Genomic DNA, 61,964 nt, shown 5'->3' with positions numbered 1-61,964 from the left:
TTGGCTGCGAGACACGGAGTAACACCACTAATCTCTCCTCTGGCCATTTACTCTTGAAGTCGACCTAGTGCTCAAGCCATTAGTTTAACCCCCGCGCCACAAGCAATCAATTTCACACATTGGTTTCATCAGAAGGCTGGAAAAATCTCCCCTTTTTCTCTATTCATCTCATTCTAATCCACTCTCACTCACCTTTACACATTTAAATTCTCTGGGCTCATGAGGAAACCTGCAGGTTTTCGCATTGACAAATTCAACGCAGGAATACTCTTGTGAGTGTGTGAACGTCATGAGGACTGGATTGAGAAAAGAAGATGGGTGGACAGAACCACAGCCTCAATGACCAAAAAAAAAAGCATTGCAGTCTATGACTGTGGAGTGCAATTAAACCAAATAATGGATTTGAGATTCTTATTTGTATCACCATTCTAGGTAATCATAAACTGGCATACATGACCTTCTAGAAATGATAGTGAATCTAAGTGTCTGTGGTTTGATAGAAGAGTAAGCGGAGGGTTTGACTGGCTCGTTAAGAGAAAGGATGAGTTGGAAAGCTCTGCCGCACAGATGTCTTCCACTCGATGGATCACGTCCACTGGCATACGTGGAATTACACTTAGTCTTCTTGCTTGTGCAACCCCTACATGGTGAACCTAACCATCTGTTTGTTCATTTTAAATTGGAAGTAGGTTTCACAATCTGGGAGGCCCAAAGGTTAAGACAACTTGTTGCCGAATGTTTGAATGATTGTCAGAACATTGTAATTTCTCTAGCTTCTTGTGCTTCTTTAATGACAAGAAACAGGGGAGTATCCTATATCCTTATGTGGGAAAACTGTGACTGTTAAGAACTTAATATAACAATAGCCCAACAACAACACCCCATACCAAGTGATTCAGAAAGCAGGCAGCCGTCCACTTTCCCCACAGTTCCTCTGTTGCCATGACAACTAAGTTACAGCAAACATGTAAAACGGCTGTATGAAGACCTATTTGAGTGCAAATGAGAACAAAAATAAACTCTTAGGCAGTGTATGTGTATCAAAGGAATAGTTCTTTGGAAAATGAGAATTCCGCATGAATTGCTTTCTTCTGTAGGACACAAAATAAGACATCCTGAAGAATGTTTTTTTTTTACCCCACACAATTAAAGTCAGTGGAGTCTGAAGCAATGTAAGACTCAGTGACTTCCCATTGTATAGACAATAAACCAAGACATTTGCAACAATACAAGAATGAGTAGATCATGACAGAACCTTCATTTTTAGATGAACCATCCCTTTAAGGGAGTGTATAATCATCAAAATGTTAATTATAGCACCAATTTCAGTTATTTTTCTTCAGATAGTCAAAATCTACATTAGAACGAGCGATGCTGCCTTAACATTAAGGTTTTGCTGTTTTTTTTTTTTTTTTACATTCCTTTCATTGATATAGATATGAGCAATAAAACGTCTCAACAAACACCGACTACTACAGTACTCACTTTCGATTATTGCAACTCTACTTGGTTTTACATAGTCTCACAGTCTTGATTTTACACTTGATGGACATCTACCGAACTCAGCTAGACCTCCAACATGTGAGATTTGGCAAATGATTGAGGGTTTGGGTAAGAGTCCTTCCCCAGGCCTCCCGTGGGTGGTGTGATGCTGGCTGTGCAGTGGAGCTGGAAACAGGCTGGTGGTGAGTGTCCAAGCCCATCTGTTGGTTCTCTAGTTTGGGGAACTGGCAGAAACACAGAGTAGGTAGGGTTTACAGATTGGATCCGTTTACAAACTGAAGAAACGGTGAACCTGTGATGCAAAGCGGTAAGTCATCCGACCTCCATGCCTTACGTCACTGTTCTCCGCAAGGCGTCTTGGTAGGGATAGTAATGGAAACAAAACACTTTAGAAACCAATCCTCCAAAAAAAAAAAAAAAAGCTTTCTTTTATGTCAGTTACATTTCAGTTCATCTACTTGTGCTGTCCACATCCTATATATGGATCATTTCCAGCCACATCCTCCTTAATCACTATCATCTGGAGTCAGCGTCTTGGGTTCGGTCTTGTTCCGCTCCAAGCTGCCGGTGGTGGAGGGTTTTAGGGCCAGCGATGACAGACTCAGTGAGGTGAGAGCAGAGGGAGATGAGGGCGAGGATGAGGAAGTAGGTGAAGTCGGAGAGGTAGGGGAGCGGCCATTGGAGATGGAAAGAGGAAGGCTTGAGTAATTGAAGTTCTGCTCTCTGTGAAACCGGTGTTGTCTTAAGGTGGATGGCAGGAGGAGTGTCTCAGCCGAGAGGCTGGATCTGGAAAGGCTAGCCAGGAGCGCTTTGGCCTGGTTGGAGGAGGCCGTCAAAGAGGACAGTGCCCCTCCTGGGGGTACTTTCTCAATCTGGAGGGCAGGTTGCCGGAGAAGCTTGCGGCTCTGGTGCTTGCGAGGAGCGACTCAGTTGCTCTGGCTCTGCTGATGTTCAGACTCAGAGCCTGAGGGGGTGGGTGTTGAGGGCAAAAGTAGAGAAGATAAAGGACAGAAGAGTGGGTAGAGAAGAGTAGAGTAAAAACTAAGAACATTTTTGGAGGCATTTACGGTTTGCTTTGGCTGCACTACATCATCAATCTCTCTCACAAGACACTTTCTCTAAGGAATGAATGAGGCTCTGGAGAATATTGACAGCTGCATGATATTTTTCTTCCTTAAAAGTGTACAGGATTGACTTGGAGGAACTGGGTAAAGGATTGTGGGCTTCAATCAGGAGATTGCTGATGAAGAAGTGGTGGTGAACACGGCAGAAGAGGAGGTGGACAAGCTTCGGTCAGGTCAGGTTGGTTTGGGTCGCTCGCTTCTGCTCACTGGGTCAAGGAGTTGGACGTGAATGGTTGCCATGAGGGACGACGAAGGATGGCAGGTAGCGGTGACAAAGAGGAAAATGCAAGAGGAAGGGGATGGTGGGAGGAAGGATGAAGACAAACACAGGACAAAGTTATTCAGGTTATGATCATTCATGCATGATGCTAGCCTGGTACACATCTCTACTTTCGGATTTTACCACATGAGGGCAAACCCACATACATTTATAACACCCACAATGCATTATGCTAGAATAAACTGACCATTTGACAAGATCTTTGGTTGGTTTATTGAACATGAGCATATATGCATCTCTATTACCATCAGTCACTCTCAAACACTCTTTCGGTTCCTGTGTGACAGGACGCTGAAAGAGTACCACTGAGATCTGCTCAAACTCTAATCAGTTGTGAGGGAGATGGATGGACAGCACGGATACAAGGAGTGAAGAGGAGAGAGTGATGAGGTTGAAGAGAGAGCCTGTGTCTTTCCACATGAAGTGCCAATTATTCCACCCTGATAGAGCAGAAAAAGACCCTCCATCTCTCTCTCGCTCGTATCTCTCTTCCCTTTAACCTTCTCCCTCTCTTTCATTTCTCTTACTCTTTTCCAAACCTGCTGGCCCATGTCCTTTTCACAGAGCCTTCTCAAAAAGTCCCTGGAGAAAACAGCTATGATGGAGATTAAAATAGCTGCTGCTTTTGCACAGTCATACGGACTACATTTTCCTTTTGGCACCATTTCCCACTTACTTTCTCTGCCCTTTTAAAATGTATGTGCCACAAGCTAATGTAATTGAGAATAGACATAATGCTGTTCAAGGAAGTCATATGTAAAAAGAAAATGGGTGCTAGGGGACACACAAACAATTTCAGAGAGAGATAAAAAAAGATACATTAACAAAATATGTGTAACATAAGGAAGGTGTTTTCTTTTTGTTTTGTTTTTTGCATTTACTAAATTGAGAAAACCAATTTTGTCTGCTAGACTTGTGATTACTTCATTCTACTGACAGCATAAAAGTTTTGGTAACACTTTAGTATAGGGTGCAGTTCACACTAATAACTAGTTGCTTATTAGCATGTGTATTATTAACATATTGGCTGTTTATTAGTGCTTATAAAGTACCTATAATGCATGACATCCATAATCCTACCCAATACCCTAAACTTAACAACTACCTTATAAACTATTAATAAGCAGCAAATAACGAATTAATTGAGGCAAAGGTCATAGTTAATGGTTAGTTAATAGTGAGAATTGGACCCTAAAATAAAGTGTGACCAAAGTTTTAACTGCAAGGAAAAAAAACTGAGTTTTTGGAAAAAGAGGTCACACTTTAATTTATGGTCCAATTCCAACTATTAACAACCCATTAACTAAGACTTTTTTCCTCAGTAAACTCCTAATTTGCTGCTTATTAATAGTTAGTAAGGTAGTTAAATTGAGCTATTGTTTAGGATTAGGGATGTAGAATATGGTCAATTAGTTAATAGTGAGAACTGGTCCCTAAGTGTTACCAAAATTTAGTTTTTACAACACCATTCAAAAGTTAGGGGTCAGTTAGTTTTTTTGAAGAAATTAATACTTTCATTTATCAAGAAAGATCCATGTGACAGTAAAACCTTACATTATATAAGCTTAATATTAAAAAAGGTTTCTGTCTCAAATAAATGTTGTTTTTTGAACCTTCATTTCAAAGAACCCTTTTCTATAAAAAAAATATTAAATAGCAACATTGATAATTATATGCAACAATTAAAAATATTAGAAATATCAGAGTGACATCTAAAAGATCATTTGACACTGAAGTAATGGCTGATGAAATTGCATTTAAAAAATATATTTACAGAAAACTTAATGCAGACTTTGTGGTGATCATAAGAGACTAATTACCAACCCAAACTTTTTAAAGGTGTTGTAAATATCAATTACAAAGACAGGGAGAAAAAGTGAATCAGACCAAAAGAGAGCAGTGATGTGTTAATTTCCTTTAAGCAGTCAGGATGAGCAATCATTTCAAAGATGAAGTATTTTGAGAAAAGGCTAGCGTACAAATGAGGCCGTGAGGTACAGTGAAAGACACAGCAATCAGAAAAAAGCCTAAATGAAATGATGAAAGGCACAGCAAGCAGAAAAAAAGCCTACATGATGAGTCCGGGTGAAAAGATGAGTGTGCATAAATGTTTGTATCCATTTGCCGCTAAGAGGGTTAAGACAAGAAGGAGATACTGTATACGCAGTCCACTTCAAAGGGAATAATTAGCAGTTACACTGACAAGACTAAATCCTGATCATATCCAGTTTAGCAGGAGTGTCTATAACAGCAAATATGCTCTCCTGTAATTATAGTTGCAAACGAACCCTCTGATCTTGCTCTCTCTCTTGCCAATATCTGCTTCTCTCTTCCTTCCCCATAAAAGATTAGATTCTTTTCTAATATTCATGGCCTGTTGAACAGGGGCCAGATTTATTAAACACAGAGTGAGGAGATTTAAAGAGCACCAGCAGATCTATCATCTCCTTACCTACAGCACACAGGCCCATAGCTGTCCGTGTGTGCGCGTCTTTTTCTTTCTCTAATCCGTCTTCCAAACCCTCCCCCGTTTTCTCCACCTGTCTCTTTCACTTCACTTATGTTGTGGAGCTCACATTTCCCTAGTCTCTGGCTTTATGCTTTCTCTCCCCCCTCTACTGAGACTCACCTGTCTCTGGTTTCTTTGTTCTGTTCGAGGGTTTTAAGTGCACTTTAGAGTCCCAAATGTTCTGCGATTGACGCTCCAATTCAGTTTTTCAAAGCGTCACTGCTAGAGAGTTCTCTCCCGGCCTCACTTCACTTGTGACTGACACACACAGACAAACACGCGCATATACACGTCTCTCCTAAGGCTCTCGGCAATAGTCTTAGCTGAGGAATCGGAGCTGTGAAATGCCTCAGACAGACATCATGAATTGGTTTCAAGCAGAAAATGATCTTCTTAGCTTTCAGTAACCATTTTAAAAGCTAATACAAACATGCACAACAGTAAAGCGAAGGAGAAGTCTAAAACCTTGTTGCATGCAAAACCAAGATTGAAAAAAGAAAATATCAAGTACAGACTATAAGACTACAGATAGACTAAGAATAAACTCAACACTTACGCTAGATCAACTCTTGACCAAAACTAACTAATAGCCTACTAAATACAAGACTAAGCCAAGTTTATTTTTTTAGACTAAACTAACAATAAACCAGAACTAAGATTAAAGATAGACTAAAATTAGACTGAGATTAAACTAGAACTAGATATATTTGAATAGATTTGAAATAGACGTTTACATACCTTTCGCAGATTATGCAAATATGTTAATAATAGTTATGTAAATAGATTTTAATAAGAGGGATCATGAAATTCCATGCTATTTTTTATTTCATACTGTCCTGAATAAATAAATAAATAAATAAATAAAAAACGTACATGTTTCCGAGAAGACAATATAAATACAATTTACCCTGATCATCCAATTCAAAAAGTTTACACCCGCCGACTCTTAATGCACTGTGTTGCCTTCTTAAGCATCAGTAAATGTTTTCACCCTTTGTAATAGTTAAGCATGAGTCCCTCAATCGTCCCCAAGTAAAAAGGTGGATCTCAAAATCATTGTTGGAAAGAATTCAAATATACAGATGATGCTGGAAAACCAAAGAATGTGCAGGAGCTGGAGGATTTTTCTGAAGAACAGGGGGCAATTTAATCATCCACACAATATTAAGATTAAGATGTAAACTTTTGAACAGAGTCGATTTTATAAATTCATTTAATATTTTCTCTTGTGGAGTATACTGTAGTCAACATCTGAAGCGGATAAAAAAATAAATAAAATAAAAACCATTAAAGTTGTCCTATGACAAGAACAGGTATTGTTTTGGTTTCAGGACAACTTTGATGAAAGGTTCTGAACAACTTCAAATGTTTATTACTGTATATAAACATACTTTAAGAGAAATAGCCTATTCTGGACTATCCTAATTAAAGAATATCATGCAATTTCATGATCGCTCTAATTTTGTTAAAATCATTGATGTTTTGCATATTCTGCAAGGGATAAGTATACTTCTGAGCACAACGATAGATAGATAGATAGATAGATAGATAGATAGATAGATAGATAGATAGATAGATAGATAGATAGATAGATCTGCCTCTTACCCTAATAAAATGAGCCGTAACAATAGATAGGAATGACAGAACAATACACTGGATAATAGAAACAAAGATAGAAGCACAGAAAGATGGACAAAACCATGGAATGACAGAAAAACTGATATACAGGACAACAGACAGACAGAAAGACAGATCATACCTGCTGTTGACCCTGGTTCTTAAGGAAGTCCTCTCTCTGTTTGCTTGTTTTGCTCTTTTCTGATCCGCTCTGCTGCAGGTGCTTGAGACGAGACAAGGCCTTTCCACCGCCAGTCTGAGACGGATTAGAGAGAAGAGGAGATAAATCTGTGCACTATATTTGGTAATATTTTCTCTCCAATTTCCAACAGTGTATTTGCCATCACCAGCAGTCAAAGGAAGTGCTGGAGAAGAATGGTGTGCAAGACAGGCAGGAGGGTGATTTGTTTTTAATAGAACACATGCATCTCAGTACAGTCCTCTCGTTCATTCATTCTCACACACACAGACACATATTAGTTATAATTTCTTGTATTAAATTCAGAAAATATAAATTATACGCCTCTGCACGCAAGTTGACGAAAGCTCTCAGCGCCATACAAAATAATGAAAGCTATCTCTAGTCTTTTCTCTCTCTGAATATATTACCTACACAAGATCAAGCACTAGACCAAAGTCTAGAGTCACAACCAGCCAACAGTCCTTTTAAAGCTTCAAGGAGACCCATTAGCTGTGTGTTTTATGCAAACGAGCACCTCACTGAATGAGAGGCTCTGTAAGAGGATCTAATGCTTGCAATCAGGTGGAGCTGCGTTTGCCAGGCTCCATCTGTCCTACGAGAAAAGTGTGCAACAACCTAGAGCAAGGGACTCAAACACACCAGTTAGAGGAGGGATGATGCAATGCCGGCTTGTATACAAATGTGTGGGCTGAAAGAATCACAGTGGAAAACACAAGTGACTTCATGCAAATCCTTCTCTTCTATCACTCACAAAGATCATCCCTGTTCTCAGCAGAGCTGAGTTATAGACATGATGTCTGGTGGATCGCGGCTTCATAGTGGTTTATCCTGACAACTAGTCTCTGAAGACGAAAGACAAATGTGAGAGGAGACAATACCGCATAAATTAGGAGTAGTTACGAAGTGCTTCACCGGGCTTCATCCTTTTATTTTACGAGAAAACCACATATAATGTCTTATGTACCAAAGGAAAATAAGTCCAGGGGAAAGTAATCAAATTGCAAAGTCATTTTAAGAGGAGAAAAAAAAGAGAGTAGGCTAATAAAGAAGAGGAGGAAACAAGAGAATTTATTGTGCGAAAGATACAAAATGTATTTCTAAATAGGCTGGAGGCAAACAATTTATCAAAGCATTTGCAAAAGAGAACAGACTGATCTAGTTGAGCAACCCAGCGGAAGAGACCAAAAACCTTCCACCACACAGGAAGAAAGAAGATGGAAAAAACAGATAGACCAGGGCTGAAGAAGATACTGAAGGTTAGGTTGAACCTTGGCTGTGGATGTGCTGATGCAGGACGGTTTAGGTGGGACAGCGGGTTTGTTTGTGTCTCCTCCGTCTGCTGTATGTCGAGTGCTGCCGGATCTCTTGGTGGAGGAACTCTGCGCCTGGACGGATGTTGGAAAGATGTTCCCCGTGTGAGGATCAGTGCTGAACTCCATCAGGCTGAGCTCCAGCTCACGAATGGTTTCCTCCAGACTGTCCAGACGACGGTACGTGCTGTGGCAGATGTCTTCCTTTTCCCCTCCAACGCCTTGAGTGCGGATCACACCCAGTTGAGAAGTCTCTACGGTCCCGTTTCCCGGCGAGGCAGACAATGTAGTGTCCGACTTTCTCAATCGCTCTTCTTTCTGTACTGTCGCCGCCTCGAGAGTCTCCTGAACCTTTGGCTCCCTCCTCAGGGGCTGTTTAATTGCTCTCTCGCTTGTTAAGGGCGGACACGACTGGGTCACATCCTGGACGGGACTCTGGAGCTCCCTCTGGGCTGCATCCAAGTCTTGTAATCGAGGGACTTTTTGGCTGGCTGACAAGTCTTGTTTCCATAGCGGCAGACGGGGAGTCCTCACAATGTGGCTGAAGTAACTTACTCTGATGTTATTGTCTTTGATTGTCTGTGTGTTGTCAGACCGCCGGGTCTCTGCTGAGTCCTCAGAGGGGGACATGGGGAGAGAGTTACACTCAGTTAAGACTATCTGGGGAACTGGAGTGGAGGACATCCCGTGCTGCATCTGCAATTTAACAGGAGTAATTGGCATAATTAACCCATGAATGTGAATCATAAATGTATTAAGTTTTAAGGTTAATATAAAGATGGCTAAAATAAACTTACCTGTGATTTCTCAGTAAAATCACTGGAGTGGTCATCACCACCCTTAGATGCAATCAACTGCTGGCACATGTAGCGTAGCACACATACAAATACAAAATTAAATAAACAACTATTTAAACACGTTCAACCAAGAATAGTTCACTCAAAAATCATTCAGTCCTCATTTACTTTTACTTATATTACTTACTTATATTTACTCTTTTTCATGTAATTACAAATGTTCCAATGTCTGAATTCAAAAAATGCAAAAGAACTATAAAAAAATAGTTCAAAATAGTCATTTTGACTCATGCTACTCTTGCTTTGTGAGGAACTGATTACAATCGACATAGTTATTCACTCATAATCTTATCCACTATTTGAGTTGTTAAAGGGATAGTTCACCCACAAAATAAATTAAATTAAATTACTCACCCTCATTTAAGACGTTATCTTAACAAATTAAGATATTTTTATAAGCTTTCTGACCCTGCTTACACTGCAACACAACTGACACGTTCAGGCCCAGAAAGGTAATGTGTACACCGTTAAAAGAGTCCATGTGACATCAGTGGTTCAACTGCAATGTTATGAAGCTACAAGAATACTTTTTTTTGCACATAGAAAACAAAAATAACAATTTATAACAAATATAAAAAATAACAACTATTCAACCATATCTTCTCTTCCACATGCATTGTGGTACTCTCATGAATGGCGACAGACTGACCCAGAAGAAAAGAAACCATTGAATACATTTATTTTTGTTTTCTTTGTGGACAAAAAATATTCTTGTAGCTTCATAAAATTATGGTTGAACCACTGATTACACATGGACTATTTTAACAATGTCCTTACTGTTTTTCTGGGCAGTGAACGTGTCAGTTGCATTGCCGTATATGGAGGGTCAGGGTCTGAAGATGAACGAAGGTTTTACAGGGTTTGGAACGACATGATGGTCAGTAATTAATGACATAATTTTCATTTTTGGGTGAACTATCCCTATAACTTGTTACTGATTCATGGAGTCAGTGAGCTGAGCTCAGGAGCCGGATTCACTGACAAATCATTTAGACTAGTTTTGTGAAACGGATTAACTGATTCAAAGAAATAACAAAAATAAATTAATTACAAACCAGCTATTCCTCTCATGAAATTACATAAATATTACTTTTAGTATTTAAAAAATATTCTGGAATTAGATAACTTGTAATATGGACTACATTTATGTTATCTTTAATGCTTTTGTATACTTTTTGAAATGCTGAAAGTTTTGGTCCCCACTCATATTACTTCATGAAAAAGAGCATAGTAAAACAAAACATCTCCTTTGTTCATCAGAAGAAAGTCATATGGTTTTGGAATGACATGATCGTAAGTAAACGATGAGAGAACATACATTTTTAGGTGAATTATTCATTTAAAGATCACAGAGCTGTGCTCACTTTAAAATGTAAAAACAGCAACATTCAAACCACTTTTACCTTCAGTGGAAGAAATTAGAAATTGGGCATTTCAACACAAAACAGGCATGCACTGGCAAGTGCACACACACACACACACACACACAAAGTAAAGTATTTGGTGATTGTGTAGTTGTGATCGTGCTCACTGTGATGTGGGAATATCAAAGAGCATCCTTGGTCTTTAGTTTGAGTGCAGTGAGTTTTCTTTGTCTATATAGAAGTACAGCTAACATTGTAGAGGAAAACATATAGATTCATGTGTGTGCATGAGTGTACAACATCAGTCCACACTAGCTCGCATCAGGGGTTGTTACCCGTCCAGACGAGGACACATGGGGCAACAGCTGTAAACTAGAGGGACGAGCATATTTCCTGGGAGAGGGCAGGGGGAGAGTCAAATGTCGCTCAAAGAGCTGAGCATCAGGGAGATTGAAGAGAATAAATGAAAAATATGGAATGCACAATATCAGTTCAGACAGTGACATTTCAGCATTTTCCCATGAAAAGCTCTAAAGACTCTGAAACTCAATCATTTAGCACTATCATCTTCACATAGTGTACATAATTGTAAATCCCATAATTTATTCAAATTTACACCAAATAGTTTGACAGACTTTCAGAAATGACACGCTGTATCTTTAAGCAATGTTTAGAGATCATCTATTTCTGTTCATGAATGTGTTACTGTGTAGTTATTGAGTTATGGGGTGTTTTGAGATGCAGCTTGTGAGCCTGATTAGGTTTAAGAGGGAGGTGGGTATGGTGTCACTGCAGCAGTGCCCAGATCTCCACAGGTTGCCACATGCAGTGGGGATGGAGGACAAGAGACATCTGCTTGCTTACCATGTCATCCACTCAACCAAGACAACAAAATCTGTCTGCTTGTTGGTGTTAATGAGCCTTGTAGTTTGTGTTCCATGTGTGTGTGTGTGTGTGTGTAAGCGTATGTGTGTTGCTGGCCTGAAGCAGGTCAAGGAAGCCTAAAATCAACACAAACACAGCTCAAACAGTGTCAGTCAGGAGAAATGCACTGTTATGGCCCCATGGCAAAATGATAATATGTAAATGGAGACAGCTGGGGAGAGAGGTTAGAATTTTTATTTGTGCATCAGTTAAACAAATATAAAAAGCATGTTCTGAAGTAGGCCTGGGTAAAATTAATTAATTAAGGTTTTTGTTTAAAATACAAATGAAACTAAAATGAACTGATTAAAAAGTACAATCTTTAATAATAATAATAATTTCCCCATAGATTATATATATATATATATATATATATATATATATATATATATATATATATATATACTACTGTTAAAAGGTTAAGGGCCAATAAGATTTTTTTTTCATTCAGCAAGGATGCATTTTCATGTTACAATATACATTTTGTTCTTTTGAACTTTAAAACTGTGTAAATAATTTAATATTAAGAAGCACAACTTTTCCTCAAAATTGATTATAATAACAAATGTTTCTTAAGCATTAAATCAGCATAATACAGTGATTTCTGAATCTGAAGCATCAGAGTAATGCCTGCTGAAATTATATTTTTAAATATATTAAATTGTTATTTTAAATAACAACTTTATCAATAAATAGTTAATAAATAACAATAATTTATAATATTTCACAATACTGCAGTATTAAAGTATAACCAAATGAACAGCCTTAAGCCGGGCATACACTGTGCAATTTCTGGGTGATTTTGGCAAGGTACCAACTCACACTGTATGAGTAGATCGCATGCGATGTAAAGCCAAAGCTCACGATTTTAATGCGCTCACTGTACGGTCCGATCGTCGAGTTGCGATTTGACTGTTCACACTATGCTTGGGGAAACACATTGGATCCCTCAGAACCCGTTTGTTTGTGGCTGTTTCAGAATAAACATGCTTTCCAGGGATAAACACACTGCTTTGGTGATATGCAGCAATTATGTGTGCTGAAACGTAAAAAAAAAAAAAAAATATCTGACGTATCTGACTAAAAATAGCGTATCTGACGCTCAGGTGGCTCGGAAGAAGTGGCCAATACGGTTTATCCATTTTGCAACGTGAACTGGAGGTAAGCAGGCGTTTTCTTCCCTCTTTTATTTTTCTTTTTCTTCACTTCAGTCCACACTACACGCCGTTTCGTTTATGGTTTCGCGCATGCGCAGTGAGGGAAACACGGAAAATCGGTTCGTAGCCCTGCTTCAATAGTGCGATATCTCACGAGAGCTGTCAGAAATCCATTCGAACAACCAATTGCCATTTGGGTGAGGTTAATCGACTCTCGTTTCCCCTTGTATACTGCACAAACACTGCACGACAAACGACAATGCTGAAAATCGGCCCGACTTGAAAAAGAGTCGCACAGGTCAGAATTCGGCTCTAAATCTCATGAAAATCACACATTGTATGCCCGGCTTTAGAGAGCATACGAGACTTTTTTCAAAAACATACAATGAAATTTAAATTAATTATAGCATTTATAAAGATTATTAGTAATATGTAATGCTTTTAGAAATATCCAGTGTGTGCTGTAGGTTCTGGAATAGAATTAGTATGTAGAAGGCATTCCCAATTCAATTTGAGTGGTGCATAACCCTGCTCTGAAGTTGCTAATGCATCTAGAGATAAAGTATATGGGTAAGTGAGATGGCATATATTAGATGTTATGGTTGTTGATTTCATGCACATTTAAATTAGACACAAACGCTATCCCACAATCCCACAGTGCCTAACTAACAGCACTGTACATCAGCACAGCACACAACATTGTCAAACCACTCATTTGAGCTTAATAGTTCATGAGCCAAAGAGCACAGACAGAAATTCAGATCTCCTGCCTGCTAATGTGTGCTTAATGAATGAATGAACCCACCAACTGGTAGAAGCCACCAATGTGTGTGTGTGTGTGTGTGAATGTAATTGCGCAGCTCTGTGGGTGTACACCAGACACATCTGGTGCGTGTGACATATGGACATTAATCACCAACATTAACACTTCAGCGTGAGGGTACACATGGTCTGATGTGACCCCTCAGGTAACACATGTGCTCACCTCCAGCTCAGCTGCTAAATTCTCCTCGTTGCCCTCCTCTCGCTCTCCACCAGCGATGGTCGGAGGGGTAGAGGCTGGTCGGGGGACTTCAGATATACTCCTCCTCAGCTTAACGTGTGGCTTCTGAGACTCAGTCTCCTCTGATTCTGATTTCTGTTTAGATACACAAAGACAAAAGGACAAATCTGTATATACAATATGCATTTTTTTTATAAGGGAACATATTTCAAAAGAAAAAAAAATCATGCACACATATATATATATATATATATATATATATATATATATATATATATATATATATAGTTCTCTCTTTTATATAAAATGAATATATTTATATATTTATATAAAATGAATGAATTAATAAGTAAATATATTAGTTATTTTTTATTTAGGATTACACAACCAATCAATGAATGAATAATATAAAATAAAAGCATTCATGGTTGAAACTATTTTAAAAGAACTAATATATATAAATATATATATATATATATATATATATATATATATATATATATATATATATATATATGTTCTAAAATATAAACATTGATTTTTTAGATTATGAATGGATGAATGAATAAATAATTATACAAATATTTAAAAATACAGCATATATATTTATTTATATGGTTGAATGAATGAATAATGAAAAATGAATTATGTTTTGATTGACATGATAACTGAATTCCAGAAAATAATAACTAAAAGGCTGCAAATGTATAAAATATATCCCATTGTAATGTAACGACTGAATCTTAATTAAAAGTAAACACAAGCGAAATTAACACCTAGAACCATCTTAATCTTTCTCAATCTCTCTCAGATTCACCTGTGACCGACAGGTGAATTATTACCATAGGCAACTGAGCTGATGGAGTAAATATCAACCATGACTAATACACCCACGGATTTATGAGATGCCTGACATTTTTGAGACCCTACTCTCAAATAAAAGTGATTTAGTGTGTTCCTCTGAACGTCTGTGTGCTGCTCTTTCAGTAACATCTTGCATATAAATGTTTGAGAAAGTTTGCATGCATAAACACACACATGCAAAATCATCTGTGTGTGGGTGTCATTCTGAATGTCTCCAGTTACCTTTATACTCTTCCCAGGAATGATCATCTCTCCGCTGCGTGTAGTCAGGCCAGGGGAGGAGGGGAAACTCCGGCGGGGAGGTGGAGGAGGGGGGGATTTCGAGGGCTTCTCCGTGCGATACCTCGCCACCGTCAGCTCATCCGAGCCTCGTCTGGATCCGCTGTCTTTACTGGAAAGTTTATTCTGAGGCTTATTAGGCTTGTGTTCAGGTGTGGCATTGGTGCTAGATGGACTCTGGCTCTGGTTTTGGTTTTGAATCTGGTTCTGAGCAGGTTTGATCTGCTTGGCAGCAAAGTCCAAGTCAGGAATGGCCTTCATGAGCTCGGCCTGAGTCTCCTCCAACAGTCGATTAATGTCCTGAGCGCTGTACTGTGTTAGACTGGCTCTCTTCTCTTCCCAGTCCCGCTCTGCTGCCTGAGGAGACATACAGACTACATTTTACAAGATCATCAGTGCTTCAAAACAGCTGGTAAAGAAGCTGAAGTGTTAAAGCCTATTCACACAAAGTCAGACTTTTCAACTCTAAACACATTTACAACAAGATTTCACAAGTGCACTATTATTCAAATTTTAAGGACGGTAAGATTTTGTGCATGTGTGTTTGAAAGAAGTCTCTTACATTTACCAAGACTGCATTTGTAAACATCCAGTAAAACCACAATTTATAGTTTATTCCTCTAGTTTATTCCTCTAATGTCAAAGCTGATTTTTTAGCATGATTACTCCAGTCTTCAGTGTCACATAATCCTTCAGAAATCATTTTAATATTCTTATTTGCTGCTCAAAAAACATATATTTTATTCATTATGAAAAGAGTTCATGATTCTTTTATGAATATATAGTCAAATGAAAAGTTTTTTTTTATTATTAGAATAGGTTTGTAACACTATAAATGTCCTTAATGTCACCTTTAATCAATTGGCTCCTTAGAGAATAAAGCATTAATTTCTTTAGAAAACAAAATACACTTTTGAACGGTTGTTTATCTTTATGAACTTTATTACTGCCACTTTCACATAATAAATACTTCAAATTGCGGATTTATCAAATGTCATTATTTTTAGCAACACAAGTTGTCCAATGTTAATTTCTAATGTCAAAAAATCACCTTCATACTTTGTCTAATTTAATGACGCCAGACCTAGGCCTGATATACATATTAAAACAACATTACTAAATAAAAAAGGTATTGCTATTGTATACATTTAGACAACTGGTTTCTTTCATTTTAAATCTCATTCCTCACCAGTCTCACTTCCACGGATGAGGCCTTCTCGGACCCTCCTCGACCTCCCAGCTCGCCCAGCTCCCGCCCCTTCAACGAGCTCACCATCCCATGAGCATCCTTCTCACGCTGTGCACTAGAAGGGTTCGAGTGGCCGTGGCCTTGACCAGAGTGTGGGCTCCAGTTAGCCAGGCTGGTCTCATTGAGGTTTAGCGGTGGACTGGTTGGAATATCAAAGTCTGTGTTCTTCCTGTACTCGTCCCCTCCTCCGAGTTTAGGAGAGGGGCTGGAATACTCATCCTGGGTTTTCCACACTCCTTCATTCATCTGCCTGATTAAGCCATAAAACAGCACCCAAAATAATGAAGAGTAAAATACATTTGAGACATGTGGCTAGATGGCGAGCATGATTTCTCCAAGTACAGCATGTTCCTGGATCAACATCCTTGTTGATCCTGGAACAACATTCCAATCAACCAATCAGAACTGAGATATAACTTTTCAGGAAATATCTGTTTTAGGCTTACAATCAGAGTTAGCTGCTTCTAAACTCTTGTTAATCAGCTTTCATTTCCCACTGATTTTAGTAATAAATTATGGGTAGGGTTAGGTTTAGGGGTAGGGATAGGGTTAAGTCCATATTTTTGGACAATAATGTTGATCCAGGATCATCAGAAGATGTTGATCCAGGAACATGTCTCACTTGGTAAAATCAGGGCGACCGTGGGTAGCAAGGGAATGGTTAAATAAGTGTTTGTCTACCTCCTCAGCGTGGAGAGAGTGTCTGTGATGGATCTGCAGCGTTTAAGCAGGGCATCCAGTCTGTGCGGCTCCTCTTTCAGGAATTTCACAGCTTCCACTTCCACTCGCAACACCACTCGCATTTTACTCTGGAGCCCCGGGAACTGATCTGAACGAGAGAGACAAACAGAAAAACAGACAGGCAGAGAAGTGAACAACTCTCTCCTCTAACTGAGGTTCAAGTGTCTGGCTGTGAAGGACAGAAGACCGTCTCACTCTTCAGCTCGGTGAGAGTCTCTCCCAGTTTCCTCAGCAGTGAGCTTTTCTCCTCCAGCTCCTGCACTGTCACATGTCGGTGATTGACAGACATCTCCTTCTGGATTTCATCCACGGACCTTTCCAGATCACTGTCAAGAGCAAACATTAGCTTCGTTACATATTGATTGTTTCAGAAAAGAGCATAAACCTGCATGACATATTAATTGATGCTATCACAAAGCACCTCAGTGTTATTACACAGAAGGGACTCTTGATGTTTCTGACATTTAAAAGTTGAAAAATGTAGCACGAGATGAGCGTGAAAATCCTGCGCTGTGGCGTCGGCACGCATTTGAATAAGTGTCAGTGCAGCAGGGTGCTTTAGCACTAAACGACTGAGACACAGCCAGACTGTTTACACTCGAAATCCAATTTAACCACGTCAAATAAATCCACCCCTCGCAAAATGCTTTGTTACAAACAGCGTACGGTTAATAATTGAATCACATCAACTGGCTGTTAGCTATACTTAATAACCGCTATCAATTAAAAGCAACACGACTGATCTGGCAGCGGGTTGAAGAGGCGGATTTAGTCACCCTGCTGCTTTTAATTGGAAGAAAATAAATCAATGAGATGCTGTCCGTTGTTTGGACGAGCTAAAGCTGAGGTGCAGGTCTGCAGGTCTATAACTGAGACTGTTTATGCCTCATTGTTATGCATTTATTCACATTCGGGTATGAGTTGATGAGAACCCGTGCAATAAAAATAAATGTGAAATTATTTTTTTCAGCATTATGCAGCAGTTTCACTAAGCTAGCGCCTCAGACGGCAGTATTATAGCACATATTGTGTGCCAGACGCACTGCAGTTGCTGAATGATGAGTTCCTCCTCGTTCAGGTATTTGAGTCTCTCCTCTTCCACTAGGAGGCGCTGTCTCTGGAGAGGGTCTTCCTGTTTCCTCAGCGCATCTGATAGACGCAGACTCAGCTCTGTCTCGGTCCTCTTCAGTAGACTGCGTATGGAGTCCTGGTTCTGCAACTACACACAAACACAAACCAATTAAAGTCTGTGCAAAGGCAATTTAGAGAACTATTTCGAAACACATGGCAAATGTTATAAATGTTTTGCTGAACACATGTTACAAAGACTAGATAGCTATGCTTTCATCACGTAAATGCATACCATAAACATGTATGGCTGTGTAAATCAAATGAAGCTGCTAGAGGAAGCTTTTTACTGTAATTATTTGTGAAATTTTCTAGTTATTTCTGAGTGATTTTTTTTTTAATAGCTATTTTTTTTTAGTGTATAATTATCAAACCAGAGGGCCAGGGTCCACTAGGGGTCCTCATCAAATTTCCAAGGGGGCCAAAAGACAACTTTAGAATGAAAGGGAAATGAAAGTTTTAAGCAGCTTTTTTAAAGTTAGAATACATGCCAACATGGGGGAGGAGTGGTAAAATATTGTGTTGGACAGCAGAGGCTCTCGGTCAAAAGATTTGAGAACCACTGCTTGAGGTGATTTATATAAATGTAGGACATGTTACTTAATCAACCTCCTATGGTGTTACTAGAACAATATTCCCAACAACCAATCGCAGCCCTTCTATGTTCAGTATTAATCTATGAACGATTACAGTCGTCAGAGCTTTCAGGTGTATCAGTGTGGGAGCGTTTAAAGAGCCACACAGATGGGAAATCAAAAATTACCTGTATTACAGTGTATGATGTAGCTGTCCATCAGTGTAAACAATGTGCAAAGTAATTAAACCAAAAAGTACACGATTTATAAAGTTATTGGCTTCTAAAGTAAGGAGTCGACTCTGAATCACTGAAACGAGTCGTTATAGATTTCAAATCTTTTGCCAATGGCAATGGCTAAAATTCATTTTTACCACAATACCAGAGCAGTACAACAAATCCCTTTTGTTGTGTCCACAACATTTCACTGATGACTGCTTTTCTAATCTCAGTGAGTACAAGGCGGGATTTTCAAAGCGTTTGGCCATAAAAGAGGATTCATTACCAATTTTATTTAGAACAACGAGCATCTCCGAATCACAACGCGAAGTATGATTATGAAGTTATGTGTCTGTTTTCTCCCGAGCGTCTTATCAGTATGTGTGCTGTCTGCGCTGATCGTCATGTACAAAGACGTCATTAAAATGAAGTGTAACTCCGTGAATACTCAACGAAGAGACATGAGAGAGATATCTATAAAAAGTTTGACATGTCTACTTTAAAACTAAACAAGTGCTGCCGAAAACAGATATTCTGTGATAAAGTAATCCATATGAAAACAACGCGATGTCTGTTTTTCATGTCTCCCTTCGTGACCACGCCCCTCGCTGAACGCGCTATTCAGATTCAAACTGAAGCGCGAGGCTTGAATACGCACACACAGAAGAAAAAGCAGCGAGACTGTTCAAGTTTTTTATTTTACTGTTTGTTTCGCGATGAGAGGAATAAGACATAATTCACCCCAAACAGATGCTAACGCATAGTTTACCGTGGAGGTGTGTGCGGAACAACCAATCAAACCTGACTATGTCAGTTGACCAATCAGAACACAGTATGCTACCGAAAGGTGGGGTTTAAGGAAACTGAATCTTTTGAACAGCTTCGCGCGAACCGTTTGGGGATCTCTGAGAATTGAGGTAATTTTAAAATGATATTTTGACAAAATGACAATGTTTTATAACCTTGGATGGATTTAAACCTAATGTACAGGACTTATAAACAGTGATAGGAAGCTTAGAATTTTCATCTTACTGGCTCTTTAACAGAAGGTCAGCCGTCACAATCCATCACAACACAGCCATCAGATGACTCATATATGTATCCATATGTAACATTGACCTGTCTTTGACCATATGCAGCTGTCATCTTGAATGTGAAGATATAATATAGAATTGGCTTTGATAGTGTGTCAGTATATACCGTATACTATCCTTGATAGTGTTTGTGATGGACCACATTAGTTTTGGTCTCTTGAATGCCCTAATGTGAATGTGCATCCATGTCCTTGAGTTTATTTTGTAGTATTTTCAATTTGTGCATGTTGAAGGTTGTGTGGGAGTTGGAGTGCCAGATATCACCATCATTTTGCGATTGCGTAAGCACTAATGTTTGTTTGCCCTGAGAGAAAAACAGAGTGGACTTTGTCACTTGCATAGCACCGATAACGAGAAAGTGTGTTTTTGCACACTCTAAGTTTGTGTGTACGATGAGATTTTAGAGTCATTTGGTGGCAGTTCCTCCTCGAGCTGAATTATTTATGAGTCTCATGCATTATTCAACATATCCATGTCTCCTAGGTAACAGGATGAGGGCAGGGGCCGTGTCTCCAGCTCTGGCATTCAGGCAGGTAATAGTCTAACTCAGCAATATGCAGTTGCATGACACCAGCGGCTTGGCTCTCGACGCCAAAGCAATTGACACCAATCTCGCCGTCCCCACGCGACATGCTTAGACTGTTGCAACATCCCCTCTACTTCTCCATGCATTTGAATAAATTGGCTTCCAACTCACATCCACCCCAAAATTGGGGTATAGTGCTCTGTTTCAGTGTTAAATGTTCATAAACTGCAAAAGTGAGATCTTAATGGGTTTAATCAGTTTTTTGACATCCAATACAAATCTCTCTCTATTTATATAGTAAAAAAAAAACACATTACTTAAAGACTTTATTTATAATGCATTATAAAGGGTTATTTAATGCATTATAAGTTTGCATAATGTGCCTTGTGATTCATTATAACTTGTTGTATATAAAATGCATAGTGTTACAATCAATTTACTGTTGTCACAATTATTTGTGAGATTGTACAATGCATTATAAGGTGCATTACAATGCATTAAATCTACTTTTATAATGCATTATACATAAAGGCTTTAAGTAGTGTTAACAAAATATCTCTCTGAAAATTTGCCAGACAATTCTTAATGTCCCATGAAGGTTTCTTTCAGGTTTGCTTTCAAGTTCACTTCTCTAGCAAAATTATTTTGTTTTAAGAACTAGTAGATACTTACACATACTTATTATGATTAATTTACATATATTTTATTTCATAATTAAGAATATTCCATATCTTATAATTATTTGTTTATTTTTTGCAGCATGGGATTGTGTTTCTTTAGCAAATGCAGACTCTATACAGGTGCAGGGTTTATATTATGTAATATGGACTACAATTTTTCATCTTCCTTGTATTGAAATCTACATCTTTTAGAAAATTCCATATGCAAATAAATGGTTTTACGTTTTTGAACACGAAGAACCACTGTGTAGGAAACAACAGGGAATATTTAAGGTTGTGCACTCTTTCTAGGTCACTAATTGAATAAGCAAATAATTCATGAGAACTACTTTGTATAAAAGATCAAATTTCCTTGCTTCTATTGAGACAAAAACAGATGTCTCTTTAGAAGCTTCCTCTGTTTATTCAGAGAGTTCACAATAGAGATGTGAGTTTTCACTCATGAATCACACCAGTAGCTATCATTCCACAGTCAATTTTTATTAAAGCATTGCTGACTGAAAAGCTGCCTTGATTTGGGGCCGGTGTCCTCTCTCTCTCTTCATCTACGTATCCCTGCTGGCCCATACCATCTCATCATTGAGTATGATATTAAGAGTTATTGCCTGCCCTGCTATAGTGAATCACACACAGCAGCAGCCGGAAAATTAATGACTAGTTGAACACATGCTCACTTACACATAAATACAAACACACTTAGATATACTTATACATAGTAGTGTAATAAATACAGCATTTTTTTTTTTTTTGGATCAATTAATTTCTTTAATTAATTTTTCTTTAATTAATTATTTTAATAATTTTTAATTTAATAATTATTTTTTTTAATAAACAGTAAGTCTATTAGTTCAAAATTCATTACGTTTTTTTTTTAAAGAAATCTTTTATGCTCATTACGGCTGCATTTATTTAATAAACACGATCCTTCAGAAATCCTTCTAATATGCTGATTTGCTGCTCAAGAAACTTTTTTTACTATCAATGTTTAAACAACTTTAAAAAAAATTTAAATACAGGATTATTTGATGATTAGAAAGTTCAAAATAATTGCATTTATTTAAAATAGAAAACGCATCCATGCTAGATAAAAATACATTTAAATAAATCTTAAAATAAATAAAATAAACAAATAAATAAAACTCTTTCTATATATAGATTATGTTCTATTCAAATTTTAAGACTTTTAACATTCTGTCCAGGTGTCTATCCTGGTTAAAAAATAATGTTTTATTAATGTACAATGTCCCTGTTAAGAAAACAAATAAAATAAATAAATATATATTATATTAGTTAAAATTGCTTTTTCTGAGTGCAATCATGGATGACTGGAAAAGTCATGAAGATTCATTGCTGTGAGATCCCTGTTTTATAGACACCACACTCTCAGAGAAATGTCTGATGCAATTTTATAGCTGAGCATAACTAGAAAAAAATTATTTTCCGCTTTAAAAATTTCCATGACTTTTTGAGGCTACAAAAAAAATCATTTAAAAATACCCTTGCGTTTCCAGGTGTTGCAAGACTGTGGGAACTCTGTAAATACAGAAAGGAAAGTATATGACAGACACACAACCCAATAGGATCTGTCAGACCGTTAGTGTGCCTCTCTGCTGGCTTTCAGCCCTCCCTAAAGCTCCCTCCACATCCTTCCTTTCTCTCCTCCTTCACACATTCACCAACACAAACATTTCCCTTTATCATACTCCTGCTCAACATGTCACCGTGATAATCTGACAGCTGGCCGTACAAGGAATTTCCACAGTTTACAACAGTATCCATACATATTTTATTTAGACGTTTTGCCCCATTCAGACATCAGATTCTATATCCATTCTGCTCGTCAGAGTCGACTGCTTCATGGGATAGCTGGCACATATCTAAAAAAAATCTGACATTATGACAGATACATTTCTGACTGATACAGTATGTGAATGTTCCCTGTTCCCCATAGATGTAACTTATCAAACATCCCTCTTCTTCCTCTGTTTCTCTGTATTTCTGCCCAACTTAACACACACAGGAACAGAATACCAGCATTCCAATATAAACTTTCTGTAATGTATAAAATGTTCAGTGTCTATCTTTTGTAAATATGTATTAAAAATCATCAGTAACACAATTAAAAAACATTCAACTAGATTTGATTTTACCATCAAGTCCTCTGGTTTGGATGTTGAAGTGCGTAACGCATGCACACTTTCCATGCTGAACTCTAAACATGGCGGAGATCGATGCATTTCCTCCTCTACACCACACACACTGAACACCATCGGGACATTGAGCAACAAATCTGCCGTTAATACCAGGTGAAGCCATTCTGCACATCCTCTTTGTTTTTCACTGCTGTGTGTAAATAAATTTGACTGTGAGATATTGTGAAGACTACAAATCGGAGCTGCTGTTCCTGCCTTCTGTGCCTTCTGTACCACCTTCTGTATCACCTCCTTAAATCCTCCTCCCTGCCAGCAGGCAAACATCTACAGTAGATGGCTTGCAGTGTTAGGTGCAGGTTAGCGCATCTGGATCTGTTCAGTTGATTCTGACTGATTGACACTCATTCTAATGTGGTTATGAAGCATTTCCAGGTCTGCCAATAGTGCTTTACATTTAACCAAATCTAGAGATAAGCACATGTACAAGTGATTTCCATGGTATAAGTGGAATGATCGACACCGAACTGCTTAAGAATGAATATTTTAATACACATCTAAGGAGTAACAGGTTTCTCTGAGGCTTCGCATCATGCTGCATTCTGACCGCATATGCATTCAATTTTCCATATTTCAGTGGTCCGTTGTCAGTTATTCCTTACTTTGAGACTGAGGTCTTACAGAAATGACAATGTCTGATCTTCCAACTGTGCCAATCGTGTGCGCTATGACTGAAACTAAGCAAAAACACAGCTATCATCATTTACAGCTATCAAATTAAAGCAATTTGGAGCAGTTATCATTTGCACTTGAGTGTTGCTGTCAATCGAAAAGTGACACCTTTCCAAGTAGCAAAATTACAAAGTGTAGAGCATCAAGAAACATTTGTGTCCTCAACATTGAATTGAACTGAGCTGAATAATACAACTAATTCATTCTTAGAGTTACTTACAGCTGAATTGGATTTGTTTTATAACTTATGAACTTTGTAACTTATACACTGTAACTAAATTCAATCAACTTTTAACTACATTGATCTGAATAATGACACTATTGCTGCTTACAGCTGGATTTCTGCAGTATAGAATCTATTATGTTCCTGTTTATTCCTTTGAAGCCATGTTTGGACACAGTCTGTATTATACAAAGCACTCTATAAATAAATGTGATTTAACGTGAAAGCTAAATGCCCCTATCAGTCAATCAGAACAACTTTGAAGTTTGAGTTCAAGTTTCATAACCAGCTTTGTGGAGATTACTACCTAGTGCGACGTGTCGAAAATAGAAACCAAGCAAGTGACAAATTGTCTTGACATGCTACGCTGTAGACGGTCACCCATGGTGAGGACAAAAACTCAGATTAACATGGAAGAGATGTGATTTATCACATGCCGCTTTATCATGTCATGCCTGTTCGGTTACCTGCTGTGTGTCAAGATGCACGAGATTGTAACGTCTTACCTGCATTTTACGGAGCTGTGCAAGCTGCTTGCGCAGATCGGTGGCGTTCTGTTGAAGGTCGTGAAGGTGAAGCTGCATCTGTAGCCTGGAGACGGTGGAGGCCTGAGAGCCTCCGGATGGAGGTGGAGGCATCAGTGCCAGCGGGGCAGATGGAGTCAGTGCTAATAACCACAACACAGGACAAAGAGTCGACACTGTGAGCTCAAAATCCCACTCAATCAAATACAAATTATTTGCACTTACCCATCTACACCTTCTACACCTTCATCGTTCAGTCCTGCTCCTGGAGATCGACCTTACAACAGAGTTTATGCTGCTTTCATGTTACAACGAATGTGTTGAAAAGTTTAATGCAAACATAAAGGCATATTTAATAGTCAGAAACGCAGGATAATGCTGGATTCAAGTCCACCTGGGAAGCTCTCACAGCCAAATTAGGCAACTGCTTTTAGGATATACTGCATAGCACATTCAAGCTGGAAACACAATATCCAAAATGCAACAAGATCAAAAGCTATCTGTTTCTATTATGTGACTCTTCTCATTATCACCAAGACTGCATTTATTTGATTAAAAATACAGTAGAACAGTAATATTGTGACATACCATCACAATTATAAAATGGAATTTATTCCTGTTATGGCAAAGCTGAATTTACAGCATCGTTACACCAGTGTCACATTAATATTTTTCTGGAAAGTCCTGGTAAATATGACTTTGCTTGGTTATCCATGAACACAAATCCCATGATTGTGATATTTCTGACCTGAAGTTTGCTTGAGCCCAGACTTTCCAAGATGAGGCCAGGTCGAATAAAGAATTATGGCAGATTTTTTTTTATTATTATTATTTATCATAAGCTGTGAATGTTAATGGTGCAGTATAATATGTACAGATTCTGTGTGTACTGTTAGAGAAGAAGAAATATAAAGCTTGCACTAGTCAGTTTGGTTTACGAGGAGACCAAAGTACTGTACACTTCTCATCATTCTCCATTAGAAGCACTGAGTGATAAAACACACCAAATTACACACCTAATGTTCATTATTGCTCTTCTTTATTTTGTTTTATTAGCTCTTTCCGTCTTAGTCTGTAAGTGAAAATAAAGAGAGAGAATTATGAAACTGTCCTGTGAGTCTATATTATTCTGAGCAGAATCACTTCACAATTTCATGATTTCTGAACTTGTAAGGAGGAACTTCCCAGAAGGACTTGAACACAGTTTTAGTTCCAAAACACCTAGCTGTAGATTCAATCAAGTGACCTTGACTAGCTCGATCGGGTGTGACTGATTAGGATTGAGGCTAAACTCTGTGGAAAGGAAGATCTCCAGAAACCAGATCAAGGACTTTTGCTCTACACCCATCCTTCTTTGTGTTTTCAGACAGAGATACACTAACCCGCACACACACACACAGAGAGAGTGTTGTCACCTCCAGAACCCATTCAGGAACATGCTGTTAGTGAGGAAGACAGAGATACACTACCAGCACTCTCCAGTCAGTTGTTTTTAACAAAAGGGTACATTGTACCAATTCCCCAAGATTTGGGAAATGTGAAAACCAACACGTCCTCCCCACACTTCATTTTCAGCATGTGAATGTGTTAAGTTTAGGAAAACAGACTGAGGGAGAGAAATATCTAGTGCAGGCAGGCCACAGAGGAAAGCTACTGTGGAAATCTACAGTTGGATCAAGCATTAAAGTGCTAGTCCAACCCCAAAAAATGACAATTCTGTCATTTCTATCATTCATTCACCCTCATGTTGTTTCAAACCTGAAAGAGTTTCTTGCTTCCATCGAACACAAAAGATTATATTTTGAAGAATGTGAAAAATCTGTTGAAAAAAACAGTTGATGGTAGCCATTGACTTCCATAGCATTTTAACCATACAATGGAAAGCAATGGCTACTGTACCATCAAATGTGTGTCCAACATCCTTCAAAATACCTAATTTTGTGTTCAACAGAAGACAGAAACTCTTCCAGATTTGAAACAAATTGAGGGTGAGTAAATGATGACAAATTTTTCATTTTTGGGTGGACTATCTTTTTAAAAAAACAGAAGGATCACATTTTCTTATACTGTATATAAAAACAAACACTCCCACCACATTCATCAGAAAAGACAAATTAAATATGAGAGAGCAGAGGCAAAGCTACCTTTCTTCTTCAGCCAGCCAGCTGTAACACACATTAGAAGCTTTCAGCTTGCAGTTAACTAAATAACCGTAATAAAGTAAAGAGAAACAGAGTGCTGAATTGGACTTTTTGTGGATCAGATTCAAAGGGGGAGACTAGGACTCATGGGAAACTCTCTCGATGGCCCTTTACTGAGGTGAGAGTCGACTCAGACTCACCTCTCTTAACCGTGAGGAACCTTCAAAGACAAATCTAGCAAATCAAAACCCTGGCTGCAGCCTTTGAAGGCTTGGCCACTGATGAAGACGCTCTCTGAGGACACCCGTTACGGTTTTGAGAAGAAACAAAACTGAAAACTAACAAAAAAGGAGCACTGAGCACGATCCGTGAAAACATCAAGGTTGTTCTGATTAAGAAGAACAGAGGAATGAAAACAAGGTAGGGTCCTTCATTCAAGTGCACTCTGATGATGAATCATGTTTGCTTGTTTTAATATGGAAACAAGGCCTTTTTGAGATCAGCATTTTTTTTTTTTTTGGGCCACCAAAACATGATATTTTAGACATTAGTTTTAAAGCCTGCCGCACAACTGCTCTGGACAACCATTAAAAAGTAGCTGGACTCACTTCCTGTGGCGGAGCCATCGCTGGTGGATTCGGTCTTCTCGCTGGAAGAGAAAGGGAAGGGCCGTGAAAAGTCCGCCCCTTGGTCCGGAGGGCAGCCCGCCATCATGCAGAGACGCAGCAGGCCGCATCTGAGGATCATACAGCCATGATACTACCACTGTACTACAGCACCTAGTACTACACTGACACTACACTACTCTAACACCACGACTACACTAGCCTTCTCTAGGGCTAACAAAAGGTTTTGCTATCTATCTTGTATAATGCTACTTTTATTGTGCCTTTTACTAATTTCAACACATTAGAATTCCTTTGAGTAACACAGCTTTATTTAACCTATAAAACAATTTTGTTAAACCACGCACACTGCTGTTCAAAAATTTGGAGTCAATAAGATTTTGTTTTTTAATTATTACTTTTAATTTGTAATTAGATTTCACCATATTACTGTTATTTCTGTGTTTGTGAATCAAATAAATGCACTCTTGATCAGCATAAGGGACTTCTTTCTAACAAATTAAAGGGATCATATAATGCGATTTCAATTTTTTCTTTCTCTTTTGAGTGTTAGAAGCTCTTGGTTCATGAAGAAGATCTGTAAAGTTGCAAAGACTAAAGTCTCAAATCCAAAGAGATATTCTTTATCAAAGTTACGTCCCCCTAAAACGACTCGTTCTAACATGCCCCCACATGTCTATGTCACTATGTGGAAATATAATGCCACCCAAATGTTCACTCAAAGTCACGCAAAGAAAGCCGGCGTGGTTTCAGTAACCGCAGTTAGTGTTGAAGCAGCTATGTCAGGGAGATGCTTTGTGTATCCATTTAGAAATCGTTAAGATTACTTACAACAGAACAGCAACGCATTTTATGGACGACTGTTTCATAAACCTAGAAGTGGAGGTAATTCTGACTTTGCTACAACAATCTGGCTCTTCTTAATCAGCTACTGTAAGAATGTTTTGTTATTAGTTTAAGTATTTTCTATTGAATGTTCAAATGCAGAGTTTTTAGGCCAATCAGAGCAGATGTCGAAAAGAGGGACTTTGTAGAAGTTTGTGAGGCGCAGGGCATATAGGACCTACAATTATGTACAGTATTTGAAAAATAATGTGTTTTTTGAACATTGAAGCATGTCAACATATTCTGTTTGACCAAATACAGAAAATAATTATCTTTAAAAAAGCATCATATGACCCCTTTAAAAAATTTTACCAACCCCAAACTTTTGAATACTGGTGTATTGGAACTGAGCTATACAACCCAATACACAACTATTCTTCAATTCGACCCATTCTACCTATTCTACCTATTTTTCTATAACCCAAAACAGTATTTAAACAGTATGCTTATTCACAAGTCACTGGCTTTAATAGCATCTAAAGGTCAGCAATGAACTCTCACTGAAAGTATCTTTAAGTCCTATTTACACCAGGATTATTTAAGGGGACAAATGGCGCTATAAGATTTTAACACCAAAATGCACAGATTTACACTGTAATTATCTGACTTCTTGCTTTTTTATTCATACACTAAAAAAAAACTCTAATCAACAGGATTTACATCAGTCATTTTTATCTCTAACTCAACCTAATCTGAATTAAACACCCTACTTATACAATAATCTTATAATCTCTTCTCAATGCTTTCTTCAAAATGCTCTTTTTGAGATCAGAATCTAATTATTATTCATTTCCTTTCATAAAATAGTTGATGTGAATGATTTTTCACATCGAATATGAATGATAATAAATGTCGAGCAACATCAAAGCATCGGGTACAAAGAGACTCATGGCCATCGCAGGACAAAGAAGACCACCAGCACACACGATTTCAATACAAGCGCTTTACACTCAGCAAGTGAAGACATTTTTGCAAGCTTATGAAACATAAGAAAAGGCAATGGCTACGTAGCAAACAAGAGAGCAAAGGATATTACTGGGTGATAGCAAAATTAAACCATGATAACAACAGTGAGCATGTGTGAAATGGTTGAATGTATTGTGTTAAACTATTTTGTAGTGTCAAGGACATTTCACATGGTACACATGCTGCGTTCAAGTCCTCCTGGGAAGTACGTACTTATGAGTTGACAAGTCGTAATTACGATGTCGAGTGCATTCAAGTCAGTTAAGTCGGCTAAAGAATGTTGAGTTAATAAATTACAAGAAAATACAACAGGGTTTGTGAACTCTGCTTATAGAAAATGAAGAGCAAAGAATTTATGAAGCCACTTTAATCTGTATCGCATAAAAATGTATTCATTGTTATATTATATAGTGTTCCTGTAGCTCAACTGGTAGAGCGTTGCATTAGCAAGCAAGCTAGCGCAAGGTTGGGGGTTCGATTCCCTGGGAACACATGATAGGTAAAAATTTATAGCCTGAATGCACTGTAAGTCGCTTTGGATAAAAGCGTCTGCTAAATGCACAAATTTAATTTAATTTAAATTTAATATTGCAATCCTGTCTATCATTTTCAACAACAAAATTGCCATCAACAACAGACGTTGCATCCATCGATCCATCGATTCTGTCATGTTTCTCATGGACATTCCCCCAACTCGGAAACTCGAAGCTTTCCCACTCGTAATTACGACTTTGTGTTGGGCGTTCATGTGCGTTTAATTTATAATTTACGATGTATCTGACTTGACTTGAACGCACCAACAGTCTTAGGTACAGATGTTTTCCATACACAAGAGAGAGCGCAACAACACTTACTACTGCTTTAGTTCAATGCTAACTAACAACAGGCTGCTTCCATAATAGATGCGATTACTGTAAATGATGTATTTAATGTTGCATGTGAAAACTTATCAAACTAAAAAAAAAAAATTAACAAAATGGCATTTATTTCTCCTATTAAGGTATTTTTACATAAAATACGTTGAACTGTTAACTCACACAGTTACTGTGTACCATGTACAATGGTCTTTACATGTCAAATGCTTATTGTGACTGACGTATCAGAAGCCTGTATGAGTGAGATGGCTTTTATAGGTTGGTTGTCAATGTGAGTGAGCATCTGATTGGCACTGGTTCCATGTAAATGGATATAGATGGCTCTGTGGATGTAGTCATGTCTTACGTGCTGTCACTGTCTGGGGCTCGGGTTAGGACGCTCTGAACCAGTCCAGTCAGACTGGCTATCTGCTTCTCCATTGCCTCCATACGATCCCTGCTAACGAGACAGAGACAGAAAATCTTTTGAAGTGTGTACTTTTTAACATACATTTCCTAGCGATTTTTGCTTAAATTTTCTTTTAAACACTGTTACAGTAGTATATGTACCATTACTAGCAGTCATATCTGCTCAAAGACAGCAACATTTCTCCAAACAGTAAATTGTCTAGGGCAGGGGTGTTCAATCCAGGTCCTGGAGAGCCAGCATCCTGCAGACTTTAGCTCCAACTTGTCCCAATCCTGAAAACCTTGATTACTTCGGTCCAGGTTTGTTTAACTGGGTTAAACTCTGCAGGACAGTGGCCCCTCCAAAAGCTGGATGTGACACCCCTGGCTTTGAGGCATCACTCAAGATCTCTCAATAATGAAGTGCCAGTGTTCGGGCACAGGTTTCATTTTCTAGTGACTAGGTGTAGCTTAGCACAGAGCAAAAATTGTTTAGCTGTCAGATCAATCTGTTTGCAAGAAAACTGATTAAGAAAAATCCAGTATTTAAAAAAAAACAAAAATGTACCACAGCATCCCTGAAAATCCCAATGAAAAGACACTGCCAAAAATAAATCACATAAAGACATAAACAAGATAAAGCAAGATATTTAAGATATTAAAAAGCTTGTTTAAATCATGTGCCAACTTTGTCAAGTTCTTATAAATGTACTCTATATATTAATGTTTTATATATTTAATAGATTTGGGGAAAAAATCTAAGGTTTTAGTTTAAAGACTTTTACATTTGGTGTAACCATGAAGTAAACAACAATAACATATGCTCCTAATAATTACTTTCAAAAAAGTTGTTTAAATATACAGTACACTGTACATAGAGAAGAAATTGTTGAATAAAGTCTTTTTTTTTTAAATATTTTTGTGCACAAAAAATATTCTTATAGCTTCATGAAATTAAAGGTCTTTGCACACCGAGACTGAAATTCTTGTCCAAAAAAATTAATAAATATGAAAAAAAAAAAAAAAAAAAAAAAAAATTGTGTCATTTTAGGTTTACACACTGTCTCCGAAACTTTCAACCGTCATAAAACAATTCTGATCATGTTAGATTAGATAGTTTTTCGACATCTGTAGCAACCTTTGGTTGAACCACTGACGTCACATGGACTATTTTAATTATGTCCTTACTATCTTTCTGGACCTTTGAACGCATCAGCTGCATTGCTGTTTATGTAGGTTCATAAAGTTCTCGGATTTCATCAAAAATATCTTGATTTTGGTTGGAACTGCATGAGGGGTAGTAATTAATGTGTAAACTAATACGGATTTCTTTCTAGCATTTGCATAATATTAAATGCTGTTTATTAATTTATGTTATGAAGTGTCCAGACTGATGTTCAGTTCTTTCCATGAAAATGTGTGTTTGTCGGTGAAAAAGTAAATAAATAGCCTCACATGTATGTCCACGTAGTTTTGCTAGTGCTTACCGTGTGTCCGTCTCGCCCCCAGATAATGATGACCCAAATCCAGGTCCCTTACTCCCATCTCCTAGGGGTTCAGAACTGGAGCTGGGTCTGGACTTCGGACTCTCCACAAACACCGAGGAGGAAGCGGAGTCTTTGCGGAAGGTGGTTCTCACAGGCGACCCTCGGCTGGAAGACCCAGTGAATGAATCCCGGTCCCTCAGCTGCATGTCGGGAATCTTCTGCGGGGAGGAGGGCGGCAGACGAAAGCCCATGCCGAGCGTGGAGCTGCTGTAGGTGTCGGAGTATAGAGAACCTCCAGGCTTATACAGGCTGTCCTCCAGGTCGCTTTGCAGCGCTGCAGCTGAGTATGTACTGAGAGACCGCACTGAACCTCGACGGTACAGACCTCCTGACACCGGGAAGCCATAGGGGTCTGCGATGGTGGCCAGGGACTGAGTAGAAGCCATACTAAGCCTACCCTCATGCATCAAGCTGTACGGATCGGCATAAAGACCTTCATTCTTTAGGAGGACCATGCCTTTACCAGACATCTCCTCGTCGGGTTTGACATCACGCCGCTCCAGGATGGAAGAGGAGGAGGGGTTTAAGCCTTGAGCCTGTCCATGAGAGGGCGAAGGGTGGTGGGAGTGGGATTGATGCTGGGGACCCTGCGGGTGAGGGTGACCCGGACCAGTGAAAGAGGGGGTCCGACCTCCACTGTAAGAGAGACGAGATCGAGAAGGAGAGCTGGAGGAGGGTGAGGCAGTGGAGGAAGGGAGAGTGTTGATGCGATGGTTAGGAGACGAGTCTCGGGATGAGTATACCATCTCTCTCTAAAATAAAACAGAGAAAAGAAATGAGCATTTTATGAATAAAGTTAATTTATTTCAGTAATTCATTAAATAAATTCAGCTAATCAACTCAAAACACCTGCAAAGGTTTCCTGAGCCTTCAAAATGGTCTCTCAGTTTGGTTCACTAGGCTAAACAAAGGTTATTTAAGAAAAAGTTTATATATATACACATTTTTTCTAAAAGAGTTAGTTTTCTATTATTTATAAATGCAGAATATCAATTACATTCAGATAGTACAATATTTTTTTAGTTGTCTCATATAATGTTTAAAATCCTACAGAAACCTAATGTAAAAAAAATATATATTTTTTTTGGAAAAGCCACCAGTTCAACAGAACAGTTCATTCATAGTTCAGAGAGTTAAAGTGGACTTTTGCAAAAAATCAATCGAAGGTGAAAATGAGTTGCTGACAAATCAAACATCTCAAAGCAAGAGCAGTCCTCTGATGTTTAGGACAAAAACCAAGAGCAGAGTTCTAGACTTATTCCCCTTATTCTCTCCTTCTCTCACTCTTTCTTTTCATGGGTCTGTAATTCAACTCCGGGGAGCTCCATTCACCCTGTACAGTCCTTTCACCCAGCCTAGCAAAAGCTTCTGGCATAACATTGGATTACATGACACTGTATTCAGATTTCACCAGCGCTTCTGAGCGAGCGCATATACTTTACTAAGCTACAATGAGCAGAAGGAAGAGCTTTTAAACTCTACATTCACAAACACCAGGAAACCCATACTCATCTAATAGAATAGATTTTTTTCTGCCTTGTTGCTTCTCAGTATTTTTCATTCTCTTCATTCTCACCTCTCCTTTTCTACATCCTGCATATCATTCTAAAAATGTACATCTGCTTGTCACTTTACTTGCATTTATTCCACAGCTTGTTTTGTTTTATTTTAAGGCACTCATCCATCTTTTCTTTATTTTTTGTTTTTCTTTTTCCCCTCTTTATCTCTGTTCCCCACCTCTGAGAGTGGTCAAACTTACTGAAGCATTACAGGGATATAGCTTGTTAGCCTGCGTACAATGGACACACTGACGTAACTGTAAGTACACACTCCAGGGAGCAGTTGACATGTTCTGTCTAGAGTTCTGTTGATGATAGAGAAATGGGCTTTAAATATTCACTCAAACACACAAACAGTGAAGGGCTGTAGAGTTTCAACTCGAGTGGCAATTTGAACAAATTCAAAGTGGTCAAAAGGTGCAAAGAGCTTGTCACTGCAGGGTACCACTTTCGAAACTCTTATTTTGTTTAAAATATGAAAGCAGCAATAAAACTAAAATAAAATTAGCCGTATTTTAGGACTAGCAAAATGCACATAATTAATTACACGTTTTATTTGATTTTTAACACATTAAATATAATATTATTACAGTTTGTAATCTAACCAGAAATCATGAAATGAATCACAATTATTAAATCCTATGTACAGTTTAAATGTTATATATTTTACATCAATAGCATAAACATATCTCGCAACTTAAAGTAAATATTCTGCTGATAATATGAATATTTAATTTTCAAAAATTAAAATTAAAAAGAAAAAATAATTTAATTTTATAAACATGTTGTCTTAGTAGTACCACACCACACCAGTAATAACATATATATATATATATATATATATATATATATATATATATATATATATATATATATATATATATATATATATATATATATATATATATATATATATATTCCTTTGTTTTTTATTGCACATTCTTGCAGAAGGGATTCATCATATTTTGCAATCCTTGGCATAATAAAGTTTGAAAACCCTTTAATTAAGTGACTAACAATTATTGGTCTTAAATACAGTATATACTAAATAATCTAAACATAAACAATAGCACATTTTGCTACAACAAAAATCCGTCGTGTATGTGAATCTTTAACATACAAATTGTTTAGCAGTTAATAATTAATTACACTGATTTAAGTCTAAATTAGTGAAAACCCATTCTGCATTCCCAACTTTGACAAGACACGCACACACACTCAGACATCAGTGTACAGACATACAGTACACCCCACACAAACAATCAACAGAAATATTTGCATACATTAACAGCCTCGTGTCTAATAGCAGTGGATATGAGATGGTAAAGACGTCTCACACCAGAGAAGTAAAAATGAGCATTTGATCAACAAAGTGACGCAACATGATCGCTTTTCAAAGTCAACCCACATCAAACTCCTGTGGTAGCACAGCGAGCTCACAAAGTGAAACGAACTCCCAAGTGATATGCCAAAAACTGTGCATAATTCAAAAACCTCCGAGTTCAAGAACATCCAAGTCTGAAAGACGTCGCTCAATGGATCAAACAACGGGTACTTCCCTTTAAAATATTTAACACACAAAAAGCACTGTGACGTCGATTTGAAGGTTAGGTTTGCCTTTCATCTCGCCACATACTGCGATCTACATCTTTAACCTTGTGATTTCTTATTTTGACTTGGGTGAGAAAACATTCTTTAAATATGGATCATGCTTGGCGCCTTTTTACCCATAAGCCCATGCTGAGACAATGTAAGATGGCAAACAACTGAATCATCAAAAGCAGGAGGAATATCTCACCCTGAGGTCTCCGTTGGCCAGATGTGCAGCAGGATAGGAGGCATAGATGGGCTCTTTGCGATAGATTTTGATGATACTGCGGTCCTGTATGTCCCTCACGTCCTCCAGCTCGTAGAAGACGTTCCTTGCTTCGTCTTTGATCAAGATGGCTGTGTTTGGGGACTTCAGCATTCCCGCAGTCAGCTTCTGAGGGAACATGTGCACAATAAGTGCATGCAAGGTCTCCAAACTGTTGAGCTCGTGAGTGATGTGAACACGTCTGGTCTCATCTCCAAACTGAAGGAAAAGGACACCTGAGGAGAGACAAGGAGAGAAGTAAGAAGAAAGTCAAGAAAGACCACCATGATCAAGATGAAAATGGTCAAGCATCTGCTCCTAAATTTATGTATTTAAATGGCATTTAAAATTTCCATCTATTTGGATTACGCCGTTTTATTATAAACTAACAAGCTTAATGTGATGTATACAGTATTTATCAGTTATACATAAACGAGAGAGGTAAGAAACCGTAACATAAACTGAATGTGTTTTAAAAACACATAAATCAAGTTACTTTCAGACTAATACATTTTAACTAACTGAATTTGGCTTGTTCCACATCTTATGCCATATTCATACTTTTCTAACTGAATGAATTCAAATGTTTTTCACAATGAACAGGTTTATGCTTCTAAGTGATCTGAATGTATGCATTTAGAAGTAAAGACTATTTAAATAAAATCAAACAGATGGAAATTGCTGAGAATAAACTGTGCAGAAATCTAGTTTTATTTATGTACTGACAAATATAAAGCGTAAAAAGCATCACATTAGATGTATTAGATGTACACATTAGTCTGTTTATGTTAAAACAGTGTAATCCAAGTGCATGTCAATTTTATATGCAATTCAACTGCATAAATCATAAATGTAATCATACATATTTTTGAAGTGTTGAGAGAGGGAGAGAGTGACAGACAGATTTTAGGATTGATGTCAGCGACAGCAAGTTGCTCATTCAGGGCTGCTGAACTCCTCCTGCACACTTTTTGTCATTCGTTTTTGTCAGTTTATCTTGGTGCACTTCACCTAACGGGGCAGCAGGCGATCCTAAACTTCCTGCTGATGGGACAACAATCTCTCTGAGGGGAAGTGCTCTAACCGAATCACTTTCAGCAAATATTGTGCGCTTGCTGCTAACACACAGACACACTCGGCTAAATCTAACTGAGACTTCGCACCATGGAAACCAAAGCTAAAAACCAAACTGCTGATGGTCAGTTCATCTGAATGCATTGTACTGCTGTAATTAAAGCACTGTTATTAACTATCAACAAGTAGAAAACATTTCACAGTATCTAATTGCAGGACAGCGAAATGTCATCTTCTGCCAAAAGCAAAGCAGAACAGTGAGGCACATGTTTTTTTTTTCACCGATTCATTTATACCACCCAAACATTCAAACAAAGTGATTCAACAGAATGAATCAGATTTTCCGTCCCCGCAAATGAGAAAACAACAGAATTGATCGTTGAATTATTGCGTCATCTCACTCAACTGTAAATACAATGTGACATTTAAAGAAGTAATGTAGCACCATGTCACATCACGATTCAAAATAGCACAGATATATATCCTGAGGTTTATCGAATTGCAATTTGAACTGTTCTTGTACTCTGAGTTATTTACAAGGAAATGTTTATCATAATTAATACTTAACTGTCCATCAAACATTCAAGTAACGTTCTGTATAACCTTTGAGATTATGTTAACATTTTAACAAAGCATTTTGATTTTGAATTGCACCCTGAAATTGTTTCATATTTTTGGGAAAACTGTGATACACTTATTTAGAATTCTCTGATGATTAGAAAGTGTACGATAACAGCATTGATTTCTAAATCTTTTGTAATATTATTCATGTTTTTACTGTCACTTTGGTCAATTTGATGCATTTTTGCTGAAAAAGTATTCATTTCTATACAAAAAACAAACAAAAACAAATACAAATCTTACTCACTGATACTATTAAAGTTGTTAACTTACTCTTGTGTTTATGTGGGCATGAGTGTATTAGTCATTTGAGTGTCAGGTAAAGAGAGTGATTTACTGAGAGCAGTGTATGTTACCTGGAGAGCGTAGTTTATTCTGGCTTGCAGAGCGGGAGAGTGGGAGGCTCTGACGGAAACGGTTCATGCGGTTGAAGCCCAGCGGCATGTCGGCCTCAGACATGGTCTCCAGAGACTCAGCAGATGCGAAGGACAGTTTAGACGCCTGGTCTGCCAAACCTGACTGAGTGGACTGGGAGTGACGCGGACTACGGCTCTAAATGAGAGAGAGAGAGAGAGATTTTAAATGGCATGATGCAAAAGGCAGACATTATTTACTCACAGGGAGAAACCTAAAGTCAAGTCCTCCAACCAGAGAAAATTACACCTAAACAACTGCTCAAGCTCAGGGTGAGAACGTAAGGCAGATAAAAAGTAGCCGATTCTCTGTTTGTGTAATGAGGGGAAAAAGAGCAATGCATTGACAGGAAGATCACTCACAAACTAACAAGTCTCTATGGATGTGTCTCTACAAACAGACTGAGACGCTAACTATTAAACAGAACAAAACAGTCTGCTTCACTGTAGTATATACAGTAACAGTGAATCGCACATCTGTGGATTTCTTGTCAGATGTTTCTGTTTATTTTGTAGCATTTAATAAAGAGGATCCACACAACCACATCCTGGTGTGTTTCACAAGACACCTGTAATGAGCTCCCAGGGTGCACTGGGGAAAGACTGACAAGCTGGTTTACAGAGCAGGACAACCACAGAGCGGCATCAACATACATCAAATTCATTCTCCTCTGTACTGCAAAAAATATGCTTCTAAATCAGTATTTTTCCTTATATTAAAGCTGAACATATTTAAAACTAGACATATTTACTTGAAAAGTGTGTTTATGTAACACGTATTATTTTCAGAGAATAAAAAACACTGTACAAAAGTTTGAGTTCCTTATGATATTTTAATGTTTTTGAAAGAAGTATATTTTGCTCAACTAGTGCATATTAGAACAAAATTAATAGTGTGAATTTTTTATTATAATTAAAAATAACCGTTCCATTTTAAAATATTTTATTATTGTGATGGCAAAGGTGAATTTTCCAATATCTTGAATTACAGTTAATAAATAATAATTTTTTTCCAGTTTTAACCATACATTTAATAACATTTAGAGAAGTTTATACTAGATTTAAACTAGATTTAATTCACGAATAGTGAACAAAAACAAATCAGCAAATTCACATTTATAAAAATAAAACATAAAAACAGGGTGCTTTATTTACACACAAGGTAAAAGCTCTCTCTTTCACACACACACACACACATAAATGCTGAGGCACAGAAGCAGTGCTGTGTCTGTTCCCTTGCAGACAGTGTCTGAGTGCAAAGGGGCCAAGTTGAGCTGATAGATGACCCCCCAGTGTAACTATAATGGGGTCATTTATCCACAACAGAGAGCAGTCCAGGTGCTATTCACACACAAACGCACACACATACACACATCTATGAAATAAGAGCTTGTTTATCCACAATAAGATGCATAATCATATAGCTTTCTGGCATCCCATGCTAAACTAAATGCTATACAAACTAAATGTCCAAACTTTTTCAGGACACAGTATTCATTCATGCTGCTAACATAAGAGTGTTATTACAGAAAAACTTCTCCAGGGCCCCAAAACCCCCTCAGACCCTTAGAGGGTTAAGGATAATAAAAAATAAAAAAAAATCTAAATAATGTGCTAACAATGAGCTATAAACCATTTTTGCACATGCATGCACCTTACGATTTATTGGCAGCAGGCAATTAAGTTCAGAGTTATAATAATGTCCATAATGATCAAGACTAGTCTAAGACAGGGAGACAGGAAGGACAGCTGATTGTCCTTGCAGTGCCAAATCAAATGTATCCAGGTGTCCCCCGAGACATGTGCAATGCCTTGGTGAAAGAGTGGAGTAACATCTCACAGCAAGAACTGGTGGTCTGGTGCGGTCCATAAGGATGAGAAGCTCTGAAGTAATTAAAGCAGCTGGTGGACACATCAAATGCCTGTGAAACGTGTTCAGTTTATGACTGAACAAGTCATAAACTAGTTTAAAATGTTATATAAAATAATATTTACATCAAATGAAAGCAGTTGAAAGTGAGAGGAGGTTTCTTTCTTGCCGAGTTTATAATGCGAACATGAATCTGTTATGAGGTTTGACTGCGCGTCCTATGATGAATTTTGTAAGAGGAATCTCGTTATGATTACAAAATACACATTTTTTGAGATAAGGGCAAATATGAGTAAATACAGATCAGAAGCTAAGGAAAGCCAAGTTGTTCTGATGTGGTTTCAAACCTGGGAGAAAACGCAGCACACTGTTAATCAATGCTCCACGTGAAAACACCCTTAAGACCATCTACATAATCAAGATCTCCTTCTCTCTCAAGCACTAATGCACTTTCAAACGGCTTTTTGTCAAATGCAATAAACAAACCAGCACTCAGTTTCCTTCTGAATTTGTATTTGCATCAATAAACGTGTCAACGTGTGTCATATTATCTTCCTAAAGTGCCTGTTTTTTCTGAATTAAACAGAATCAGGGATCCCTGCAGGATTCTCTGCAATAAATCTCCACACACACGCACTTCAGTTCTGTTCCAACAGCAAGAAGGAGGACAACCTCATGCCAAAAAATACACCTGAATAGAAAATGAAATGAAGGTAACAGCATCTGACAGGACTGTAGTGTGAATGGCATGCGATTATGGTAAATACAGATGTAGCTGAGAAATCCACTACAGCAACAGAAGCAGTGATACTAAATGCAACATGAGGCAGAACAAATCTGAGAATGAAAGAACTACTGAGTACCACACAGTGAACAAACAAACTTCGAATGAACTTCCATGCAATTATTAAATTTATCATGATAAAATGAATGAGTCAACATAGGGTACAATGTTCTGAAAGGAATTTTTTTTTCACGTTTTACCAATATTTGGAGTTTTATGTTTTTGAGTTAACGGAAATGTCCTTAAAATGAATGCATACATATGGAATGAGCTGTCAGTCCTTTTTTCTTTTATTTGTTTGCATATCTTTATGGAATAAAATAAACAACAATGTTTAGCTATTCAGAAAAATGTGAGAGGAATATTTAAATGCAAAAATATTACACAAAGTACAGGAGACAAAATCTATATCTCAGTTTGTGTTTAATTTACCTTGTTTTATAATCCTAAAGATTAGTAGTAATAAATAGTGGTAAACAGATTGAGCTTGCTGGCTTTCACACACACACACACGCGCGCACACACACACACACACACAATTTTAAATGAATGTGGACAGCATAGCCTACATTAAAGTTTTTGAAATATGAGCTCATGTCGACCTCTCTGATTATTTAAAGCTGAGCACAGTATTACTGAGGTCTATTTTGAAGCTCTTTATCATTTACCATTATCTTGTTCTTATTATGAAAACTGAGACAAAGACTAAAATCTGAGTATGAACACCTAAGCACAAGTCTCCATTAGTTCTCCATTTAATTTCATTGCCCTCTATGGGTAACGATTAAGATATTACAAAAAAAAAAAAAAAAATAGAGAGAGAGGAGTATTTTTCTTTCCTTGTACATGAGAGAAGTGTGTCTATTTCAGATAAGATGATGGGAGATACTATAATATAAGATATAATGTGCACAATTTTATTAAAGTAACACTATTAACTATTACAAAGTGACAGTCAGAGAAGGAAAAGGAATGAGATAGAGAGAGAAAAGGAAAGAAAATAATTGCTCTTGAGAATAATCTCTCTCTCCTGCTATTGTTAGACACAGGCTGAAGGCACAGCAGAAATTGCTCCAGCAAATTGCAGTAGATTGAGGCCTATTCAGTCCAATGCTGAGAGAGGGAGAAAGCAGGGAAAGCAGGGAAATGGTAAGCTGGTAGGTGGTCATAAAATGGCGGCATTCTCTGCACTTATCGTGGGGGACTAATAGCGATGATGAAGACTGAAATGATAAGAGGAAGAGGAGGAGGACAGTGGATTAGTTCAGCACACCTTTACTGTCTGCTGGAGGACAAGCTGTGTGCTGTCTCCCAAAACAAGAGATAACAGCTCACACTGTTTAACAAAAACACTAAAATAGTGCTAAACTGGATACCCAGGGAATGCAACATGTGTCCAGTGTACGTCTTTGTTTATGTTGCACGTGATTTTAAGGATACACTGAAACTAATTCAATGGAAGCTACTTTAAATTGTAGTTCAACAGGCTACAGTACTTCAGTTACTCCTAATACAGAAAACAGCTAAACTACACATATTCACATATTACAAAACAAATAAATAAATCACAAAACTATGTCCATCGAACCTAGGCTCATTGGAGAATCGTGCCTCTACCCACATTTTTGCAGAATTTCAGAATCCTTCTGTATATTGTACATTCCATTCAATGTAGCTTTTAAAACTGCAGCTAGTGGGAATAAAACACTAAAAAATGTTCAGACAAAATATTTTTACAGGGCAGATTATCAGTTAATAAAGACATTTTCCATTTTCATTCCGAATTTAGTAAAACATTTTACTAAAATAAAGTAAAACATTGAAATGACAAATTTAGAATTCAGCAAACCATTCAAGAGCTACCTGAAAAATACTAGTTACCTAGAAAAGCCAGAATAAAAATGGAAAATAACTGAGGTATTGTCAAGATATGTTTTCATAGCACCTCTACTTGAACTTAGCTACTCCCCAACACTGTCAATGACGAGCTCTGCCCTCTCTTCGCTGTTAGCATATGGCTAGCTCTAATGATTCGAATACAACTGATAAAGAAAATAACAACGGAAAATGTTAATGAACCAGCACCTAGACATCAAAACACATTTCTAGAAACGAGGAAGTTATCAAAGTAAAAAACAAGGCAGCACAAATGAGAGCGGAACCAAACCAACAAATCACAGCTCTGACAGTAATTTGCAGAGAGGCTAATTTTATGCGGCGCAACCAGCCAGGGGAGACGTTTGCTTTTAACAGGCATCTGTTTGGGGCCTCAGAATCTACACCTAAAGGAAAAAATGTTCCGAAAGCATCTGACAATTCATCTTACCGTGACAAGAACACACAAACATCAGAAGAGAAGAGAAGAGAAGAGAAGAGAAGGACCATAATTCAGGAAAATAAACAAGAATAGAGAGTATAAACATCAAGTATTGGGTAAACGAGAGAGTTTAAGGCATTTGCAGGGTCAGGTCAGGAGGAGTCTATTAGTCTGGAAAGTCCACAGTGAAACAAATAATATGATGATTCACAAACCCAACTGAGATGCCCAGCACTCTAGCAGAAAAACACAGCAAGATCTCATTAGTCCCAAATCAGTGTCGACGTGCACTTAAAAATGCATGTTATTTAGTGTCTGGATAGTCAAATCTAAAAAAACACTTGACATTATTGCTAGACATAATGAGAGAATGAGCGTGTGTGTGTGTTGGCAGGTGGAGTGTAACGTGAGTAAATAAGTGTGAGAGTGAATATGAATGAACAGAATCAGGAGGATCCGGTTACTGAGTCTCAGTCTAATGACACTGTTTATCACAGCCTAAGGCCTTTTCCTGTGTCCTTCTACAATTATACACACCCTCCAACATCACTAATACATACAGTATAATACACATTTCATCCTCGATAGAATACATATCATTCACAATACAGAACAGGTTCAATAATGAAGGATTTGATGGAGTACGTAAGCCTATAAGGTTTCCGAACCAACATCCTAGCACCACACTCACTGCTCTGGCTTCTGATGTGTTTTTTTCCTACAGTCTTATTCCCTGGGCTTTTAAGATGCTGTGACAACTTTAAAGAAATCTAGGTTTTAAAAACATCCATGTGTTCAGTTCTATTAAGTTGACTTCAGCTGTAAGACTTTGATGGGTTCTGTGGGCAGATGTGCACAGAGAGGAAAAGAGAGATACTGTAGATGGAGATAGAAAGAAAGAACAGGGGAATGAGATTTAGAAGATAAAAACCAGTGAAGCAGATCATCACAAATCAGCCGCAGACCTGCACGGCCCACAGATCAATGACTTTAACACACCTGCCACGTGATACACACCTATTCAGCACCACAGACTTCAGCTGTTTTTATCAGAGGCTCTTTGCTGACTATCATTCATTTTAAACATTTAAGGTCGTCCATGTGAGCCACCAAAGGATAGTTTTTTCCAGATTTATCTCACTTTTAGCAACAATTATGTCCCCGCTACTCAGCCCAGACAGAATCCGCTGTCATTTTTTTGCATTTCTTTGTTGATTTTAGGGATGTAAGGTGCGTAAAACTACAGCAGACATCAATACACACCATGTACTGTACATACAACATAAGAACACACAAACAGGTATCAAAAGAACAAGTTTTTGATATAGCAACACACAGAAGTAATCAAAGTACTGACCTTAAAGCTCCAGTAGTTTGGCTGTTGCTATGGAGAGAGAGAGAGAGAGAGAGAGAGAGAGAGAGAGTTACTTAGACATTTATCTCTGTGTGTGGTGAAACCTCATACACAGTCACCATCTCCAACCATCTTTTGTGATAAAAGAATGTGAAGGAAAATATGAACAGAGAGAGAGAGAGAGAGAGAGAGAGAGAGAGAGAGAGAGAGAGAGAGAACAGATCCCAGTGAGGATATCTATCAAAATTTACTGAGTATTTTGGACTCACATTCACTTCAACTCACTCTTAATAATAAGCAATTGTAAGTAACTACAACTAATATATTGCATAACGTAAGGCCTCTTAACACAAGCAAGGTACAGCTTTATTATTTATTCTCTAATTACAATATAATATTTTCATTCAGCATTTGATGCAAAACGTATTGATACCACCAATGCTAACGTACAAAATTAAGGGCAGAAGTCTCTTATGTTCATCAACGCTCCATTTATGCGATCAAAAATACAGTAAAACAGTCACACTGCAAAATATTACTTCAATAAGAATTTTTAGCATTTTAAAGAAACAATTTGTGCTGCTTGTTATTTTCCGTGGAAATTGTGCTAAAAAAATGTTTTTTTTTCCAAAATGTAAATAAAGTTACAAAACAGCGTTGCTTTGAAACAAAAATCTTTTGTTATATTCTACTGTAAATATCTTTGCTCTCATCTTTGGTCAATTGACATTACATACAATTAAAAAACTTACTGAGACGAAAACTCTTGGTAGTGTATAAGCAGCAATAAACAGACTTTTTACACCACATATGCGGCTTCATATTCAGAATAAAGACAGAATTAAAGCACTTGGTGATACAGGGACACATAATTCCTCTAGTCTGGTCATCATATGGAGCTGTTCTGAAGGGGCTGGCCCTCTAAATGAGTCTGCATGAAGGTATTTTAAGGCTTTCTCTCATCTGTCCATCAGCTGCCCTGTCTGACAGACTAACTGACAAGATTGCAGCAAATGAGAAAAAAATTAATTACAAAGATCCCCTCTGTGTCTACGCTTGGCCTGCTGCCCAGACCTATCAATCATACTGAAATTGGTCAGCTGTCTGAAGCGCTCACACCTCTCTCCAATTTTATCCGTGAATTTCACTTTTACAGAAAGTCAAAGACATTACCAGCTAAAACCAGATCATGAGTTTTTTTTTTTTTTTTTTTTTTGCTTGGTCACTTTTTACTTTTTTTGTAGCATTTTATTAAAAAAAGAGAGATAGCGAAAGAAAGAAAAGTAATTTAAATCCCTGTCACTTCCACCACAGGATGATTTGAGATGTGACAGAAATGACACTGTGGTGAAAATAACATTTTAAACACTAATTCATCTGTCATGTACGTATGCCTCCTGCATTATTAGAAGACAAGTTAAATAAACTAGTGAGTCTGAAAAATGTGGTTAATAAAGTGGTTTATTTTCTTTATTCAGCTCATTAAGGTCACAGAGCCTAAAGTGCCCTGAGCTCCCATATATTCTTTGAATAAAGTCCAGACCGCCGCTTATTTGGTGAACACAACTCTGAACGATCAAGACCTCTGAATATTTCATGGCCAAGTCTAGACTTTATAGTCAGCTGATTAAAAGTGTGTGCATGTAAAAACATACATACAGGAAAATATATTAATTGGGAATCTTAACATCAACTAAACATTTCCTTCAACACAAGGCCAACAATCCAGTTGAACTCCCTTGAAGCAGGATGTAGATATCAATGATGCATAATAGCTCACCGCTCACATAGCAGTACTTCAGCAATATATTTATAGTAGAACAATATTCTGTGCATTCATTGACCTGCTTTCAACTTTGTGCAGTTCATCCTGCCAATGCCCTACAAGGAGCAGCAATAGGAAAAATACATGGAGCTCTATAAAGCACTACTGCAAACATGTGCTGCATGTATTTTAGGAAAGTTGTGGCCTAGTGGTTAGAGAGTTTGACTCCTATCCCTAGGGTTGTGGGTTCAAGTCTTTAGCTGGCAACACCATGACAGAGGTGCCCTTGAGCAAGGCATGGATGGGTTTAAGAGCACAAATTCTGAGAATGGGTCACCATACTTGGCTCAGCTGTATGTCACTTTCACTTTATATTAAATACACACAAACACCACAAAGTTGAGGTTAAGACAACTTTAGCATATACACATTGCATCTGTGTCTCTCCAAAAAGAAAATATAACATATACCTAAAATCATATAATATATATTTCAGTGTTGTTGAGTGTATCTGTGTTGCTGATATATGGAAAACTGGCCAACCCTTCTCTGTGTTATAAAGCAGGTTTAACTGGTTTCTCATCTGAGCTGTTTTAATGATTGACAGAAAAGGGTCAGATATAGGGCAGGGCCTCACCTGCAGGGATTGATTCTGGGTTACCTGATGTAAGGTACTACTGAGCAGCAGATGGACCCATCGCATTGCTGCCAGGAGGTGTTCTGGTACTGAAGTTCAGCCTAAAGCCAAGCCTCTTGTACAGTTGATGGTCAATCCGGGGGGATAAAACCATACTTTGGAACAGCTTGAGATTTAAGTGCCTGCTCAAGGATGTAATATTAAATGTCTCCCAGCAGCATTTTTAAGCCAAAGCATTCTCGTATTACATGGGAAACGATTGTCTGAAGAATGAAAGGAATGGCAGTGTAGCCAGTCCATACACCCCTTATATTCAACACACACACATACTCAAACATTCATCTAAAATGTAAATGAAAATGAAAAATGCATGATTCATTGGATTCACTGGCAGATAAAAAAAAAAGTGGACTTTAAAAGTGGACACCTATCATCAAAAAAAAAAAAGCTTTTGGACATTTTCTTCTTATTTTTATTATTCATATTCATATATATATATATATATATATATATATATATATATATATATATATATATATATATATATATATATTATGCTTGTAAATTATTTTCTCAAAAAAGTACTAATACAATTTACAAACAAGTAAATATATAAAAACATTTATTTATTTATTAACCCAATTTGCTTTTGATGACATCCCCTAAAATGAGATTTTGTCAGTTTTAGCAAACTCCTAGCAACATGTCTCAGCAAATTTGTCTGAAATGTATGGCTAAGTTACAAGTTCGCACACACACACACACACACCTTCGCGGCCATTTCAATTTTCTCTGTGGTCTCCAGCCAAACCACGAAGGAAGTGAAAAATTCACAGCAATGAAAAGTCTCCTAAATCATTTCAACGTGACAGCCCTAAATTTCTCTCTTTGACATAGCTTTTGATAAATAACTGAAATAACACAACTACCGACGCCATCATATTGGATCATAATTGAGGGGCCGCTTCAGCGTCTTATGGATTTATGCACTGCAGGGCCGGCGAGCTGCGGCTTGGTGATGTTATTTTCCCCAAACAAGCAGAATTCCATGAAGCGGTATGAGGTTAGCATCCTCAGTTGCTAAGAAACAACTCTAAATGGAGGATAATTGGCTGTCTAAGCTGCGGCTGCTTTTGCCAGCGGGAAATCAACAGCATGTTTAAGGGTTAATAGATGATACAGGTGCATTCGAAAGGAAACATTTTAAAAAAAATTCTGTTTATACCAGATACTAACATTAATTTCATATGAGCAGCACTAAATATATAACTATAAAAGGGGCTCAGAGTGTGTCCCCTTTAAATCCACCTCCTGCATGCATCACAAACATAGCTTTTGTTTGCAAGTCAAATACCACCATGTGCACCTAGACGTCAGCATTATGACTCAATCCACCTTTATTAAAGCAAGAAGCCTTAATCCTCATTCGCGCTAAACACAACAATCAGGCCTGAATACTAGTTGCATCTGATCCTCTGACCAGCATTAGTCTCCACCTGAGAAACATGTGTCAGCCCAGCAAGACTACATCTAGCTATACACTACCTGACCTGCATGTAAAACAGCTCATCACATGCACACACATGCACACACGATTACAAATACATACATTCAGAACAGTCATGCGCAGATACACTCACACTGTAAAAATCAAACCCAAGCGGTGTCCATCTGCATGCAGTCACCACGTCAGCCAATCTTGCAATAACCAAACACACCGAGAGAATCTCACCTGCACCTGCATGCATGTCCGCTATTGAGTGTGCGCCCTCCCTACACACACACATGCGTGCACACTAGCTAGATGCCTTCAGTCTTAGCAGCTGGCTGTCAGGTGTGCAGAATACTCATTCTCTTATTCCTGCCCTCTCTTTCTCTCTTTCTCTCTCCAGCACATGCGACGGCAGGTTCTTTATTTAATTCATTACAGCATCGGCTGGCTACTGGCTGCTGCTTTAACTCTTCCGTGCTGGAGTCTCGGGAAAAGGCTGGTTGAGGGTAATTAACTCTCCCCCCGCCGGTTTACACACCGTTGCGCTCATCTGTCCCCTCTCTCGCTCTCTTCTTGTCCTCCTCTTCCCCTCCCCCTTTCCATTATTCCACCACGGCTACAAATAAATAAGGAGGAATTCCTGTGAAAGTGTCTTCCTTCAGAGGTGAGGATATTCCGAAAGCCTTTCCCTTGTTCTTGTCTCTCTTTCTATCTCACTCTCTTTATTCCTTGTTCTCTCGCTCTCTCTTTCTCTCCAGCCTGACCTTTGTAATATGATATCACCAGTTTCCATATAAGGGCAGTGTTGCCTTGGCAACCATGGACTCCACCTGTCTCTCACCAAACCTCCCCGTATCTCTCTCTCTCTCTCTCTCTCTCTCTCTCTCTCTCTCTCTCTCTCCTTCTCTCTCTCTCTCTCTCTCTCTCTCTCTCTCTCTCTCATTTGATCCTATCATCTTCCACACACTCACTGGGCATTAATGTCACACTCAGGTATAAACTGGGATGAGAATCACATACATGAGGATGAAAGAGCTGTAAAATAGGTGATGAAAAGACAAAAGAGAGCCCTGCTGAAAAGACTAGCTTAGACCCGCATGAGTTCCCATGTTTATGCTGGTTTGGTGCTAGTCTAGACTGTGGACGTGTATTCATAAGAACTACTAGTAACACTTTAGTTAGGGACCAATTCTCACTATTAACTAGTAGCTTATACAGTATGTGTACTAACATGTACTTATAGTGTACTTACAGTGTATTTATCTAAGAAAGTTCTGGTAACACATGGTAACTACATGGGGTAGGGTTAGGTTTGGGGGGGGGGGGTAGGGTCAGGGTTAGTACCTAGTTATTACATAGTTATTGTAATTACTACAATAAGTACATAGTATGTACATGAGGAACAGGACTGTAAAATAAAGTGCTACCCTATACATATTGGCTGTGTATTAGTACTCATAAAGCACTTATTCTGCATGACCATATTCTACATCCCTAATCCTACCAAATATCTAAATTGAACTACCTTACTAACTATTAACAAGTAGCAAATTAGGTGTTTATTAGGGCAAAAGTTGTAGTTAATAATTAGTTAAAAGTGAGAAATTTACCTCAAAATGAGGTGACCAAACTACTTTTATAATACTTTTAATATAATATATTTATTTAATTTATTATAACTGCATGATAAAAAAGAGATTCTAGTGATTAACCAATATATAAGAAATGTATCAATCTATCAATAAACTTTTCTGTCCCACCACCATGACTTTTATTTTGGCATCATTGTAAACTCTTTGATGCTCCTGTTTTTAATTTTTATTAGTTTTATGTTCTTAAAAGCAAATTATTCAGCAAATACATATTTATATATTTTAAACAAGACGTTGAATTATCTAATCAATATAACATTTTACAAACAGTGTTGGTTACAGAGTTTATTTCCTATTCTAATTTTAGATTAGATTAAATATTTTTAACAATTTATTTTGTAAAAAAAATAAAAATGGCTACAGTTACAGATTCAGAAGTCAAAATTTAAATTCAGTTTATTTTATAGGTTTGTCCATCAACTTCAAAGTATTTTTTCATATTGATTCATTTTCAGTGTACTTTATCAATTTCTAATTGAATACAATTTTAAATCATGTAAATATCATTGCAGAGTGTTATTGTTTTGAACAACACGAGGCTGAGTAAATAGTGACAGAATTATTGGGTGTACTTTCCCTTTAAACTAGTTTAAGAAGCCTGATAGGGACACCTGATAGTACGCCACAACACAGTATATGCTGCTGACCAGCACTGCAGGTCAACAGAAAAAAAGAACAAGAACAATGGATTCAACATGAAATCATTTTCTAAGGGGATATACTGATGGCGAGATAATGCGATGATGTGGATAATTAGAAAGCAGAGGCAGAAAAGTCTCTTTTTCGACACCCATACCTCTGAAAATATTAAAGGCATGTGGATTTTGAAAGACTTGAGGGTAAACATGCCTGTTATACCTGCGCGTCTCTCGCTCTCTTTTCATGCGCACAGCTGATTGGCTGAAACTGGTTTGATGCAGTGACATCATCCATATTTTAATTCAACATTACGTCACCCTCCTCCATAAGAACCAGTTGTTCCATTCACAGAGTGGCTGCTGTTTCGCTGCACTCTTGCATGCAACTGCCTGTTCTCTATGGTGAGTACAAAACGTTTCAATGACATTTTGACAGCATTTTTTAACCTGTGTGAAAGCTGGGGAGATATTGAGGCTATGCTACCAGGGACTGAAGTGTTTGTATGTACTGCAGGCTCCTTGTGTCAATGCCTCTTCACAAGACCTCTCAGATGGGTACAATTTCAAAGCCACATGTTGTGCATCTTGTGTGTGTGAGAGTGTGTCCATGCATGCTTAATGTAATTTACACTAGCAGCATATGTTCTTGAATCAACATCCTTTTGTAGTTACTGGAGTAGCATCGCTATTAACCAGTCAGAGGCTTCAGGATGTTGAACCAAGAACCTGTCCTATGTGTGAGCATTTTTCCAAATACACTCACTATACCAACATTGATAATAATCAGAACTGTTGCTTGAGCATTAAAATAGCATATTAGAATGACTTCTGAAGGATCATGTGACACTTAAAGCTGAAAATTCAACTTTAACACCACAGGAATTAATAACATTTATAACAAAATATGACTATTTTTACTGTAATTTTGATCAAATAAATACAACCTTGGTGAGCAGAGACTTCTTTAAATAACAATCCCAAACTTTTGAATTTTAGAGTACAACATCATCTGTAGTTCAACATAAATTTATTAAATAAAAGAATGAAAATATGTAAAAAAAAAAAAAAAAAAATAGCTTAAATAAATAAACGTCATTTTTTTCCCACAGAAGTTACTGTAAAGTTACTGTATTTTTTAAAAAATATAATAAAATTAAAAATCCATAACCCTAACCATTTAAAAGAATATTGTTTCCTGTCCTCGCCCTTGACTTAACCCTTAACATATATGATTGATGAATCAGAATGTCGGTCCATTACCAAGAATAACAGTTATCCAGCAACATCAAGAAAGGTAAGCCTTGTACAGACCTGCTCACGTGCGCTTCTCTCTGCTGTGCTCCTCATGCTGCCATGCGAGGGGGATGGAGAGGGTGGTAGGGAGTGCTGGGGAGGGTACTTGTTCTTCAGGTGGTCCATGAAGGCATCCCGCTTGCGTTCCATGTCGGCCTTGTGCAGGTTGGTGAGGGCCTCCAGGCTCTGGGCGGCGATGACCGTGTGCCGGTGCTCAGAGGTGTGGACCAGCCCCACATTGGAGAAGCGCCGCGCGCTGTTGCCCAGTGTGCGATATTCACGCGGGTATTCCAGGTCATCAGTGGAGATCATGTGACCTCCGCCACGCTCCGGGTCTGGTTTGAGAAAGAGATGAAAGGGGGCGAGGAGGAGTTGAGGAACATGAAGAGTGTGGCACCAGCATCCATTCGGTCATGGACGATCACACACATACATGCAGCAGCACAAATGCATTCACAGACAGATGGTGGAGAGTGGGGTGAAGGGGAGGAAGAGAGAAAAATGGGATGAGATGTTAGACTTATTACAACAGAAAGGAGCACAAGAGCGAGTGGCTGCTCCCTGCAGAGTTATTGATCTCAGGTTTAGTCGAAAAGAGGGAACTAAGGAAAAGTAAAAGCCTGAGCTATAGATCAGAATAAAGAATGGAGCCAAAATTTCTTTGTAGGAGATTACATTTTGCTTTGCCTGTCGATTCACCTTTGTCATCTGATGTGGCATTTCTTACTTTCTAAGCATACATACTTGATCACTCACCTCAAGTGCATGCTACACCACATGCAAATTCACATATACACACATGAAAATATGTTTATAGGAGCTGGGAGAGAAAACCATTTGAAAAATTGACTACAGAGGTCAGGGGCATCATGTTGCAAAAATTTTTGAGGGGGCACCAGTGGCAGTTCAGGCTCATTTTATGCCCTAGACGAGATAAGTGCTTTAAAGCACTTTTCAACAACTTAAAGAAATAGTTCACCCAAAAATGAAAATTCTGTCATCAGTAATTCACCCTCATATAATTTAACGTAGGGCTGCACAATTAATCGCAAAGGCAATAAATCGCGATTAGGCAGAAGCTGCGATTGTCAAGTGTATCTTTCAGTGAAGCACTGTTCTGTGATCAGCAGTAAATATCCATCTAAGGCCAGAGGGAGTTTTTGGACTGAAACGTCAAATATGCCCCGAAGAAGAATCGAAATCTTTCATTGATGCAACGTGACTTATAAACACACTACTACAGCAATATATGGTTTATGGTGTTTATTATTATAATTTTCAAGTATATTTATAATGAAATGCTGATCAACATAGCCTTTATCACTGCTTAGAATACAATGAACTACTGTGTGCTTTAATTATTCTGTTTAATAAGCCACATCATCTCACTGAAGGATTTTTTTCAAACACTCGACTGATGTTACAAAGTGAATTTGGAGTGTGTAACACTATACAAACTTCATAATCATGGGAAGAAGGAGGCAGGAACTGGCGACCGTTCAAATCAAAGTTTAATTACAAATTAAACAAAAAACAGCGCGACAGCCCCTCACAGACCGCACCACTCATCACATACCCCCATCGCCCCTCTACTCTACCCCCCCCCCCATCTTCATTACTGTTCCAAAAATAAACAAAACTCTTTTACTGTGTTTGGAAGCACATGAAAGTGAGTAAATGATGACAGACATTTCATACTACTGAGATCAATGGGGACCAGCAACTTAAGGTGAATTATCACTTTAAGAAGATGGGGAAAAAAACATACAGATGAGGTAAATCTGTTTTAAAAAGGATGATTATATAATGTAGTGAAACATATGTGACCTACAATTGGCATTTCACAGATCCTTGCAAATTACCAGCAGTGGCAAACTGAACCATGCTAACCAACCAAGCCTTGACACCTTGGTTTACTGTTTGGGCCCCCTCAGTTTAAAAGTGCATGACGCCTCTGACATATATTTACGCATACCCAGACCACCTCTGAGGACAAGAGGTGCAATCAAATGCACGTGTAGCCCCTCTCCTTGATCATAAAGACACACATATGACACACATGGCTCGCAGACAACACCGGGCCAGGCAGTATGCAGAGACGAGACATTGACATACAACTGACAAAATCAGTGAAACAAAATGACAAGCCAGTCAGAGGCTCTGATTGGCCAGAGGCGGGCCGACATGAGAGGAAATGAGAAGCTGGGTGTGGTTACCTTGCTTCGGAAAGCAGGCCCCAACACTGGCTGTAGAAAAAAACAAAAACATTGACCACGGTTAAGCTCCTCGTTCTCTCTATCTTTCATTCTCTCTTTCATTCCCTTTATCTCTCTTTCAAATATACGCACGATAATTGCCTTTGGTGCTGTTGGCAAGAATTGATTCCCAAATCATCTCTCTCTTTTGTATTATGCAAAAGGAATAGGAACATTGTTCAGTCAGAAATACAAAACATGAAATCCTACACGAGGAGCGAATTCTCTAACTGCTGTTCACAAAATATAGGAAGGTGCTTCTCACATTGCTGGTGTTGTATTTTTTGTGTAAGCAGAAGCTTTCGGTACACATCCTCAAAAAGAAAGGGCTTCCAACCGAAAACCTTCCCGAGCACATTCTGTCAAGCATTTATGAGTCCCACTGTCAGCTTCTGCACACACAAATACAAACTCCCACACAATCACTACATTCAACTTTACATTTAACAACCATTCCTCTTTCTAGCTACTGCTCTTTACTCATTTTCTCTTTCACATGTTAACAGATTCAAACCTTATATCCTCTTATGACTAACACACATCAATAAATACATCTTACAAGAACTGATGTTGTGAGGCCTTTATGTGTTAGGAAAGTTTTCAGCAGGGAGTGAGGTCAGAGAAGGAGGTACTGGTCTTGATCGCTTGTCTGGAGTAATTCTGTTAATAAAATGTTCATGAAGTACCTGAATGTTTTAGTGGGCTAAAGTCTAGCCCCTGGTGATGAAATACTGCATTTAAACCTGAGGCCAGATTCCAGGAACTCACAGAGGATAACAAAACTGCTGAAAGCTGCAGGTGACTTAATGCTCGAATTATATCTTCACTGATGTTTGTATGTTCCTTCATTTATACATCATGACATATAGATTTATTATTTCACTTATAAATCCATACCACAGTTTCTTTGTTAGAAAAATGTACTGTATGTACGAAAAAATCATATTTAATTTATAGTAAACTGACAATACTTGCAAATAGCTCTATGGCAAACTCTTAGCAAACATGCATTACTGTTCAAAAGTTTGGGGCAAAAAGTCTTTTATGCTGACTAAGGCTGCATTTATTTGATCAAAAATACAGCTGTATTGTGAAATTTGATCACAATTTAAAAAAACTTTTCTATTAAGGATGCACAGTATCGGTATTGGGCCGATACAGAGCTCCTGTACTTGTACTTGTTAAAATGCCCCGAAACCAAGTGCCATATTCAGACCAACACCAACAACAGAACAACAGACAGCAGAATGGAGTTAAGGTTGTCTACGTAGGATATCTATACAATAAATATAAAGTTAAACATTCAGTATAAATGCCTTTATAGCTGACATGCGCTATCTGATAAAGCACGCTGAGTGGATTGCGTGCCCTGCGGCGGAGATGCGCGAGCTTGTTGAGTGAATATACAGTTAATCACTGGAAAGTTTGTAGTTTGGTCGGTTATGTCAAAAACAAGTAAGTAAAACAATGCACAAGTTACTTAATGGTAGAGGGAGGGAGTAAGGGAGAGAGAGAGAGAGAGAGAGAGAGAGAGAGAGAGCACACTCGTTCACTTCTGTTGTGTGATCTTTGACGTTCAGTCACTTAGCACATGCATTTGGATTAAATCTTAATCATAAAAAGACAATTTATAGGGGCATTCACTATGAACATCATTTATTTTCAATCTTAGGCATACATGACTCTGGCGAAAGTGAATCTAACAGCCTGTGTGTAATGCGCTAGGCAGTAGCTACGTTACTACTGTCCCTCTCGTTCTGCAACAGAACAAATACATTGCTTGCTTTAGTGATTCTGCATTACATGAGTGGCTTAGGAATATAAATCGCAGCACATTTCAGAAGAAAAAAAACGCAACTAATATATGTGAAAAATATCACAGGAAATTTATAACGAGTGGTTCCCTGCATTATTACAGCAAAGCACGTCATTACATTACTAAGTCGATGCAACCGAGCAGCTCTAATGCTATTGAATTACAGATGATGAACCGTAGAGCAAAAACATGAACAAAGAAAGTAACAAAAACTTGTAAAATATATTTAATGGGCATAATTAAGTGTGAAAATAACACATGGATATACAGTCAAACCAAAAACTATTCAGAGACCAGATATAATTTTAAAAAATGTTTTGTCTTGTGGGTGCAGGACACTATAGTTAATTTATATAAGTGAGGATAGCAAAATAAAGCAAACTGTGACAAATTGTACCCCAAAATTACCAGTAAAACTGATAGAAATTTGGGACCAATAAATTATTCAGACCTTAAAAAATTAAGTTCAGGTTTGCATGATCCTGGATGGCAGCATGTCCAGGAGACTACAGGAAGTCATTAAGGCTAAGGGTTGCCTGACTAAGTATTGATCGTTGTTTAAATACTGTCATACTAAAAGCTGTCTGAATAATTTTTGGTTGACTGTAATCCATTACATACCTTTCTATCATTATAAGTAATCTAACATTATCAGTATGGTTTTGTTCTGACACAGTTTATCTATGAGTTCTTGTAATATTTTATTACCATCTTCTAAACTAGAATAAACTGTCATAATGTGAAATGGTGACGGAAACTTTTTGGGTTTGACTGTATTAAAAAATTAAGTCAGCCAGCTAACATTATACATAATCTTTTGGATTCTGTACCCAATATTTAAAAAAAAATTACAAGTGCAATAAAAATATCAGTATCGGTACTCGGTACTCGGTATTGGTATCGGGCAATTACTGGAAAAAGTGGTATTGGTGCATCCCTTTTTTTTTACAAATATATGTTTTTGTTGTAACAATTTACATAAAGCCTATAATTATCTATAATGTGTGCTGATATAATGATATCATGTGTACATTATATCTTGTTGTAAATAATAAGCAAATTTAAAATGCATAGTGTAACAATGAATTGATAAGTGTTGTATTAACTGTGGTTACAATTATTGATGAGATTGTACAATGTATTATAAGGTGCATTACAAAGCATAATTAATGCTTTGAAACTATTTCAATTGTGAATTATACAATAAGGCTTTAAGTTTTTTTCTGTAATAGCAGTGCGGAATTGTCAGCAGCAGATCTTCAATGTCACGTGAACTTTCAGAAATCCTGTTCCATTTTTGTCTATGTCGAAAAGAGTTTGTGCTGCTTAATAGTTTTGAGAAAACCATGATACATTTTTTTTTTTCATAACAGTAGTGTAAATATCTGCCACTAGTAGCAAATAGTGCAGTGATGTGGTAACAACAAATGATTCACGAATTTGCTAAATTAAAAGTGTGATTATTCACATTCTTATTTGAATGTATTTTGTGAATGTATATTAGGTGAGAAATGTCGTGATGAACTGGCACTTAAAATATTGTAATAATATATTTTCTATTCTATTCTATTCTACTGTATACTATTCTATTCTGATCTGTTTTGTTCTGATATGTTTAAATATGTGCAATTTTAAACTTGAGAAAACAGAATGAAGACCTGAAGTCATTCTCTCTGTGAGGAACAACATATCGTGTACTTCCAGCTCAGTGGGATCTGAATCACTTCTTTCAGTGACTCAACTGTCACCGTGGTCTCCCTATTGCCCCTTCAACCCCTTCCAGGAAGCTTGAGGCTAAAAACACCATCACCATCCAATGAATTATTCACATATTATTTAAAGCATTGAATCTGAAAGCAGCTGGTGTTTTATTAAGCAGAGCTGGTGCTTTAAACAATCATCAGGGTTGTTCTGAGAAACAGATAGCAGTGGTGTTTCTGAGGATCGGCTAAATTGAATGACCTTGTGGTTAATGTTGTTAGCATTAAATACTTTAATAGCACTCATACTCTCCTGAGAAGGAGCATTATCTTTCAGAGAGCAGCCAGTCGAAGGACAGACGCAACTGATACTTGCTTTAGGGAGTTTGAACCACTAATACACCCTGACAATGTGACTAAACTGTGTAAGCTTAAGCAATAAGAGCTTTGAATGGAAGCAAGAAGGACATGTTCAATTCACTTAAACTGGCTGAATAATTGAGTGATATCACTCTGTTAAAGTTGTTTTGTTCAGAGAACAACTACATATTGGTGACTGCACTTATACACCTCTGCCTACAGTTATCTGATGACCTTAGCTATTATTATTTTATACTACATTGTGAGATCTTATGAAGTTTTAATACATTTGAAAAAGTAATTGTATTCCTGTGATGGCAAATCTGAATTTTCAGCACCATTACTCAGTCTTCAGTGTCACATGATCCTTTAGAAATGATTTTAATTTGCTGACTTGCTGATCAAGAAACATTTATTAGCATTTTTGTTTAAATTAAAAGTTAAATATTAAATAAATAGAAGTCTTTTGTAACATTCTAAATATCTCTACTGTCACAATTTAAATCAATATGACATAAAATCAAGAAAATTATTGATGAAAAGTGTTAATTACAGTAATATATACAGATACACAAATACTATAAAATTATTAAAAATATTATTATTATTATTATTAAACTGTTTCAAGAATAGTAGTTGTAATCCTCTAACTATAGTAAAAACATTGGTTTTACTTGTGGACACTGTGGCTTTATGTGATACATTCAGGGACGGACTGGGACTAAAAAACGGCCCTGGACTTTGACTAGGCCCGGCCCAAAGCAACTGGCACGGACACTTGACAACAACAACAATAACGCCTGGCATGAGTGTCACAAGACTTTAACTGTGGCTCATGATACTATACCATCCAAATTAGTGCAATAGCACTGATGTTGACTAGATGTTGTGTTAAAATGAAAAGAAAACAAAAACCTCTAGGCTGTGACTATCTGACTTGGGGCGCTTAAAGTAATTTAAAGTTGAGATGGTTTTTCTCTGCCCTTGGTCTAAGCTCAACCAGAATAAACAAATGATGAAATGGATTTAAAGAAAAAAAAAAACAGGTTTTATTCCAAGATAGCATGGAATAGATTATAAAATATGATGTTATAACAGCATATTATACAATCTATTCCATGCTGTCTTAAAATGATTTTATTAATTAATAATCTTAATTAATTTATGCAGCAATTAATCTTAGTGCACAAATAATAATGTCACATCTAAATGAGAATACACCATTACAAATGTAACTTCAAATCTTAAAAGTTTGTAAGCATTAACTGTAACGTTACCAGCATTTTTAAAAGTAAAAGCACAACATATTTCTTAATATTAGCTACTGCATGTGACATTTTACAGCTAAAATGTTGAAGTTGAGCTGTTTTAACTACTGTGATCATTAAAAATGTAGCAACCTGAATATCACTTCCTAACATCATCTCTAGCAAGTAACTCTCTTTCTCCTCTCATGTTCCATACTTGGATCTGGATCTGCCTGTGGAACCAGCTCATCTTTCTGTCCCTCATCTTCACTGGTGGCAGGTTGCTGCATAACTGTCTGGCTCTCACTGCTGCTAATATTTAACTGCGAGGTGCTGCTGCTGACTATGCTGCAATATTTCAGAATCTAAATTCCGCACTTTTTTTTTCTCTCGCGATCGCCTTTCTCAGCCCCACCCTTTTCTTTCCGTTTTTTACCCGCGGCCGCGTAATGCATATTGTTTGTTTATTTCTATGCTTCTTCAATCGAACGTCTTTGCTGATGGTTTCTTCCTACTCTTCCACTTCTTCTTCTCCTTACTTGGCGGCCACGGCCTCTGCAGCCATAGACCGTAAAAGAAAGAGTGCAGCTGGCATCCAAGGTGCATTGCTGCCACCTACAGTACTGGAGTGTGAAACAGATTAGTGGGGGAAAAAAACCAACAGGTGATGACTGCGTGCGTGCGTGCGTGGTGGGTGGTGGGCCGGCCCGCCGGCCGCCCTGGAGTACCGGCCGTTCTGTGATTCTCCAGATCACACAGATGGCCAGTCCGCCCCTGGATACATTGATAGAAATGCTAGAGCTGAAGCATGATTACTGTGCACAAACTACAGTAAATTTGCATTTAATGCATATGATAAAATAACGCAATCCCATGTAACTTTGCTCAGAGCTGTATTAAATTAAAGTAAGGTAGTGCAAAGTCAACAGGGGACAGCTTCAGCTGAATTTGAGTCCACAATGGGCCAGATTAATGAAATAAACCCAAAAGGCTTCAAGCGCTGATTCCAAGAAAACTGTACCCTGCTGTCTCATTCTCTCATCTCAGATCACATACCCTCAGCTACTCATTCTCCTAATAAAGACAAAATGCTCCGCAAAAATAACCATCTTGAGTGTAAGGAAACAAAGGGCATTGATTTGACCTGTGCATGGAAGCAGATACCATCAGCAGAGAGAGTCGACCCATTTGATGTGCTAAAAGCAGGTAACTGCTGCAGGCACAGAGAAAGAGAGAGAGCGAGTGCACAACTCCGGAAGTGGAGACAGGTTGTTTGCCTCCATCCGTCACACAAGCCAAGCTAGAATTACTCTGACATGCAAAATCAATGCAAAATAACAGCCCGAGAACGTGTTAGCAAGACCTTTTCAAAAAGTACAAGAGAACAATGATGTTTAGCGAGCAAGGGAGAGAAAATCAAATTCTAAACACTAAAGCTTCATAAGAAGTCTTCACACCAATGTTTATTCCACTGTTATGAAGAACTACTGTGTGCAAAGGCAATACCTGTGCTGAATACAATGTGTGTTTTTGTGAATTTTCTGATAATTTTACAGCACAGCCTTGTATTGCTGCATATTTATTCTAGATACCTTTTTTATCTTCCAGAGATTAGAATGACTTCAGCTCCAGCTTTACCTGGTTCGCAGCTAAATAAATAAATAAATAAATAAATAAGAGAAGCAATTTCATATTCCTAAATTAAAAAAGTTTCTATCCGCATCATAGGGGCAAAACAAGAATGTAAACATAAAAAATGATGGAACTATAGATAAAGAAAGTTGAACTGTGTGACTGCAGCTGCACCCAATCAAAATACGCCTGTGAAACAGGTAACCAATCAGAGAAGAGAAAACCCCTGGCAATATCTAGGAGCCTGGATAATAAAGAACCAGCAATGAAATCAAAGGCTACAGACTTTGTATTGAAACACACAAAAAATAGTTTAATTTTAGCACCCTGAACATAGATCCTCTACTGCCTCCCCTCTCATCTTCCCCTTGGCCGTTCCTTTAACCACAGCGAAACACACACATGCTGCCATCAGGGAGACAGACTGCCTTCTGCTCGCCTGGGAGCCCATCAGGAGCATATGGAGAGGAGAGAGAGGAGGTTATGAATGATGGGAAGGCAGAGGAGAGACAGGAAAGAAATAGGCTGGGGCGTCATGCACCAATTTGTTTTGAAGGAAGATCAGTGGCAGTTCTGGCACTCTTGGACTGGCAAAAGTAAATTTGTGTGTATATATATATATATATATATATATATATATATATATATATATATATATATATATATATATATATATATATATATATATATATACATACGCATTATAGACAGGCTCAGTAAGATTACTTTGAATCAGCAAGTATGCGAAAATTGATCAAAAGTGACAGAAAAGACATTTAGGATGTTAAAAAATATAAAACAATGTTCTTTTGAACTTTCTATTTATCAAAGAGTTCTGGAAAATGCATTCTGGTTTCCTTGCACAGTGTCTCCAAACTGATGATACTAAGAATCGTTTTTGAGCAGTAAAACAGCATATAATGATTTGTCAAAGAACATGTGACACTGAAGTAATGGCTGCCATCGTAAGAATAGAAAACAATAGAAAATCCATACTGATCCATAATGATCCATAATGGAGTAATGGCTGATGGAAATTCAGCTTTGCATTACATAAATAGATTATATTTTAAGATATATTAAAATAACATCATAATAATATTTCACAATATAAAAATTTTCTTGTATTTTTTATCAAATAAATGCAGCCTTGATTAAGCATAGGAACTCCTACTTAAAAACATTAAAAATCATTCTGATCCCAAACTTGTGTGTGTGTGTGTGTGTGTGTATGTATCCTGAATTTTGTCAGAAAGAAATGAAACCACTGCAAAAATGAGATCACATACTGTATGTAAGCTGAGTTTGTTGATTCAACACAGACTATAAGTGACACTTCTCCTATCTCTTGCTTTTTCGTTCCTGTTTAC

At 37.7% G+C, this 61,964-nt stretch overlaps 1 protein-coding gene across 1 annotated transcript; it reads right to left on the bottom strand.

Moving 5' to 3' along the window:
- Positions 1-1,619: 1,619 nt before the first annotated feature.
- Positions 1,620-53,867, bottom strand: LOC113075597 (SRC kinase signaling inhibitor 1-like). The gene is given in 20 exon segments (XM_026248276.1): positions 1,620-2,350; positions 2,353-2,467; positions 7,176-7,289; positions 8,504-9,241; positions 9,343-9,402; positions 13,833-13,985; positions 14,937-15,350; positions 16,183-16,492; positions 16,924-17,071; positions 17,179-17,309; positions 18,027-18,202; positions 24,816-24,976; positions 27,583-27,710; positions 30,673-30,765; positions 32,201-33,012; positions 35,618-35,910; positions 37,726-37,921; positions 44,111-44,137; positions 51,603-51,919; positions 53,801-53,867. Coding segments are annotated over 20 exon segments (4,779 nt in total). The 5' UTR covers positions 53,853-53,867; the 3' UTR covers positions 1,620-2,009.
- Between the last annotated feature and the right edge of the window lie 8,097 nt (positions 53,868-61,964).

This window comes from Carassius auratus, unplaced genomic scaffold (assembly GCF_003368295.1).
Source record: "Carassius auratus strain Wakin unplaced genomic scaffold, ASM336829v1 scaf_tig00017238, whole genome shotgun sequence".
Taxonomy (NCBI): Eukaryota; Metazoa; Chordata; class Actinopteri; order Cypriniformes; family Cyprinidae; genus Carassius; species Carassius auratus.
The sequence above is the reverse complement of the archived record's forward strand: the minus strand, read 5'-3'. Positions and strand labels throughout refer to the sequence as shown.